This window comes from Callionymus lyra, chromosome 5, assembly GCF_982586985.1.
Source record: "Callionymus lyra chromosome 5, fCalLyr1.hap1.1, whole genome shotgun sequence".
NCBI lineage: Eukaryota > Metazoa > Chordata > Actinopteri > Syngnathiformes > Callionymidae > Callionymus > Callionymus lyra.
Window position 1 is genome coordinate 3271117 of NC_141822.1, and position 72089 is coordinate 3343205.

The 72089-nt window shown below is 36.3% G+C and overlaps 3 protein-coding genes across 4 annotated transcripts; 2 read left to right on the plus strand and 1 right to left on the minus strand.

The window, feature by feature from the left end:
- The first annotated feature begins 1011 nt into the window (after positions 1-1011).
- Positions 1012-27468, plus strand: taok3b (TAO kinase 3b). Its single transcript, XM_087790488.1, has 8 exons — positions 1012-1899; positions 7267-7503; positions 8437-8565; positions 8622-8825; positions 16926-17165; positions 17223-17435; positions 18550-18732; positions 24818-27468. The coding sequence occupies exons 2-8, from the start codon at positions 7318-7320 to the stop codon at positions 24977-24979; spliced, it is 1317 nt and encodes a 438-aa protein (XP_087646614.1). The 5' UTR covers positions 1012-1899; positions 7267-7317; the 3' UTR covers positions 24980-27468.
- Positions 27469-36661: 9193 nt separating this feature from the next.
- Positions 36662-40917, plus strand: m17 (IL-6 subfamily cytokine M17). 2 transcript variants are annotated; one of them, XM_087792338.1, is made up of 4 exons: positions 36662-36854; positions 38569-38673; positions 40168-40310; positions 40372-40917. In XM_087792338.1, the coding sequence occupies exons 1-4, from the start codon at positions 36809-36811 to the stop codon at positions 40831-40833; spliced, it is 756 nt and encodes a 251-aa protein (XP_087648464.1). In that variant the 5' UTR covers positions 36662-36808; the 3' UTR covers positions 40834-40917. The 2 variants fall into 2 exon arrangements, with proteins under 2 accessions (XP_087648464.1, XP_087648463.1); XM_087792337.1 differs by lacking the exon at positions 36662-36854 and having other exon boundaries at positions 38021-38673.
- A 7145-nt stretch (positions 40918-48062) lies between these two features.
- On the minus strand, positions 48063-54658 carry tescb (tescalcin b). Its single transcript, XM_087790489.1, has 8 exons — positions 54425-54658; positions 51593-51662; positions 50703-50783; positions 50513-50652; positions 50398-50459; positions 48721-48828; positions 48584-48631; positions 48063-48476 (listed from the first exon to the last, which is right to left on the minus strand). Exons 1-8 carry the CDS (start codon positions 54486-54488, stop codon positions 48399-48401), a joined length of 651 nt encoding a protein of 216 aa, XP_087646615.1. The 5' UTR covers positions 54489-54658; the 3' UTR covers positions 48063-48398.
- Between the last annotated feature and the right edge of the window lie 17431 nt (positions 54659-72089).

Genomic DNA, 72089 nt, shown 5'->3' on the forward strand with positions numbered 1-72089 from the left:
CGGTTTTATTATAAATGCATCGTTGTTTAAGAAATAAATACGACTTTTCAATAAATGTTTTCCAATTAAATCCATATTAATTTGATCATTTAATGTGACCCGAGTGTCATTTTTTTTAACATGTCAATCATTAAATAACAAAATGGAGATTTTAATTGAGACATTCATTGCCAGGTTCAAAGTGGTCGTGTCTTAAAGAAACAGTGTCTTTGTAATGGGTTACACAGGGTAAAGAAGCAAAAATCCTGTTCAGGATATTAATATTCTACTACTATTACTAGTAATAGTAGTAGAATAGTAGTAGTATTAGAAATAGTCATTTATATTTATATTTTATATAATAAAATAGTAATTCTAATACTATTTTCTTCAGATATCACTGAAAACACATGTTAAAATACCAAAAGTGTATTATTTATATAAACATTTACAGTTTTAATAAAGTACTGTCATGTCTACACAATTATTCTGTTAAAAAACTACAATTTATTAATTTATTATACATAAATAAGCGGATCCATCTCTATTTTTTAAAATTTAAAATATATATTTATCCTTAAAAAAACAATTATTGGAAAGTTTGTGTGCGAAAATTAAAAATGTAATAAGATGGAAATAAAAATATGAATAATATTGAAAATGAAAATAAATATAACGTGGAAATACGAAAAATAATAGAAGAGAATTAAGACATTTAAAACTTGGAAATAAAATGGAAATAAAAATATCGTGAAAATAAATATATAAATAAAAATGAAAGAAACCTATATATAAAAAATAATATAGAAATAAAAAAAAGTAAATTAATATAGAATAAGGTAGAAATTAAAATAAAATAACATGGAAATAAAAATAATTATATAGACATAAAAAGAGAAGTAAGACATTTAAAACATGGAAATAAAAATAGGAATATCATAAAGAAATATATATATATATATATCAATAACATTGAAATAATACAGAAATAAAAAAGGAAGAACATTTAAAACTTGGAAATGTTGTGTGTGTTTAAAAAAAAAGAAGACAAACAACTGAAGATTTTTTAATTTTGTGATGAAATAATAATTTCAAATGTTTGAGAAGCTCGTGGATACACTCTGACGCGGGGACGTCTCGGGGAGCCTCCACACGAGCTGATAGATGAACAAACGTGGATCCAGAGATGAAAAGGCTGGACTGGATGTGTGTGTGTGTGTGTGTGTGTGCAGACGTGAGTAAGTTTGCCAGTAGTATTGCGGTGTCTCTTTAAAGGAAGGGGGGAGTGTGTGAGGAAGAGATGAATAGAAGCAGAACCACCTACCATGACCAAGTGCGCTCCCCGTGTAGGACAGGACCTCGCCGGGAGAACCAACCATGTTGTCTTCATCGCAGCCTCACCTTCTCCCCAGATGTGCTGCCGCGGGTCCTGATGGGAAAGTCTTCGTCCTCGCCAGCATGTCTCGCGCGCTGAGGCGGGAGAAGAGGAGATCTTCCCGCCAGTAGGCATCGATTGCATAATCCTGCCAGTTATCCTCGCAGGATTACGTTTTGCTTTTTTTTTTTTTTGCTTTTATCCGGGGGAGGAAATCGGAGTTTTTATTTTTTTTCCAGGAGCCAGCGGAGAGATGCCCTTTTCCGCGCGGAGGACTCGCGCACAGTAGCGAGGGGGAGGAAGGATGCGCGTGAGGCCGCGCTGCATTCAGGGACACTGGGCAGGAATATTAGCCGCGGAGGGCCCGAGGAGCAGCCAGGACTATCTCCCCCTTTTCCTCCCCCCTGCAGGAGCATGCGTGCGTGAGGGATGAGGCTGTGCACGGGGACACCAGGCCAGAGCTGCGGCCTACTTCTCACCACAGCCGGTCCCCCCATCCGCGCGCCATCACCGAACATATTGTCACCCTCACATCAGCATCTTTGGTACGAGCCTCCGCGGGCTTTTCAGACACGCGTGTGCGCGTGCGGGAGAGGGGGGGGGGGGAGTGCGCGCGCGCGCGTGTGCGTGTCAGCGTGTGTGTGTGTGTGTGTGTGTGTGTGTGTGGAGGAGGGAGGGAAGGGAGGGGGAGGAGGGAGGAAGTGAGGAGAGGGGTGTCTCAGCTGTACATCTGTAGTCATGGCAACCACATCCCGTTAATGGATGTCATCTCAGCTTCTCTCTTTCTGCGAGTTTGCGTGACGTCATCAGGAAGACGTGCGGTACTGTGACGTCACGGTTCAGGGCCGGTCACCTGAGTCGTCAGGAGTTTAAACCGAGTTTATTTTGACGTCAATTAAGATTTAATTCTCATTGTTTATTCAACGTGACGTCATTATCTTCAGTTAAACTCTTTTATTTTGACGTCATTATCTTCAGTTAAACTCTTTTATTTTGACGTCATTATCTTTAGTTAAACTCTTTTATTTTAATGTCATTATCTTCAGTTAAACTCTTTTATTTTGACGTCATTATCTTCAGTTAAACTCTTTTGTTTTGACGTCATTATCTTCAGTTAAACTCTTTTATTTTGACGTCATTATCTTCAGTTAAACTCTTTTATTTTGTAAACTTTTGTTTGTTTTCAAAGTTTAAGTTTCTTTGTTTCCGTCCAAAGATTTTGAGCCTTTAAGTTTAATTATTGTTTTGTAAACACAGACGTTTTTTGTGGCGACGACAGTTTTGAATGAGAAAATAATATGAATAGAATTATAAAAAATAAACTGTTTAATTTATATAATAAAACACGCAATTAAGATTTAATTATCATTGTTTATTCAACGTGACGTCATTATCTTTAGTTAAACTCTTTTATTTTGACGTCATTATCTTCAGTTAAACTCTTTTATTTTGTAAACTTTTGTTTGTTTTCAAAGAAGTTTAAGTTTCTTTGTTTCCATCCAAAGATTTTGAGCCTTTAAGTTTAATTATTGTTTTATTGTTTTGTGATGACGTCAGTTTTGAATAAAAGGAAGAAATCTAAACACAGATTATTTTAATCCAAAACAGGATTATTTTGATCCAACACAGAATATTTTGATCTAACACATATTATTTTGATCCAACACAGGATTATTTTTGATCAAACACATATTATTTTCATCCAACACTGGATTATTTTTGATCAAACACAGATTATTTTGATCAAACACAGATTATTTTGATCCAACACAGGATTCTTTTGATCCAACACAGATTATTTTGATCCAACCCAGATTATTTTGATCCAACACAGATTATTTTGATCCAAACACAGGATTATTTTGATCCAACACAGGATTATTTTGATCCAAACACAGGATTATTTTGATCCAACACAGATTATTTTGATCCAAACACAGGATTATTTTGATCCAACACAGGATTATTTTGATCCAACACAGATTACTTGATCCAACACAGGATTATTTTGATCCAACACAGATTATTTTGATCCAACCCAGATTATTTTGATCCAACACAGATTATTTTGATCCAAACACAGGATTATTTTGATCCAACACAGGATTATTTTGATCCAAACACAGGATTATTTTGATCCAACACAGATTATTTTGATCCAAACACAGGATTATTTTGATCCAACACAGGATTATTTTGATCCAAACACAGGATTATTTTGATCCAAACACAGGATTATTTTGATCCAAACACAGGATTATTTTGATCCAAACACAGGATTATTTTGATCCAAACACAGGATTATTTTGATCCAATCACAGGATTATTTCGATCCAATCACAGGATTATTTTGATCCAAACACAGATGATTTTGATCCAAACACAGGATTATTTTGACAGATGATTTTGATCCAAACACAGGATTATTTTGATCCAAACACAGGATTATTTTGATCCAAACACAGATTATTTTGATCCAAACAGAGGATTATTTTGATCCAAACACAGATTATTTTGATCCAAACACAGGATTATTTTGATCCAACACAGATGATTTTGATCCAAACACAGATTATTTTGATCCAAACACAGGATTATTTTGATCCAAACACAGGATTATTTTGATCCAAACACAGGATTATTTTGATCCAACACAGATGATTTTGATCCAAGCACAGATTATTTTGATCCAACACGGATTATTTAGATACAAACACAGGATTATTTTGATCCAACACAGATTATTTTGATCCAAACACAGGATTATTTTGATCCAACACAGATTATTTTGATCCAAACACAGATGATTTGATCCAAACACAGATTATTTTGATCCAAACACAGATTATTTTGATCCAACCCAGATTATTTTGATCCAACACAGATTATTTTGATCCAAACACAGGATTATTTTGATCCAAACACAGGATTATTTTGATCCAAACACAGGATTATTTTGATCCAAACACAGGATTATTTTGATCCAAACACAGGATTATTTTGATCCAAACACAGGATTATTTTGATCCAAACACAGGATTATTTTGATCCAAACACAGGATTATTTTGATCCAATCACAGGATTATTTCGATCCAATCACAGGATTATTTTGATCCAAACACAGATGATTTTGATCCAAACACAGGATTATTTTGACAGATGATTTTGATCCAAACACAGGATTATTTTGATCCAAACACAGGATTATTTTGATCCAAACACAGATTATTTTGATCCAAACAGAGGATTATTTTGATCCAAACACAGATTATTTTGATCCAAACACAGGATTATTTTGATCCAAACACAGGATTATTTTAATCCAAACACAGGATTATTTTGATCCAAACACAGGATTATTTTGATCCAAACACAGGATTATTTTGATCCAACACAGATGATTTTGATCCAAACACAGATTATTTTGATCCAAACACAGATTATTTTGATCCTAACACAGATTATTTTGATCCAAACACAGATTATTTTGATCCAAACACAGGATTATTTTGATCCAAACACAGATTATTTTGATCCAACACAGATTATTTTGATCCAAACACAGGATTATTTTGATCCAACACAGATTATTTTGATCCAAACACAGATTATTTTGATCCAAACACAGGATTATTTTGATCCAAACACAGGATTATTTTGATCCAAACACAGATTATTTTGATCCAAACACAGGATTATTTTGATCCAAACACAGGATTATTTTGATCCAAACACAGGATTATTTTGATCCAAACACAGGATTATTTTGATCCAAACACAGGATTATTTTGATCCAACACAGATTATTTTGATCCAAACACAGATGATTTGATCCAAACACAGATTATTTTAATCCAAACACAGGATTATTTTGATCCAAACACAGGATTATTTTGATCCAAACACAGGATTATTTTGATCCAAACACAGGATTATTTTGATCCAACACAGATTATTTTGATCCAAACACAGGATTATTTTGATCCAACACAGATTATTTTGATCCAAACACAGATGATTTGATCCAAACACAGATTATTTTGATTCAAACACAGATTATTTTGATCCAAACACAGATTATTTTGATCCAAACACAGATGATTTGATCCAAACACAGATTATTTTGATCCAAACACAGATTATTTTGATCCAAACACAGATTATTTTGATCCAAACACAGATTATTTTGATCCAAACACAGATTATTTTGATCCAAACACAGGATTATTTTGATCCAACACAGATTATTTTGATCCAAACACAGATTATTTTGATCCAAAACCAGATTATTTTGATCCAAACACATATTATTTTGATCCAAACACAGATTATTTTGATCCAAACACAGATTATTTTGATCCAAACACAGGATTATATTGATCCAAACACAGATTATTTTGATCCAACACAGATTAGAATTTCAAGGATTTCAGGAAGAAAATGTAGCGAAACTGTAAATAGTTCATTATGTATTACATTTAAAAAGTATCTGAGATGAATCGGTCAAATATAATTGAGTCTAAAAGATGTTTAACTGTTTTTATTCAGGATTATTTCAAATAATCCACAATATTTTTGTTCACACTGTAATATGTAGTTCAACGTAAAACTCTGATCGTCCATGATTTGAATCAATCTTTAAATCGAACGTTGATTCAAAAACAATGTTTCTTGATCTGAACAGAGATAGGATTTAATAATATGGATTATTTTCATCCCTTGTGTAACCTCAGGGTCAAAGTGACCCGAAGGCCTGAAAACAAATGTATTTGTGGTATCCCTTGTGTAACCTCAGGGTCAAAGTGACCCGAAGGCCTGAAAACAAATGTATTTGTGGTATCCCTTGTGTAACCTCAGGGTCAAAGTGACCCGAAGGCCTGAAAACAAATGTATTTGTGGTATCCCTTGTGTTACCTCAGGGTCAAAGTGACCCGAAGGCCTGAAAACAAATGTATTTGTGGTATCCCTTGTGTTACCTCAGGGTCAAAGTGACCCGAAGGCCTGAAAACAAATGTGTTTGTGGTATCCCTTGTGTTACCTCAGGGTCAACGTGACTTGAAGGCCTGAGAACAAATGTGTTTGTGGCACCCCTTGTGTTGTCTCTGAGTCAAAGTGACCCGAAGGCTTGAGAAAAAATGTGTTTGAGGTATCCCTTGTGTTGTCTCTGGGTCAGAGTGACCCGAAGGACTGAGAAAAAATGTGTTTGAGGTATCCCTTGTGTTGTCTCTGGGTCAAAGTGACCCGAAGGATTGGGAAAAAAAGTGTTTGAGGTATCCCTTGTGTTGTCTCTGGGTCAAAGTGACCCGAAGGCTTGAGAACAAATGTGTTTGAGTTATCCCTTGTGTTGTCTCTGGGTCAAAGTGACCCGAAGGCTTGAGGACAAATGTGTTTGAGGTATCCCTTGTGTGGTCTCTGGGTGAAAGTGACCTTAAGGCCTGAGAACAAATGTGTTTGAGGTATCCCTTGGGTTACCACACGGTCAAGGTGACCCGAAGGCTTGAGAACAAATGTGTTTGAGGTATCCCTTGTGTTACCTCAGGTTCAAAGTGACCTGAAGGCTTGAGAACAAATGTGTTTGAGGTATCCCTTGTGTGGTCTCTGGGTCAAAGTGACCCGAAGGCTTGAGGACAAATGTGTTTGAGGTATCCCTTGTGTGGTCTCTGGGTGAAAGTGACCTTAAGGCCTGAGAACAAATGTGTTTGAGGTATCCCTTGGGTTACCTCACGGTCAAAGTGACCCGAAGGCTTGAGAACAAATGTGTTTGTGGTATCCCTTGTGTGGTCTCTGGGTCAAAGTGACCCGAAGGCTTGAGGACAAATGTGTTTCAGGTATCCCTTGTGTTGTCTCTGGGTGAAAGTGCAGGAAAAAAGAGCTCCTCTGGCCGCGTTGACCTCTGCGTCCTGTGCTGCAGGTCATCAGGTAGATCCAGGAGCATGAGCAGGACTTCGAGCTGCGGGAGCAGATGTCTGGCTACAAGCGCATGCGGCGGCAGCACCAGAAGCAGCTGATCGCCCTGGAGAACAGGCTGAAGGCCGAGATGGACGAGCACAAGCTTCGGCTGCAGAAGGAACTGGAGACACAAGCCAACAACACGTACATCGAGCTGGAGAGACTCGCCAAGCGTCACGCCACGCAGACGGACAAGGAGGTAGAAGTTGACGCCAGATTGAGTTCAAACTTTAGGAACGTTTTTTTTAACCTTTTTTTTTTTTTTTTAAATCATTTCTTAATATAAACATTCTTTTTTTTGCATTTAATTCATTCTTTTTTTATTGAAATATTTATTTATTTTACTTTTTGTTTTTTTAAATAATTGAACTGCATGATAATAATTTTAAAGATATATTTTTTTTGTAATTAATTAATTATTTTTATATTGAAAGGTAGATTTTTTGAATTAAAGCATTTGAATATTTTAGGAATTAATACCTTTTACACATAGAGCTTTATATTCTCAAACCAATAAAATAAAAAATAAAATGTATAAATGTTATACTTTTTAATCAGTAGCTCTTTTAATTCAATATAAAGTGAACAAGCTACTTCTTTGTTGTCATGTGATCGTCTGCTCGTCACATGATTGGCTGAAACCTGGATCCAGTTGCTCTGTGATCTATTGGTTTTGTCTGGCGACTCTATTATACCAACATTTATATTGAATTTAAAGGACTATGAATTAAAAGATATTGAATTAAGAACATTTATTTTTGAATTATTGGAATCAGATTATCAAACTATATGTGTTAAAATATTCTTTAAAGATATTTTTAATGCAATTATTGAATAAAAACAAACAATTCAACATTTCAATATATAAAAAATCAATTCAATTAAAAAATAATAATTCAAAACTTAAAAAAAATAACATTTTAAGTAAAAAGGTGAAATATTAACCCTTGTGTTTTCTCTGGGTTAAGGTGAACGCAAAGGATACCACAAACACATTTGTTATCGGACCTTCGGGTCACCTTGACCCAGAGATAACACGAGATGACAAAATTCAATATTCTGATGGCACTGACGTACCTCTGTGTGTTTGACCTCTGACCTTGACTCCGACCCTTGACCCCGGTCTGCGCAGACGAAGTCGGTGGCGGCAGAAGAACGAAGGATCCAGCAGCAGATCATCTCTCAGCAGAAGAAAGAGTTGACCTCGTTCTTGGACGGCCAGAAGAAGGAGTACCGGCTCTGCAAGGACAAGATCAAGGAGGTAAAGAGAGAGAACGTTGGTCCTGGAGAACCTTGGCTCACTTCCTTCTGGTCCAGGAGATGAACGAAGACCTGTTCACGGCCAAGGAGGAGAAGCAGGAGCGACTGTCGCGGCACAAAGAAACAATGCAGCGCTCGCAGGCCGAGGACGAGGCTCACCTGCTGGACCAGCAGAGGCTGGTCTACGAGCGCAGCTGCCGCTCACTCAAGCGCCACAGCGTCGTCCGCAGACACGAGTTCGAGCAGGAGCAGCTGAGGGAGGTAATCCGAGTTCTTCCTGAATCTCACTCTATCTGTTGGCGGGTCAGAGTCGATCACGTGTGATATGCATCGAAATATGAGATCATTTATATTTTCTGTAGTATAAATCGAGCATTTCTCAAATGTTCAATCAGCGTCACGTTCTGTTGTCAATTTGTACTTCTATGTCTCGTTGTTGTTTACGTCTCCGTCCGTCTGTGAACTGTGCGGCGCAGCTTGTTAGGCTCGGTTGCTATGGCGACGCTTCTTTGCTCAGTATATCCACGGAAGTAATACTAACTTATGATCTAGTCAAACACTAGTGATCCAGTGAAGTAATACTAACTTATGATCTAGTCAAACACTAGTGATCCAGTGAAGTAATACTAACTTATGATCTAGTCAAACACTAGTGATCCAGTGAAGTAATACTAACTTATGATCTAGTCAAACACTAGTGATCCAGTGAAGTAATACTAACTTATGATCTAGTCAAACACTAGTGATCCAGTGAAGTAATACTAACTTATGATCTAGTCAAACACTAGTGATCCAGTGAAGTAATACTAACTTATGATCTAGTCAAACACTAGTGATCCAGTGAAGTAATACTAACTTATGATCTAGTCAAACACTAGTGATCCAGTGAAGTAATACTAACTTATGATCTAGTCAAAAACTAGTGATCCAGTGAAGTAATACTAACTTATGATCTAGTCAAACACTAGTGATCCAGTGAAGTAATACTAACTTATGATCTAGTCAAACACTAGTGATCCAGTGAAGTAATACTAACTTATGATCTAGTCAAACACTAGTGATCCAGTGAAGTAATACTAACTTATGATCTAGTCAAACACTAGTGATCCAGTGAAGTAATACTAACTTATGATCTAGTCAAACACTAGTGATCCAGTGAAGTAATACTAACTTATGATCTAGTCAAACACTAGTGATCCAGTGAAGTAATACTAACTTATGATCTAGTCAAACACTAGTGATCCAGTGAAGTAATACTAACTTATGATCTAGTCAAACACTAGTGATCCAGTGTAGTAATACTAACGTATGATTTAGTCAAACACTAGTGATCCAGTGAAGTAATACTAACTTATGATCTAGTCAAACACTAGTGATCCAGTGAAGTAATACTAACTTATGATCTAGTCAAACACTAGTGATCCAGTGAAGTAATACTAACTTATGATCTAGTCAAACACTAGTGATCCAGTGAAGTAATACTAACTTATGATCTAGTCAAACACTAGTGATCCAGTGAAGTAATACTAACTTATGATCTAGTCAAACACTAGTGATCCAGTGAAGTAATACTAACTTATGATCTAGTCAAACACTAGTGATCCAGTGAAGTAATACTAACTTATGATCTAGTCAAACACTAGTGATCCAGTGAAGTAATACTAACTTATGATCTAGTCAAAAACTAGTGATCCAGTGAAGTAATACTAACTTATGATCTAGTCAAACACTAGTGATCCAGTGAAGTAATACTAACTTATGATCTAGTCAAACACTAGTGATCCAGTGAAGTAATACTAACTTATGATCTAGTCAAACACTAGTGATCCAGTGAAGTAATACTAACTTATGATCTAGTCAAACACTAGTGATCCAGTGAAGTAATACTAACTTATGATCTAGTCAAACACTAGTGATCCAGTGAAGTAATACTAACTTATGATCTAGTCAAACACTAGTGATCCAGTGAAGTAATACTAACTTATGATCTAGTCAAACACTAGTGATCCAGTGAAGTAATACTAACTTATGATCTAGTCAAACACTAGTGATCCAGTGTAGTAATACTAACTTGTGATCTAGTCAAACACTAGTGATCCAGTGAAGTAATACTAACTTATGATCTAGTCAAACACTAGTGATCCAGTGAAGTAATACTAACTTATGATCTAGTCAAACACTAGTGATCCAGTGTAGTAATACTAACTTATGATCTAGTCAAACACTAGTGATCCAGTGAAGTAATACTAACTTATGATCTAGTCAAACACTAGTGATCCAGTGAAGTAATACTAACTTATGATCTAGTCAAACACTAGTGATCCAGTGAAGTAATACTAACTTATGATCTAGTCAAACACTAGTGATCCAGTGAAGTAATACTAACTTATGATCTAGTCAAACACTAGTGATCCAGTGTAGTAATACTAACTTATGATCTAGTCAAACACTAGTGATCCAGTAAAGTAATACTAACTTATGATCTAGTCAAACACTAGTGATCCAGTGAAGTAATACTAACTTATGATCTAGTCAAACACTAGTGATCCAGTGAAGTAATACTAACTTATGATCTAGTCAAACACTAGTGATCCAGTGTAGTAATACTAACTTATGATCTAGTCAAACACTAGTGATCCAGTGAAGTAATACTAACTTATGATCCAGTCAAACACTAGTGATCCAGTGAAGTAATACTAACTTATGATCTAGTCAAACACTAGTGATCCAGTGAAGTAATACTAACTTATGATCTAGTCAAACACTAGTGATCCAGTGAAGTAATACTAACTTATGATCTAGTCAAACAGTAGTGATCCAGTGAAGTAATACTAACTTATGATCTAGTCAAACACTAGTGATCCAGTGTAGTAATACTAACTTATGATCTAGTCAAACACTAGTGATCCAGTGAAGTAATACTAACTTATGATCTAGTCAAACACTAGTGATCCAGTGAAGTAATACTAACTTATGATCTAGTCAAAAACTAGTGATCCAGTGAAGTAATACTAACTTATGATCTAGTCAAACACTAGTGATCCAGTGAAGTAATACTAACTTATGATCTAGTCAAACACTAGTGATCCAGTGAAGTAATACTAACTTATGATCTAGTCAAACACTAGTGATCCAGTGAAGTAATACTAACTTATGATCTAGTCAAACACTAGTGATCCAGTGAAGTAATACTAACTTATGATCTAGTCAAACACTAGTGATCCAGTGAAGTAATACTAACTTATGATCTAGTCAAACACTAGTGATCCAGTGTAGTAATACTAACTTATGATCTAGTCAAACACTAGTGATCCAGTGAAGTAATACTAACTTATGATCTAGTCAAACACTAGTGATCCAGTGAAGTAATACTAACTTATGATCTAGTCAAACACTAGTGATCCAGTGAAGTAATACTAACTTATGATCTAGTCAAACACTAGTGATCCAGTGAAGTAATACTAACTTATGATCTAGTCAAACACTAGTGATCCAGTGTAGTAATACTAACTTATGATCTAGTCAAACACTAGTGATCCAGTAAAGTAATACTAACTTATGATCTAGTCAAACACTAGTGATCCAGTGAAGTAATACTAACTTATGATCTAGTCAAACACTAGTGATCCAGTGAAGTAATACTAACTTATGATCTAGTCAAACACTAGTGAGCCAGTGTAGTAATACTAACTTATGATCTAGTCAAACACTAGTGATCCAGTGAAGTAATACTAACTTATGATCTAGTCAAACACTAGTGATCCAGTGAAGTAATACTAACTTATGATCTAGTCAAACACTAGTGATCCAGTGAAGTAATACTAACTTATGATCTAGTCAAACACTAGTGATCCAGTGAAGTAATACTAACTTATGATCTAGTCAAACAGTAGTGATCCAGTGAACTAATACTAACTTATGATCTAGTCAAACACTAGTGATCCAGTGTAGTAATACTAACTTATGATCTAGTCAAACACTAGTGATCCAGTGAAGTAATACTAACTTATGATCTAGTCAAACACTAGTGATCCAGTGAAGTAATACTAACTTATGATCTAGTCAAAAACTAGTGATCCAGTGAAGTAATACTAACTTATGATCTAGTCAAACACTAGTGATCCAGTGAAGTAATACTAACTTATGATCTAGTCAAACACTAGTGATCCAGTGAAGTAATACTAACTTATGATCTAGTCAAACACTAGTGATCCAGTGAAGTAATACTAACTTATGATCTAGTCAAACACTAGTGATCCAGTGAAGTAATACTAACTTATGATCTAGTCAAACACTAGTGATCCAGTGAAGTAATACTAACTTATGATCTAGTCAAACACTAGTGATCCAGTGAAGTAATACTAACTTATGATCTAGTCAAACACTAGTGATCCAGTGAAGTAATACTAACTTATGATCTAGTCAAACACTAGTGATCCAGTGTAGTAATACTAACTTGTGATCTAGTCAAACACTAGTGATCCAGTGAAGTAATACTAACTTATGATCTAGTCAAACACTAGTGATCCAGTGAAGTAATACTAACTTATGATCTAGTCAAACACTAGTGATCCAGTGTAGTAATACTAACTTATGATCTAGTCAAACACTAGTGATCCAGTGAAGTAATACTAACTTATGATCTAGTCAAACACTAGTGATCCAGTGAAGTAATACTAACTTATGATCTAGTCAAACACTAGTGATCCAGTGAAGTAATACTAACTTATGATCTAGTCAAACACTAGTGATCCAGTGAAGTAATACTAACTTATGATTTAGTCAAACACTAGTGATCCAGTGAAGTAATACTAACTTATGATCTAGTCAAACACTAGTGATCCAGTGAAGTAATACTAACTTATGATCTAGTCAAACACTAGTGATCCAGTGAAGTAATACTAACTTATGATCTAGTCAAACACTAGTGATCCAGTGAAGTAATACTAACTTGTGATCTAGTCAAACACTAGTGATCCAGTGAAGTAATACTAACTTATGATCTAGTCAAACACTAGTGATCCAGTGAAGTAATACTAACTTATGATCTAGTCAAACACTAGTGATCCAGTGAAGTAATACTAACTTATGATCTAGTCAAACACTAGTGATCCAGTGTAGTAATACTAACTTATGATCTAGTCAAACACTAGTGATCCAGTGAAGTAATACTAACTTATGATCTAGTCAAACACTAGTGATCCAGTGAAGTAATACTAACTTATGATCTAGTCAAACACTAGTGATCCAGTGAAGTAATACTAACTTATGATCTAGTCAAACACTAGTGATCCAGTGTAGTAATACTAACGTATGATCTAGTCAAACACTAGTGATCCAGTGAAGTAATACTAACTTATGATCTAGTCAAACACTAGTGATCCAGTGAAGTAATACTAACTTATGATCTAGTCAAACACTAGTGATCCAGTGAAGTAATACTAACTTATGATCTAGTCAAACACTAGTGATCCAGTGAAGTAATACTAACTTATGATCTAGTCAAACACTAGTGATCCAGTGAAGTAATACTAACTTATGATCTAGTCAAACACTAGTGATCCAGTGAAGTAATACTAACTTATGATCTAGTCAAACACTAGTGATCCAGTGTAGTAATACTAACTTATGATCTAGTCAAACACTAGTGATCCAGTGAAGTAATACTAACTTATGATCTAGTCAAACACTAGTGATCCAGTGAAGTAATACTAACTTATGATCTAGTCAAACACTAGTGATCCAGTGAAGTAATACTAACTTATGATCAAGTCAAACACTAGTGATCCAGTGAAGTAATACTAACTTATGATCTAGTCAAACACTAGTGATCCAGTGAATTAATACTAACTTATGATCTAGTCAAACACTAGTGATCCAGTGAAGTAATACTAACTTATGATCTAGTCAAACACTAGTGATCCAGTGAAGTAATACTAACTTATGATCTAGTCAAACACTAGTGATCCAGTGAAGTAATACTAACTTATGATCTAGTCAAACACTAGTGATCCAGTGAAGTAATACTAACTTATGATCTAGTCAAACACTAGTGATCCAGTGAAGTAATACTAACTTATGATCTAGTCAAACACTAGTGATCCAGTGAAGTAATACTAACTTATGATCTAGTCAAACACTAGTGATCCAGTGAAGTAATACTAACTTATGATCTAGTCAAACACTAGTGATCCAGTGAAGTAATACTAACTTATGATCTAGTCAAACACTAGTGATCCAGTGAAGTAATACTAACTTATGATCTAGTCAAACACTAGTGATCCAGTGAAGTAATACTAACTTATGATCTAGTCAAACACTAGTGATCCAGTGAAGTAATTCTAACTTGTGATCTAGTCAAACACTAGTGATCCAGTGAAGTAATACTAACTTATGATCTAGTCAAACACTAGTGATCCAGTCACTCGTCTCTTTCAACCTCCTTGTTAAAGCAACATATTGTAAGAACTTTTCATCTCGTCTCAGTTGTTTTCTTAGAAGATCGTGAACTTCCAAACAAACCTGTCCGTCTTCACCGTATGCTAACGAGCTAAGTTGTTAGCATCATTTATAAAGTGTTATGTGTCCGTCTTCACCGTATGCTAACAAGCTAAGTTGTTAGCGTCATTTATAAAGTGTAATGTGTGCGTGTACAAGGATTTATTATTGATTTGGTGATATCACGACGCGCCGGCGGCTCCTCTCTGATGTCGCTCAGTTTGGTGGGAAACTGATGCAAGTCCCGCGAGACTGAGCGTTATAAGAGATATTTTTCTACCATCATGTCGACACCGAAGCGTTGAAATAAACGAAAGACAAAAAAAATGCTTGCACACAGCTTCATTTTCAGGTGAAAGAAAAATGGCACTTCAAGACACCAATATCGAATATCACACTTATTTCAATTATTTCAAACATAAACATTTATATTTCAAACACAGTTATATGGACGTACGCTGGAATATTTAGTTTGGCATTTTAAAATGTTGTAACTCTGTTTTTAACCCTCGTGCGAACCCTTGTCTTCAGGCCTCCGGGTCACCTTGACCCTGAAATAGGATTTTCTTTAAACAATTGAATTTGTATATTTTAAGGTTGAATTTGTTTTTTAATCGATCAGAAAAAACTTCGTTGGACAAATATATTAACAATATACCATTTTTCTCTAAATAAATAAACAAAATAAATAAAATAAAAGTAATACTAAATAAATATTAACAATATGAAATGATCAACAAAAATTGTCCTTCTCGAGTTACATATAAACGCTTCATATAAATATATATGCTGTTAATTTAAAATTAATCTCAATTAATCTACAACAACCAGAGGCGTTTTTTTAACACTTGTGTTGTCTCTGGGTCAAGGTTATTTCATTTTTTAAAATTATTTATTGAGGTAAAATCCTGCGCTAAAGTATGTTTATTAAATTAACTTAACCACATGAATAAGTCTGATTCCTAACCGGATTTGTTTATTTGTTATTTATGAATATAGATCATAACAAGTGCATTTTATTTTCATATTTTGTGTTTTGTCCAACAAAAAAAACTTTGATATTGTAATTCCAATAATTAAAAAAAAACATTTATAAATGTAATACTTTTTAATCAGTAGCTCATTAAATTCAATAAAAATAACGTAGGTCGAGTAAAAAGATTTTCTACGTTGTCATGTGATCGTCTGCACGACACGTGATTGGCTTAAAGCTGGATCCAGTAAATCTGTGTTCTATTGGTTTTGACTGGTGACTCCATTATACCAACATTTATATATTGAATTTAAAATACTACAAATTAAAAAATATGGTATTAAGAACATTCTTTTTTTAATTATTGGAATCAGAATATAAAACTCTAAGTGTAAAAATATTCTTTAAAGATATTTTTTAATTCGATTATTGAATAAAAACAAACCGATTCAACATATAAAAAAAAATCAATTAAATTAAAAAAATAAAATAATAATAAAGAAAACTACAACATTTTAATTAAAAAGGTGAAATACTATCCCTTGAGTTAACTCTGGGTTAAGGTGAACGCAAAGGATAACACAAACACATTTGTTTTCAGGCCTTCGGGTCACCTTGACCCAGAGACACCACGAGATAAAAAAAATACACTTCTGTGTAGGTGATGTTTTTTATTTTAAACATACTTAAAGTGACATCACTTCCTGTTGTAGAGCTTCGGTCATCCTTGATTTGGTGATTTTAAAACAGTATCTGGCTCTTGGTGAACTTATCTGATCCGATTAAAGAATAAAATGAAGACGACGAATGATCTGATCCTGGAGATGAAAACATAACATTCTTGAATGATCTTCTGAACGACCTCGTGACCACTCATCACCTGTGGACAGGAGCTGAACAAGAAGAGGACGCAGAAGGAGATGGAACACGCTCTGATGATCCGGCAGGACGAGTCCACGCAGGACCTGGAGCGGCGGCAGCTGCACATGCTGCAGAAGCTGAGGGTGGAACTCATGCGACTCCAGCACCAGACGGAGCTGGAGAACCAGGAGGAGTACAACAGCCGGAGACAGAGGGAGCTGCACAGGAAACACGGTCTGGAGCAGCGGCAGCAGCCGAGGAACCTGAAGGTGACGAGAACCTTCAACCGACGTTCCTTCTCCACTCACCGGCTCTTTCTTCCGCAGATGCTGGAGATGCAGATCAAGAAACAATTCCAGGACACGTGCAAGGTGCAGAACAAGCAGTACAAAGCTCTGAGGAACCATCAGCTGGAGGTCTCTCCTAAAGGCGACCATAAAGGGATCCTGAAGGCCCTGAAGGAGGAGCAGACCAGGAAGCTGGCGGTGCTGGCCGAGCAATACGAGCACAGCATCAACGAGATGATGGCGTCTCACGCGGTAACAGCTCTTTCGCTCTCGACGCTTCTGTCGTGTTGCCTTCACGTGGAGTTAGAATTCATAATGTCGCTGAAACACATGTATTCAAACAATCATATGAAGAGACAGAAAACCTAAAAATGAAATATAAATGTATACATTAATCCTCTATAGAGTTGTTTTTAAGAATATATATTTGTTTATATTATAGAGCGGTTTCATCTAAAGATAAGATACAACTTTATTCCTCCCACAAATGTAGGTTTTCACATCAGTTTCAAAAGATTAAACAAATATACACATTAAATTAAGACCTACAGTACACTTTATTATTATTACTTTATTTATATTATAATATATTTAAGATAATAGAAAACATCTTAAAATAATTGATAATATTAATTAGAGATGATAATAAAGTATTAACAATTAAGTACAATAAATAAATGAAATAAACGTAATAATAAATAAAATGATGATAAATATATAAACAACAATACACTTCAGTACACATGCAGGCACACAAGTGTGTGAGTGAGTTATGCTGATTAAACATTATATATTTTTTAATTAAATAAAGTTTCTTCAAAACGATAAAGCAAAATTAAATATTTTATTAAGAACTATTTGATGTTTTACTTCTATTATTAACCAAATGTCATGTTAATGATGGTGAAGAAACAGATGAAACAATATTGTCCTGCAGCACCATCTGGATCCAGAGCATTTTAAAGGATTTGTTACTCTCTGTGGTGTAAAAAAAAAATCTTTCTTGGTTCTTCTACTACTGTGTGTATTTAGCAAATCGCCATCAATAATAATTAAATAGAAAAAAGGTGATAAATAACAGATAAAAGTATTGACTTTATTGACAGACAATTTTTACATTTATTTTACAAAATAATTCAAAGCTGGAAGAAAAAATGAGTTAAAAGAAATGTAAACGTTCAACATTTGGAACATTGAATTCAACTATTTAATATTCTGATAATATACTTGAACTCGGAACATAAGACAACTCATGGTTGTATTTTTGAATCATGAAGAACACAATAAGAGAAGTTCTCTCACTCCTTCCTCTCTGAGCAACAAAATGATTTTTGTCAAAAGTGTCTTCATGACTGTTGGTGTTCAGATGCGTCTGGAGGCCGAACAAGACAGAGAAGTCCAGGCCCTGAAACAGCAGCTCAAGCAGGAGATGGAGCTCCTGGACGCCTACCAGAGAAAAACCCAGTCACAGATGGAGACCCAACATGAGCGAGAGCTGCAGAAGCTGGAGCAGAAGGTTTCCATACGTAGAGCCCACCTGGAGCAGAAGGTACGTCCCACACTTGACCCCGGAGGTGAAGGTCACGAGGTGCACTATTTATTTGAATTGAATCCACGATTAAAAATAAATATACATTTGACACGTCAGGGAAATGAAAGCAACTGAAACTGCACATGAAGTCGAAGGTCTTATAAATAATGGCTTACAAAGGAAATTACAGAGTCCCTTAAGGGACGTCGAAACTAAATAGTACACTTTTTAACGTCAGGACGAGTAACTTTCATGTAAGGACGAGTAACTTTCACGTCAGGACGAGTAACTTTCATGTAAGGACGAGTAACTTTAACGTCAGGACGAGTAACTTTCACGTTAGGACGAGTAACTTTCACGTCAGGACGAGTAACTTTCACGTTATGACGAGTAACTTTCACGTTAGGACAAGTAACTTTCACGTTAGGACGAGTAACTTTCACGTTAGGACGAGTAACTTTCATGTAAGGACGAGTAACTTTAACGTCAGGACGAGTAACTTTCACGTTAGGACGAGTAACTTTCACGTCAGGACGAGTAACTTTCATGTAAGGAAGAGTAACTTTAATGTCAGGACGAGTAACTTTCACGTTAGGACGAGTAACTTTCACGTCAGGACGAGTAACTTTCATGTAAGGACGAGTAACTTTCACGTCAGGACGAGTAACTTTCATGTAAGGACGAGTAACTTTAACGTCAGGACGAGTAACTTTCACGTTAGGACGAGTAACTTTCACGTCAGGACGAGTAACTTTCACGTTATGACGAGTAACTTTCACGTTAGGACAAGTAACTTTCACGTTAGGACGAGTAACTTTCACGTTAGGACGAGTAACTTTCATGTAAGGACGAGTAACTTTAACGTCAGGACGAGTAACTTTCACGTTAGGACGAGTAACTTTCACGTCAGGACGAGTAACTTTCATGTAAGGAAGAGTAACTTTAATGTCAGGACGAGTAACTTTGAAGTTAGGACGTAAAAGTTTCACATGAGGACGAGTAACTTTCACGTTATGACGAGTAACTTTCACGTTAGGACAAGTAACTTTCACGTTAGGACGAGTAACTTTCACGTTAGGACGAGTAACTTTCATGTAAGGACGAGTAACTTTCACGTCAGGACGAGTAACTTTCACGTTAGGACAAGTAACTTTCACGTTAGGACGAGTAACTTTCACGTTAGGACGAGTAACTTTCATGTAAGGACGAGTAACTTTAACGTCAGGACGAGTAACTTTCACGTTAGGACGAGTAACTTTCACGTTATGACGAGTAACTTTCACGTTAGGACAAGTAACTTTCACGTTAGGACGAGTAACTTTCACGTTAGGACGAGTAACTTTCATGTAAGGACGAGTAACTTTAACGTCAGGACGAGTAACTTTCACGTTAGGACGAGTAACTTTCACGTCAGGACGAGTAACTTTCATGTAAGGACGAGTAACTTTCACGTCAGGACGAGTAACTTTCATGTAAGGACGAGTAACTTTAACGTCAGGACGAGTAACTTTCACGTTAGGACGAGTAACTTTCACGTCAGGACGAGTAACTTTCACGTTATGACGAGTAACTTTCACGTTAGGACAAGTAACTTTCACGTTAGGACGAGTTACTTTCACGTTAGGACGAGTAACTTTCATGTAAGGACGAGTAACTTTAACGTCAGGACGAGTAACTTTCACGTTAGGACGAGTAACTTTCACGTCAGGACGAGTAACTTTCATGTAAGGAAGAGTAACTTTAATGTCAGGACGAGTAACTTTGAAGTTAGGACGTAAAAGTTTCACATGAGGACGAGTAACTTTCACGTTATGACGAGTAACTTTCACGTTAGGACAAGTAACTTTCACGTTAGGACGAGTAACTTTCACGTTAGGACGAGTAACTTTCATGTAAGGACGAGTAACTTTCACGTCAGGACGAGTAACTTTCATGTAAGGACGAGTAACTTTAATGTCAGGACGAGTAACTTTGAAGTTAGGACATAAGAGTTTCACGATAGGACGAGTAACTTTCACGTTATGACGAGTAACTTTCACGTTATGACGAGTAACTTTCACGTTAGGACGAGTAACTTTCACGTTATGACGAGTAACTTTCACGTTAGGACGAGTAACTTTCATGTAAGGACGAGTAACTTTCACGTCAGGACGAGTAACTTTCATTTAAGGACGAGTAACTTTAATGTCAGGACAAGTAACTTTGAAGTTAGGACGTAAAAGTTTCACGTTAGGACGAGTAACTTTCATGTAAGGACGAGTAACTTTCACGTCAGGACGAGTAACTTTCATGTAAGGACGATTAACTTTAATGTCAGGACGAGTAACTTTGAAGTTAGGACATAAGAGTTTCACGAAAGGGACGAGTAACTTTCACGTTATGACGAGTAACTTTCACGTTAGGACGAGTAACTTTCACGTTATGACGAGTAACTTTCACGTTAGGACGAGTAACTTTCATGTAAGGACGAGTAACTTTGAAGTTAGGACGTAAGAGTTTCACGATAGGACGAGTAACTTTCACGTTATGACGAGTAACTTTCACGTTAGGACGAGTAACTTTCACGTTAGGACGAGTAACTTTCACGATAGGACGAGTAACTTTCACGTTATGACGAGTAACTTTCACGTTAGGACGAGTAACTTTCACGTTAGGACGAGTAACTTTCATGTAAGGACGAGTAACTTTTACGTCAGGACGAATAACTTTCATGTCAGGACAAGTAACTTTCACATTAGGACGAGTAACTTTCATGTTTGGATGTAAAAGTTTCAAATGACGACGAGTAACTTTCATGCTAGCACGAGTAACTTTCATGCTAGCACGAGTAACTTTCATGCTAGCACAAGTAACTTTCATGCTAGCACGAGTAACTTTCATGCTAGCACGAGTAACTTTCATGCTAGCACGAGTAACTTTCATGCTAGCACAAGTAACTTTCACGTGAGCAAGAATAACTTTTACTAATCCTGGAACCCACTGGTGGACCCGAGCAGTGAAGATGACCGTCAAGCTGTTGAAAGAGGCCACCAGGCGTTTTTGGCCTGTGGGTCTCTTGAAACTGAGGCAAAAACCCGGGCATGGGAAGAGGTTAATGAGGCCATGGAGAACACCTTCCATGTGGCTTCGGTGAAGTTCTGGACAGCCATCAGGCGTCTCAGGAGGCAGTGATCTGTTGACACAGTACAGTGGTGATAGCGGCTGCTGACTTCTTCTCGGGACCCTATTGGTCATTGGAAAGAAAACTTCAAAAGACCTTCTTAAGCCCACCAACATGTCTCCAAAGGAGAAAGCAGGGTCAGGGGACTCTGACGTGTTGAGGTCTTATTGACCTCTAGGGTTGAGGTTGCTGAGGTGGTTAAAGAAGACCAGGGTGTGGATGAGTTTCTCAAGGCCTTGGATGGTTTGGATGACCCACCTCTGCAACATCACATGGTCATCAGGGCAGTACCACTGGATTGGCAAACTGGGAGGTGGTTCCTCTTTTTAAGAAGGTGCATCAGAGAGTGTGTTCCAACTATAGAGGGATCACACACCTCAGCATTCCTGGAAAGGTCAATTGGGGGGTTCTGGAAAGGAGGGTCTAGTCGACCTCTACCGAGTCAGAGCTTGGTCTGCATAGTCGGTATTAAGTCGAATTCAGATTAGACTCTGTCAGGTCTGCCCTTTGTCTGTTCATAGCTTTTATGGACAGTTTCTAGGCATAATTCTCAAGTTAGTACGAGTAACTTTCATGTTAAGATGAGTAACTTTCAAGTAAAGACAAGTAACTTTCATCTTAAGTCGAGTAACTTTCACGTTTAGACGAGTAACTTTCAAGTAAAGACGAGTAACTTTCAAGTAAAGACGAGAAACTTTCACGTTAAGACGAGTAACTTTCATCTTTAGACGAGTAACTTTCACGTTAGGACGAGTAACTTTCATGTTAAGACGAGTAACTTTCATGTTAAGACGAGTAACTTTCATGTTAAGACAAGTAACTTTCACGTTAAGACGAGTAACTTTCATGTTAAGACGAGTAACTTTCATGTTAAGACGAGTAACTTTCATGTTAGGACGAGTAACTTTCATGTTAAGACGAGTAACTTTCACGTTAAGACGAGTAACTTTCATGTTAAGACGAGTAACTTTCATGTTAGGTTGAGTAACTTTCATGTTAAGACGAGTAACTTTCATGTTAAGACGAGTAACTTTCACGTTAAGACGAGTAACTTTCATGTTAAGACGAGTAAGTTTCATGTTAAGATGAGTAACTTTCATGTTAGGACGAGTAACTTTCATGTTAAGACGAGTAACTTTCACGTTAAGATGAGTAACTTTCATGTTAAGACGAGTAACTTTCATGTTAAGACGAGTAACTTTCATGTTAAGACAAGTAACTTTCACGTTAAGACGAGTAACTTTCATGTTAAGACGAGTAACTTTCATGTTAAGACGAGTAACTTTCACGTTAAGACGAGTAACTTTCATGTTAAGACGAGTAACTTTCATGTTAAGAAGAGAAACTTTCATGTTAGGACGAGTAACTTTCATGTTAAGACAAGCAACTTTCACGTTAAGACGAGTAACTTTCATGTTAAGACGAGTAACTTTCATGTTAAGAAGAGAAACTTTCATGTTAGGACGAGTAACTTTCATGTTAAGACGAGTAACTTTCATGTTAAGACGAGTAACTTTCATGTTAAGACAAGTGTCTTTCACGTTAAGACAAGTATCTTCACGTTAAGACGAGTAACTTTCATGTTAAGACGATTAACTTTTATGCTGAGTAACTTTCATGTTAAGACGAGTAACTTTCATGTTTAGACGATTAACTTTTATGCTGAGTAACTTTCATGTTAAGACGAGTAACTTTCGCGTTAAGATGAGCAACTTTCAAGTTAAGAGGAGTAACTTTTATGTTAAGACGAGTAACTTTCATCTTAAGACGAGTAACTTTCGCGTTAAGATGAGTAACTTTCATGTTAAGACGAGTAACTGTTATGTTAAGAAGAGTAACTTTTATGTTTAGAAGAGTAACTTTTATGTTAAGACTAGTAACTTTCAAATTAAGATGAGTAACTTTCGCGTTAGGACGAGTAACTTTCATGTTAAGACGAGTAACTTTCATGTTAAGACGAGTAACTTTCATGTTAGGACGAGTAACTTTCATGTTAAGACGAGTAACTTTGATTGTTAAGACAAGTATCTTTTACGTTAAGACAAGTATCTTTCACGTTAAGACGAGTAACTTTCATGTTAAGACGATTAACTTTCATGTTAAGACGAGTAACTTTGATTGTTAAGACAAGTAACTTTCACGTTAAGACAAGTATCTTTCACGTTAAGACGAGTAACTTTCATGTTAAGACGATTAACTTTCATGTTAAGACGAGTAACTTTCATGTTAGGACGAGTAACTTTCGCGTTAAGATGAGTAACTTTCATGTTAAGACGAGTAACTGTTATGTTAAGAAGAGTAACTTTTATGTTTAGAAGAGTAACTTTTATGTTAAGACTAGTAACTTTCAAATTAAGATGAGTAACTTTCGCGTTAGGACGAGTAACATTCATGTTAGGACAAGTAACTTTAACATAAGGACGAGTAACTTTCACATTAGGACGAGTAACTTTCACGTTAGGACAAGTAACTTTAACATAAGGACTAGTAACTTGCACGTTAGGACGAGTTACTTTTACGTAAGGACAAGTAACTTTCACATGAGGATGAAGTAACTTTAAGGTTAGGACGTGTAACTTTAAGGTTAGGACGAGTAACTTTAAGGTTAGGACGAGTAAGTTTAAGGTTAGGACGAGTAACTTTAAGGTTAGGACGAGTAACTTTAAGGTTAGGACGAGTAAGTTTAAGGTTAGGACGAGTAACTTTAGGTTAGGACGAGTAACTTTAAGGTTAGGACGAGTAACTTTCACGTTAGGACGAGTATCTTTCACGTCAAGAGGAGTCACTAACATGGTTGATCATGAAGGCGACGACTGTACGATTTGAACCAACATAAAAACAGGTGATCCTTGATTAAGGTTCAATGTCTCTGTGGTTTCCTTCAGGCTGCAGGATCCTCTGAGTGTAAATGTTGTGAGGAAGTAACGACTGGTTGGTCCACAGATCGAGGAGGAACTGGCTGCACTTCAGAAGGAACGCAGCGAGAAGATCAAGCACTTGTTTGAGCGTCAGGAGAGAGAGACGAACATGTTTGACTCCGAGAGCAGGAGTCTCGGCTTCGGAAGCCTGGGATCTCTGGACTTCCCCAAAGAAGACAACAGATGAAAGTGGAATGACCTTGAGAGGGCGGCGCCCCCCCGCCCTCCACTTGACCGTTTGTCTCGCCGACAGATCAGGACAAGCTTCTTTTCTTTCCGATACCTTTCATTCCAGGTGTTTGCGACGGCGACTTTATTTTTCACGGAGGAAAGTAAAAACCCACAGAAGAGCCGGAGAAACTCAAACGTGCTCAGAAAAAAAGAAAAAACACCTTTTTTTCTTCGTACGCCATTTCCTCCTTTTTGGTATGAATCGAATAATTCAGGAAATTTTAGTAAAACTGGGCACTTTGATATGTCTACGTAGAAACCGTCGTGTCGAGATGACGACTCAAATGTGTGTGACGTGGACGGACACCGTGGAATGTGAGCTGCGGACCCCCGTGGTGTTTTAAGCTGCTTCGTCTTTTCTTTTCCTTTACTTTGGAATCTTGTTTTTTCTTTAAACATTTCCATTTCTGCTCAGAATGTGAGAACTTGGGTGACAACGTTCATATCGTGCTCCTAGAGTCCAGATAAACGGCTCCTAAAGCCTGGGTTCCTCTCACCGCAGACCCACACCTGGTTCAACTGCTTATTATTGCATGCACTTTAAGGACAAATTCAGGTTGTGAAGTGAAGCATGAATCTGTCGGAGATTTTTAGCTGTTTTGTAAATAAAGTGGTCATTTTTTTATTTTATTTTCTAGCCAACGGATACCGAACAAAGTGTTTCAGCGACATCGGAATATTGATCGAAAACAAACGAATGTTGAAACTTGACATTTGTTTTTTTTAAGTATTCAATTATTCTTATGATTAGATATTTTATTTAAAAATGTCGAATTTTACTGATTCAATTTAAAAGTTTATATTAATTTGTTTGTTTTTTTTCATTCAAATGTTATTTTGACTGGTTGAATTTTGTCTGGATGATGTGATGTAATATTTTCAAACTGAATATTTACTCAGAGTTTCTTAAATAATTCAAAAATATGTTTCCCACGTACAGTCGATCACGTGACTGATGGATCCAGTAGCTCGGTGCTCTGTTGGTCTTGTCTGGTGACTCTATTATAGCAACATTAATCATTGAATTTAAAATATTATAAATGACAGAATATTGGATTTAGAAAATGTATTTTGGAATAATTGGATGTAGGGTTTAAACTCTAAGTGTAAAAACAGACGCATTCATTTTGAAAATATTGGAGCTCGGTGCTCTGTTGGTCTTGTCTGATGACTTTATTATGCCAACATTTTTATATTGAATTTAAAAGAATATGAATAAAAGAATATTGGATTTAGAAAATGTATTTTTAAATAATTGGATGTAGGGTATGAATCTGTAAAAACAAACTTATTAATTTTGGAAATATACATCGAATAATTCAAAATTCCATTTCAATTCAAAAGTATGTTTCGGTCGATCATGTGACTGTTGGATCCAGTAGCTCGTTGCTCTGTTGGTTTTGTCTGGTGACTCTATTATTCCAACCTTTATATTTTGAACTTAAAATACTTTGAATTACAAAATATTTGATTTAGAAAATGCATTTTTGAATAATTGGATGAAAGATATGAAACTCTATGTGTTAAAACAACCTTGGATTTTTTTTCTTTCTTATTAAAAAACAAAAACAAATTCAACCTTTCAATAGAAAAATGATTGGATTGAATCAATGAAAGTTTCAACACGTGTTCACCTCCGTCAACATTCCGGCGTCGCTCGCGCACTTCGACACGTTCGCGCCACTTTCTTTTCACAAATGCCTTTTTCTTTGAGTTGTGCCTGCAGCAGGTTTGAGTTGTGTGTTTGTTGATTTCTTGACTGACGCCGGCACTTTTGTTTTGTCATCGGAGCCTGTGAATCATTTAATGTTCACTAATCAAAGTTCTTGTAAAGGAAAATGGTGAGAATCGTGCTGTATAACTTTTGATATGAATATTTGTACTTGAGAAAACAGAGCCGCTGGTCTGAACCTGAAACGATGATTCCTGTGCTTCACTTTTGCTTTTATAAACCAGAGACAGACGAGAAGCTCAACATATATATAGATAGATATATATATATTGCCGAGAGAAATCACAAGATTGTACGAGCGGATCCACAGATTTCTAAAAATATCGGTACAAGGAACGTTCGTGGACGAAAAATTGATCGTATTCTCGCCGCGTTCATCCTAAACCGGTGAACGGGTTGCACAATGTTTCCATTTAAAGTGAATGGAACGAGAATTGTTTGGTGCTTAATTTCTGAAACCACTTTTAGCCTTGTCGTTTTTTTGTCTTGGAGAAAAAACATTGAATTCAACAAAAAAAAAATCCCAACGAGTCAAAGTTTGTCGGGGTTTTGGGAGTCGAGCGGCGTGTTGGCGATAACTGTTGAGCTCGCGGCTCGATTGGATTGTGACGGTTCGAGGGCGAGTCGTTAGTAGCAGCGACTCCATCGTTTATTTAGCGTCACCTACGAGGTGTAGTCGGGCCAATAAGATTGAAATAAAAAAACAAGATTGACATGTGGCTTTGACTCGTTTTTCATCATGTGATGTGATAAACCTGTGCTTTTATTTTGAAACTTTTGTTTTGAAATGTAAATCAAGGATCTTTAGGAGTTTATAAAAGGCAAAAATATATCCTTAGACTTTTGACTTCTGTAGAAAAAATGACAAAAAAGGAATAATTTTGCAACATATTTAAATGATTTTTAAATATAACGATTTCTGTAAAGTTCAACTAGTATCAACTCTGGTGTCATTAAACATCAACTAGTATCAACTCTGGTGTCATTAAACATCAACTAGTATCAACTCTGGTGTCATTAAACATTAACTAGTATCAACTCTGGTGTCATTAAACATCAACTAGTATCAACTCTGGTGTCATTAAACATCAACTAGTATCAACTCTGGTGTCATTAAACATCAACTAGTATCAACTCTGGTGTCATTAAACATCAACTAGTATCAACTCTGGTGTCATTACACATCAACTAGTATCAACTCTGGTGTCATTAATCATCATCTAGTATCAACTCTGGTGTCATTAAACATCAACTAGTATCGACTCTGGTGTCATTAAACATCAACTAGTATCAACTCTGGTGTCATTAAACATCAACTAGTATCGACTCTGGTGTCATTAAACATCAACTAGTATCAACTCTGGTGTCATTAAACATCAACTAGTATCAACTCTGGTGTCATTAAACATCAACTAGTATCAACTCTGGTGTCATTAAACATCAACTAGTATCAACTCTGGTGTCATTAAACATCAACTAGTATCAACTCTGGTGTCATTAAACATCAACTAGTATCAACTCTGGTGTCATTAAACATCAACTAGTATCAACTCTGGTGTCATTACACATCAACTAGTATCGACTCTGGTGTCATTAAACATCAACTAGTATCAACTCTGGTGTCATTAAACATCAACTAGTATCAACTCTGGTGTCATTAAACATCAACTAGTATCAACTCTGGTGTCATTAAACATCAACTAGTATCAACTCTGGTGTCATTAAAGTAAGTAAGTAAGTAAGTAATATTTATTTATATAGCGCTTTTCGAGACCAGGGTCACAAAGCGCTTAAACAATCAAAACAATACTCAAAAAAGTACATACTTTAAAGATCAAGATAATACTGAGAACAACACAGGAGTTCGAGAAATTCAAGGAAAAGCCTGAACAAATAGAAACGTCTTAAGATGTTTCTTAAAGGAGTCAGTAGATCCATCAAGAGCAAAGAGAGAGAAGATCGTTCCAAAGCTTAGGAGCAACAGCCTGAAAAGATTTCTCTCCTCTGGTCCTGAGCCGTGTGTGTGGAACCATAAGTAGATTCTGATCCACAGACCTCAGAGCCCGAGCTGGGGTGTAAGGCTGGATCAGATCAGTGATGTAAGGAGGAGCCTGACCATGAATAGATCTGAAAGTAAGAACCAGAATTTTAAAGTTGATCCTGAAAGAAACTGGAAGCCAGTGAAGAGTTTTAAGGATCGGAGAAATGTGAGTTCTTCTACTAGAGCGGGTCAGAATTCTGGCTGCAGAGTTCTGAATCAACTGCAGACGAGACGATCCTTCTTGTTAAGACATGAAAACAAACTGTTACAATAGTCCAGACGAGAAGAAACAAATGCATGGATTATAAGATCCAGATCATGTTCCGACAACATTTTCCTAAGTTTAGAGATTTTTCTCAGTTGAAGGAAACAGTTTCTGGTCAGTTTACTACAGTGTTGAACAAGAGACATGTCTTTATCAAATACAACACCCAGGTTCTCAGGCTCAGTTTGACAGACTGACCTAAGTCACCCAAGTACTGACTCAACCCTGGAATCTTATCATCAGGAGCAATCACCAGAGTTTCAGTTTTGTCCACATTTAGCTGTAAAGTGTTTTCACTCATTGTTTGATTTCTAGCAAACAATTGACTAAGTTCAGCCTCTGGGGCTCAGTTGGATCAAAAGAGCAGTAGAGCTGGATGTCATCAGCAAAAATGTGATAAGAAACATCTGGAAATCTCTGAATGATTTTACCGAGGGGAATCAAGTACAGCAAAAACAATAAAGGACCCAAAACAGAACCTTGAGGGACTCCACACAACAGATCTGCCGATTCAGACCTCATTTGATTGGCAGATACACTAAAACTGCGCCAAAAATCAACTAGTATCAACTCTGGTGTCATTAAACATCAACTAGTATCAACTCTGGTGTCATTAAACATCAACTAGTATCAACTCTGGTGTCATTAAACATCAACTAGTATCGACTCTGGTGTCATTAAACATCAACTAGTATCAACTCTGGTGTCATTAAACATCAACTAGTATCAACTCTGGTGTCATTAAACATCAACTAGTATCAACTCTGGTGTCATTAAACATCAACTAGTATCAACTCTGGTGTCATTAAACATCAACTAGTATCAACTCTGGTGTCATTAAACATCAACTAGTATCGACTCTGGTGTCATTAAACATCAACTAGTATCAACTCTGGTGTCATTAAACATCAACTAGTATCAACTCTGGTGTCATTAAACATCCACTAGTATCAACTCTGGTGTCATTAAACATCAACTAGTATCAACTCTGGTGTCATTAAACATCAACTAGAATCAACTCTGGTGTCATGTAGTAAATGTTCCTCATCATGACCATGTTTTAATTATTACTTTATAAAGTTGCTCTGAAATCTGGACGAACGAGAGGTTACGAGAGTCCATTATGACGTAATAATGGCTTCACCCCTCCTCAAGCTGTAATCATGCTTTTTTTATACAACGAGTCCCTTGGAGGTGGAGACCATTGATGACCCGCGGTGACAAACCTCCATGTTTGACCAATCACAGCAGAGTGGGTGTGGTTATGGTCAACAAGATTTCATCTCCAGAACAACAAAGTGTTTTCAGTGGGCGGACACACACTGATGATACAAAAGAGTCACAAATCAAAATTACACACACACACTGATGATACAATAGAGTCACACATCACAACAACACACACACTGATGATACAATAGAGTCACACATCACAACAATACACACACTGATGATACAATAGAGTCACTCATCACAACAACACACACACACACACACACTTTAACACACTCACACTTACACACTTTAACACACTCAAACATATACACTTTAACACACACACACACACATACACACAGACACACACACTTTAACACGCACACACACACACACACAGACACACAGTAGTTGTGTAGTTGCAGCTGGAATGTCAGAATGACAAAAATGAGGAAACAAATCATTATGAAACAACTTATTAGAATTCATTGTTTTCTTCTCTATTCTCTAGAAGTTTATGAACACACGTGTTGTTGTGATGAAAGTCTTGTTGTCGCTGGTGTTTGTTACACTTTTATATTTACATGTGTTGTTGTGATGAAAGTCTTGTTGTCGCTGGTGTTTTTTACACTTTTACACTTACATCTGTTGTTGTGATGAAAGTCTTGTTGTCGCTGGTGTTTGTTACACTTTTACATTTACATCTGTTGTTGTGATGAACGTCTTGTTGTCGCTGGTATTTGTTGCATTTTACATTTAAATCTGTTGTTGTGTTGAAAGTCTTGTTGTCGCTGGTGTTTGTTGCATTTTACATTCACATCTGTTGTTGTGATGAAAGTCTTGTTGTCTCTGGTGTTTGTTACACTTTTACATTTACATGTGTTGTTGTGATAAAAGTCTTGTTGTCGCTGGTGTTTGTTACACTTTTACATTTACATCTGTTGTTGTGTTGAAAGTCTTGTTGTCGCTGGTGTTTGTTACACTTTTACATTTACATCTGTTGTTGTGATGAAAGTCTTGTTGTCGCTGGTGTTTGTTACACTTTTACATTTACATGTGTTGTTGTGATGAAAGTCTTGTTGTCGCTGGTGTTTGTTACACTTTTACATTTACATGTGTTGTCGTGATGAACATCTTGTTGTCGCTGGTTTTTGTTACACTTTTACATTTACATCTGTTGTTCTGTTGAAAGTCTTGTTGTCGCTGGTGTTTGTTACACTTTTACATTTACATGTGTTGTTGTGATGAAAGTCTTGTTGTCGCTGGTGTTTGTTACACTTTTACATTTAAATCTGTTGTTGTGATGAAAGTCTTGTTGTCGCTGGTGTTTGTTACACTTTTACATTTACATCTGTTGTTGTGATGAAAGTCTTGTTGTCGCTGGTGTTTGTTACACTTTTACATTTACATGTGTTGTTGTGATGAAAGTCTTGTTGTCGCTGGTGTTTGTTACACTTTTACATTTACATATGTTGTTCCGTTGAAAGTCTTGTTGTCGCTGGTGTTTGTTACACTTTAACATTTACATGTGTTGTTCTGTTGAAAGTCTTGTTGTCGTTGGTGTTTGTTACACTTTTACACTTACATCTGTTGTTGTGATGAAAGTCATGTTGTCGCTGGTGTTTGTTACACTTTTACATTTACATCTGTTGTTCTGTTGAAAGTCTTGTTGTCGCTGGTGTTTGTTACACTTTTACACTTACATCTGTTGTTGTGATGAAAGTCATGTTGTCGCTGGTGTTTGTTACACTTTTACATTTACATCTGTTGTTCTGTTGAAAGTCTTGTTGTCGCTGGTGTTTGTTACACTTTTACATTTAAATCTGTTGTTGTGATGAAAGTCTTGTTGTCGCTGGTGTTTGTTAAACTTTTACATTAAAATCTGTTGTTGTGATGAAAGTCTTGTTGTCGCTGGTGTTTGTTACACTTTTACATTTACATATGTTGTTGTGATGAAAGTCTTGTTGTCGCTGGTGTTTGTTACACTTTTACGTTTACATCTGTTGTTGTGATGAACGTCTTGTTGTCGCTGGTGTTTGTTACACTTTTACATTCACATCTGTTGTTGTGATGAAAGTCTTGTTGTCGCTGGTGTTTGTTACACTTTTACATTTACATCTGTTGTTGTGATGAACGTCTTGTTGTCGCTGGTGTTTGTTACACTTTTACATTCACATCTGTTGTTGTGATGAAAGTCTTGTTGTCGCTGGTGTTTGTTACACTTTTACATTTACATCTGTTGATCTGTTGAAAGTCTTGTTGTCGCTGGTGTTTGTTACACTTTTACATTTAAATCTGTTGTTGTGATGAAAGTCTTGTTGTCGCTGGTGTTTTTTACACTTTTACATTTAAATCTGTTGTTGTGATGAAAGTCTTGTTGTCGCTGGTGTTTGTTAAACTTTTACATTTAAATCTGTTGTTGTGATGAAAGTCTTGTTGTCGCTGGTGTTTTTTACACTTTTACATTTAAATCTGTTGTTGTGATGAAAGTCTTGTTGTCGCTGGTGTTTGTTACACTTTTACATTTACATGTGTTGTTGTGATGAACGTCTTGTTGTCGCTGGTGTTTGTTACACTTTAACATTTACATGTGTTGTTGTGATGAACGTCTTGTTGTCGCTGGTGTTTGTTACACTTTTACATTTACATCTGTTGTTGTGATGAACATCTTGTTGTCGCTGGTGTTTGTTACACTTTTACATTTACATCTGTTGTTGTGATGAAAGTCTTGTTGTCGCTGGTGTTTGTTACACTTTTACATTTACATCTGTTGTTGTGATGAAAGTCTTGTTGTCGCTGGTGTTTGTTACACTTTTACATTTACATCTGTTGTTGTGATGAAAGTCTTGTTGTCGCTGGTGTTTGTTACACTTTTACATTTACATCTGTTGTTGTGATGAAAGTCTTGTTGTCGCTGGTGTTTGTTACACTTTTACATTTACATCTGTTGTTGTGTTGAAAGTCTTGTTGTTGCTGGTGTTTGTTACACTTTTACATTTACATGTGTTGTTGTGATGAAAGTCTTGTTGTCGCTGGTGTTTGTTACACTTTTACATTTACATCTGTTGTTGTGATGAAAGTCTTTTTGTCGCTGGTGTTTGTTACACTTTTACATTTACATGTGTTGTTGTGATGAACATCTTGTTATCGCTGGTGTTTGTTACACTTTTACATTTACATGTGTTGTTGTGATGAACATCTTGTTGTCGTTGGTGTTTGTTACACTTTTACATTTACATGTGTTGTTGTGATGAAAGTCTTGTTGTCGCTGGTGTTTGTTACACTTTTACATTCACATCTGTTGTTGTGATGAAAGTCTTGTTGTCGCTGGTGTTTGTTACACTTTTACATTTACATCTGTTGTTGTGTTGAAAGTCTTGTTGTCGCTGATGTTTGTTACACTTTTACATTTACATGTGTTGTTGTGATGAAAGTCTTGTTGTCGCTGGTGTTTGTTACACTTTTACATTTACATCTGTTGTTGTGATGAAGTCTTGTTGTCGCTGGTGTTTGTTACACTTTTACATTTACATGTGTTGTTGGGATGAACATCTTGTTGTCGCTGGTGTTTGTTACACTTTTACATTTACATCTGTTGTTGTGATGAAAGTCTTGTTGTCGCTGGTGTTTGTTACACTTTTACATTTACATGTGTTGTTGGGATGAACATCTTGTTGTCGCTGGTGTTTGTTACACTTTTACATTTACATGTGTTGTTGTGATGAAAGTCTTGTTGTCGCTGGTGTTTGTTACACTTTTACATTCACATCTGTTGTTGTGATGAAAGTCTTGTTGTCGCTGGTGTTTGTTACACTTTTACATTTACATTTGTTGTTGTGATGAAAGACTTGTTGTCGCTGGTGTTTGTTGCATTTTACATTTACATGTGTTGTTGTGATGAAAGTCTTGTTGTCGCTGGTGTTTGTTACACTTTTACATTTACATCTGTTGTTGTGATGAAAGTCTTGTTGTCGCTGGTCTTTGTTACACTTTTACATTCACATCTGTTGTTGTGATGAAAGTCTTGTTGTCTCTGGTGTTTGTTACACTTTTACATTTACATGTGTTGTTGTGATAAAAGTCTTGTTGTCGCTGGTGTTTGTTACACTTTTACATTTACATGTGTTGTTGTGATAAAAGTCTTGTTCTCGCTGGTGTTTGTTACACTTTTACATTTACATCTGTTGTTGGGATGAAAGTCTTGTTGTCGCTGGTGTTTGTTACACTTTTACATTTACATCTGTTGTTGTGATGAAAGTCTTGTTGTCGCTGGTGTTTGTTACACTTTTACATTTACATCTGTTGTTGTGATGAAAGTCTTGTTGTCGCTGGTGTTTGTTACACTTTTACATTTACATCTGTTGTTGTTATGAAAGTCTTGTTGTCGCTGGTGTTTGTTACACTTTTACATTCACATCTGTTGTTGTGATGAAAGTCTTGTTGTCGCTGGTGTTTGTTACACTTTTACATTCACATCTGTTGTTGTGATGAAAGTCTTGTTGTCGCTGGTGTTTGTTACACTTTTACATTTACATCTGTTGTTGTGATGAACGTCTTGTTGTCGCTGGTGTTTGTTACACTTTTACATTTACATTTGTTGTTGTGATGAAAGTCTTGTTGTCGCTGGTGTTTGTTACACTTTTACATTTACATGTGTTGTTGTGATGAAAGTCTTGTTGTCGCTGGTGTTTGTTACACTTTTACATTTACATCTGTTGTTGTGATGAACGTCTTGTTGTCGCTGGTGTTTGTTACACTTTTACATTTATATGTGTTGTTGTGATGAAAGTCTTGTTGTCGCTGGTCTTTGTTACACTTTTACATTCACATCTGTTGTTGTGATGAAAGTCTTGTTGTCTCTGGTGTTTGTTACACTTTTACATTTACATCTGTTGTTGTGTTGAAAGTCTTGTTGTCGCTGGTGTTTGTTACACTTTTACATTTACATCTGTTGTTGTGTTGAAAGTCTTGTTGTCGCTGGTGTTTGTTACACTTTTACATTTACATGTGTTGTTGTGATGAAAGTCTTGTTGTCGCTGGTGTTTGTTACACTTTTACATTTACATCTGTTGTTGTGTTGAAAGTCTTGTTGTCGCTGGTGTTTGTTACACTTTTACATTTACATGTGTTGTTGTGATGAAAGTCTTGTTGTCGCTGGTGTTTGTTACACTTTTACATTTACATGTGTTGTTGTGATAAAAGTCTTGTTGTCGCTGGTGTTTGTTACACTTTTACATTTACATCTGTTGTTGTGTTGAAAGTCTTGTTGTCGCTGGTGTTTGTTACACTTTTACATTTACATCTGTTGTTGTGATGAACATCTTGTTGTCGCTGGTGTTTGTTACACTTTTACATTTACATCTGTTGTTGTGGTGAAAGTCTTGTTGTCGCTGGTGTTTGTTACACTTTTACATTTACATCTGTTGTTGTGATGAAAGTCTTGTTGTCGCTGGTGTTTGTTACACTTTTACATTTACATCTGTTGTTGTGATGAAAGTCTTGTTGTCGCTGGTGTTTGTTACACTTTTACATTTACATGTGTTGTTGTGATGAAAGTCTTGTTGTCGCTGGTGTTTGTTACACTTTTACATTTACATGTGTTGTTGTGATGAAAGTCTTGTTGTCGCTGGTGTTTGTTACACTTTTACATTTACATGTGTTGTTGTGATAAAAGTCTTTATCTGTTTTCATTCAATGATGTTTAAACTTACGCTGAGACATCACTCGTGTCTTGATGTTTTTGTCGACTCACCCTCTCGCTCTTCGCTCACGTCATCTTCTCTCGAACACAACTTTCATTTCTCTTTTGACGCGTTGACATCATTCTTGCCAAACTGATCGTCTTGTGCAACTTTTGTTTTTTTATTTCATACGCACGGACTCACACACGGACTCACACACGGACTCACACACGGACTCACACACGGACTCACGCACAAACGACAACGAATCATTTTGTTGTTTTAAAAAAAAAAAAAAATTGATAATTGAAAAAATTGAATTAGTTTAGTTATTGAATAATTTAAAAAAAAAACGTAATCTTTTTTTTAATTAAATTTTGTTTAATTCGTAGCCTTTTTAATTTAATATAACAATTTTGGTATAAAAGTGCCACCATTTTATATTTAATTTATAAGGCTAAAAAAAAAGAATTAAATTTAAAAACTGTATTAATAAAACAATTAACAAATGCAATAATTTATTTTTTTAACTCAATAAAGGCAGATCTGTGTATTATCTTCAACCCTGCCTCTAGTGTAGGTGTGAGGTACTACACCTGCAATGTGACTTTCATCAGTAACAAAAGTGTGTCATCGTAACAACAAAGGTGTTTTTAGACGATCAGACAAGATCAATCAATCCCAGATCATTACTGACACTCAAGTGTTTCGTTCATTTCATTCTGTTTTTAAGTCGAGGTCGACAATCGGACTTTAATGAAGCTTTCTTTAAAAAAAAAAAAATTTTAAATCATATTTTTAAAAGTAGAATGAGTTTCAGGTGCTCCTGATAACATTACACAACTACACACATGAAGGGGTTCACAAAGGTTGTTGCATCAGACGTCCTCAAAAGTGGTATGTACATTGTGTGTGTGTGTGTGTGTGTGAGTGTGTGTATTAAAGTCTATAGTTATCAATTAACAAGGCAAATGACATAAAAACAGGTTATGAAGCAGAAAACTGAATTATATATACTACATATATAATACTCTATATTGTTTATATTTAGCATTAGCATATGAGCTAACACGCTAGCAGCTCTCACGTCATCGATCGACAGTGTGAACGACGTGAGAAATGTTTGTCTGAATTCAAATGTATTTTGACTCGACGCCTTCTGACTCAACTGTGATAAGAAACATGTTTATTTTCACGGCATCTGCAGCGGCGGCGTCGACCACGAGCCTCACGATCGAGGGGAGACTCGGAAAACCCCGGCCGAGGCGTTACCTGAAGTAGTGCTGACTCGGATGTGGTTCCGTTTCCTTTTGTGTCAGAAGTTGAACGTTAGTCAGCAGATCATCGTCCGACGACTAAATCTGTTTCTTCTCAACGTTACGATTTCATTTCAAGTAGAAAACACACACTTTATATTTAATCAACTGGAAACTAGTTTTAAGAAAACGTGACGGTTTAATGTTCCCGTAAGTTTTATACTTTATACTTAAACTGAAGAAAACATTGAGCGAAAAAGCAGCGAATAAACTGAAACAATCGTTCAATTAAAATGTGTTTTTTTTTCCTCAAATCTGTTCAATTGTGACCCTCAGGCTGTTTTTCCTTTTTTTCTTTCTCTTTACTTCTGTTTCTGAAGGAGTGACTGCATGTCAAAGGCTGAACAAGACGTCAAAGCATTGAATAATCAAGTTATCGCCAGTTTATCATCGTTTTGTTTCACAACAAAAACAGTTTTTTAAACCCTCCTGTACTTTTTTCACACAAGTTGACTTGTTTTATTCGTCAGTAAAAAAGACTTTTAAATCCCTTCAACTCCTAGTTTATACCAAATACCTAATCTTCAATTTTAAAAACTGCTCAATCCAATCACTTTTAACTGGTTTAATTATTTTGTTTTTGATTTAGTTTAGTTTGACTTCGTCCTAAAAAGAATACATTTTATTAATTTAATATAATTTTTTCCTTCAGATTTACATAAACGAATCTTGAAAAGTTTCTTTATTGAGCATTAGTTGGAAATTGATCTCTGCAAAAATACACAAAGAAAAAACATTTACAAAAAATGTTTAAATAAAATTAAAAAAATTAAAGTTTGATTAATTTCTCCGCTATAACTGACTTAGCTTGGTCACTATTTCTTGAATTTACCTTCGAAAATATTTAAAGGGTCTTAAATAATGACAACTTTACAAACATTTTGGAAACATTACAAACATTTTTTCGCTGAAAATGATGAGTAAACAATATTGTGACGGTTAAGAATCAGGCACAACAGCGCCCTCTACAGGCCAAAGAAATACCTCATCCTGGAGTAAAAGGTCAAACGATTTAAAAGAAGTCTTGTGATTAAAAGATAATTTAAAGATGAATGTTTGTCTTGATCATACATGTCATGCAAAGAGATATTTGTTGGTGTTGATGTATATCTCAGGAGCATCTCGAACACGTCTGTCTGAGGAGGAACATGTTCGGACGTTGCCTTCAAACTCTGACAGAACAAAAAAAGAAAAAAAAAACGTCATAGCAGGACATTCAGGGAAATTCGGTTGCCTCACAAAGTGCACGTCATTTCCTCTCATGACAAATTGTGGTTTCTGCTTTTTCAAAAAAGAGAGAAAAAGAGGTTTAAAGGAGGTGATGATGAGTCGGGAGAGCAAGTCGTCTGAGAGTCGTGATCGGAGGATGAATGGTCGCGATCGGAGGAGACCAGTCGCAAGTGAGTGTCTTCACCAGCAGCTCTGGTCCAGCAGTTAGTTTGACCTGAAGGTTTCTTCTAAACTGTTCATCTCACGGATGGAGTTTAAAACCAGCAACTAAAGAGGAAGATGTTCTGGATTTAAATGTTTCTCTTTTATTCTCTACTTTGTTGGAATTGAATCAAAAATTATTTTAAATATTACAAGTTTATTCATAAATGTTTAATTAACTTAAATGTTGTTTTGATTGAAAACTGATCAGAAACTTATTTTTTTGTTGCTAAACTATAGATGAACTTTTTTACAAAACTAGATTTTATCCTAAGAATGTTTTTAGCTGTTTTGTCTCATTTTTTCAATTATAATTTTAACTTGAATCAAAACATTGCATGTGCATGTGTTTAAATACGTGCATGATTGTGTGTATGTATTTTTTAAACATTATTAATATAATTTAAAATCAAATGTTTCAATTCTAAAGAATTTCTGAACCCGTGATATTCATGGAAATGTGTCAGAATAAATGCACTGATCTGAGTACCTCATAAATGCCTGAGCTGAAGGTCACACGAGGGAATTAACTTATGTTAACTCAACTAACTAACTTGAGAAAGTTATGATTTGGCCTTTAACTCTTCAAAATTAAAACAATTGTATTGATTCGTTTTTTTTAAGCATCAAATTTCTTTTTTTAATATTTAAATTCAGTAATTTGTACATCAACATGTTTTTTATATTTAATATGTTGGATTTTTCATTTTTCTTTTTAATTATTACTTTTTTTAAATGTAATAGTTTGAAAATTAATTTTTTAAAAAAGTACAATATCGTTTAATATTCTTATTCAAATGTCATTAATAAAATCTAAACAAGACTAAATGGTTCCTAAACGACCTTGTAAACGAAGAAAGTTGATCTGTGATTCACGGGTTACATTAAATTAAATTAAATGTTGTTTCACCAGACATTACCAACAGAGCACCGAGCATCTTGATCATGTGCTTCTAAGCTGTCACATGATCGTCTTCCTGTCGCATGATTGGCTGAAAGTTTGACCCAGTGACTCTGAGCTCTGTTGGTTTGGTCTGGTGACTCTATTATACCAACATTTATATATTGAATTAAAAAGACCAAGAATTAAAACATGCTGAATTTAAAACCTTTATTTTTTAATTACTGGAATTAGAAAATCAAACTCTATGTATACATTTATTTTTTCACTTTGAAAATATATTTGTTTTAAATGAAATTAATAAAAAACGAGTTTGACCTTTCAAATGGTTAAATTCCATTGTTTTAGAAAATTAATAATTAACTAATTAAACCTAAAAAAAAGAAGCAATACAGTCATTTTTAAGTACGTTTCAACATGTGAAATGTTCTGATGACACCGATATACGTCGAGATGGAGGAGAAAAGTCCAGCCTAACTGCCACCTTCACGAACTTCTAATGGTCTTGAAGCAGTGTTTGCTCAGAGGTTCCTCAGATCCTCACCTGATCCTTCTCCTCCAGCAATCCTCGCTCTCCTGCTGCTGATGGACTGGAGCACAAGCCTGGAGGCCAACAGGAACCAGCAGTGTGTGAAGTCTCTCCAGCAGACGCTCAAGCAGTCTCGACTCACCCACAAAGAATCCGTGGAGCTGATGAGAACATACGTGAGTCTGGAGCTTCTGTCTGAGTCCGTGACTCTCCTCTGACTCACTCTTGTCTCCTCAGAAAGCCTCCGTGGGAAACTCCTCGGAGCTGTTCTGCCGGGCGACCCTCAACAACGTGCCGAGCCCCAAGATCTCCGGCCTGGAGCCCTCGGAGAGGCTGGCGAGCGTCTACACCAAGATCCAGGCCTTCCTGCCGCACTTCAAGCGGGTCTACATGCAGCAGGCGGAGCTGCAGCCGCCGGCCAGCTCGCTGCTCAAGGAGCTGACCCGGATCACCCTCAGGAGCCGAGACCTGGGCTTCCTCTTCAAGAGGTTTTACCAGGACTTCTTCCCCAACCTGCCGCTACCGGACCCCTGGACCGGGACCACCTCGCTGCCTCCGGCTCAGAACATCTTCCAGCAGAAGGTCTACGGATGCGTGGTCCTGAAGACCTTCAAGACCTTCCTTTTGAACGTTTCCCGAGAAGTCCGGGTTCTGAAGAGCAAGGTCTGCAGGAAGCAAGTGAACGCACTCTTCTTCTGATCCACCAGACTTTCTGGACCAGAACTTTCACAAAACTCTATTTTCTCAAAGACCAAATGTATGTACCGGAGCCTATTTATGGTATTTAATATTTATTTTCTCAAGTATTTTCTTACATTGTCTATTTAATACATCGCAAATATATGATGTAAACAATGATTAAATATTTAAAAAACACTTTAAGGTCTGATTCATCTTTTACGTTGAAAGTACACAAAGTGTTTTTTCCTCTATTTTTTGTTCATCCAATGAAAACGAAGATAAGATTTATGCTTTGTCATGTTTTACATTTAACTTAAAATTCAAAAAGTCAAACTTGCTGCTTCATTATTCTCCATGTGCTAGTGATGCTATGCTAACGTCATGCTAGCAACACTAGCATCTCAGTCTTGGCAAAAAAGTAAAATCTTACACTTGATTATTCTTCATGTGCTAACGATGCTATGCTATTGTTATGCTAGCATCTATGTTTGTTTGAACTTTTATAGTTTGAACTCCTAAGATTATTCAAAGTCAAAAATGAAAAACCTCTGCTACGTTATTCTTAATGTAAGTAAGTAATTCTTATTTATATAGCGCTTTTCTAGACCGAGTCACAAAGCGCTTAAACAATGAAAAAAATACTCAAAAAATATACTAAAAAGATCAAGATAACACCGAGAAAAACACAGGTGTCCCAGAAAATCAGGGAAAAGCGTGATGCTATGCTAACATGAGGCTAGCACTACTAGCATCTATGTTTGGAGGAGTTTTATGAAGATTTACTTCTAACTTTTAAGATGATTCAAAGTAAAAAAGTCAAATATGCTGCTTAGTTAATTCTAATGCACTAGTGATGCTATGCTAACAGCATGCTAGTATTACTAGCATCTGTGCTTTGTGGAGTTATAACTCGAATATTATTCGCAGTTAAAAAGTCAAATCTAACACTTGATTATTCTTCATGTGCTAGTGATGCTATGCTAACACCATGCTAGCATTACTAGCATCTATGCTTTGTGGGGTTTAATTCTAATATTATTCACAGTTAAAAAGTCAAACCTAACACTTGTTTATCCTCCATGTGCTATTGATGCCATGCTAACTTCAAGCTAGCGTTACTAGAATCTATATTTTGTGGGAGTTTTATAAAGTTTCACGTCTAACTTTTAAGATGATTCCAAGTCAAAAAGTGAAATCTACCGCTTCGTTATTCTGCTTCTGCTAGTGATGCTATGCTAACGTCATGCTAGCATTATTAGAATCTATATTTTGTGGGAGTTTTATAAAGTTTCACGTCTAACTTTTAAGATGATTCCAAGTCAAAAAGTGAAATCTACTGCTTCGTTATTCTGCTTCTGCTAGTGATGCTATGCTAACGTCATGCTAGCGTTACTAGAATCTATATTTTGTGGGAGTTTTATAAAGTTTCACATCTAACTTTTAAGATGATTCCAAGTCAAAAAGTGAAATCTACCGTTTCGTTATTCTGCTTCTGCTAGTGATGCTATGCTAACGTCATGCTAGCGTTACTAGAATCTATATTTTGTGGGAGTTTTATAAAGTTTCACATCTAACTTTTAAGATGATTCCAAGTCAAAAAGTGAAATCTACTGCTTCGTTATTCTGCTTCTGCTAGTGATGCTATGCTAACGTCATGCTAGCGTTACTAGAATCTATATTTTGTGGGAGTTTTATAAAGTTTCACATCTAACTTTTAAGATGATTCCAAGTCAAAAAGTGAAATCTACCGCTTCGTTATTCTGCTTCTGCTAGTGATGCTATGCTAACGTCATGCTAGCGTTACTAGAATCTATATTTTGTGGGAGTTTTATAAAGTTTCACGTCTAACTTTTAAGATGATTCCAAGTGAAAAAGTGAAATCTACCGCTTCGTTATTCTGCTTCTGCTAGTGATGCTATGCTAACGTCATGCTAGCATTACTAGAATCTATATTTTGTGGGAGTTTTATAAAGTTTCACGTCTAACTTTTAAGATGATTCCAAGTGAAAAAGTGAAATCTACTGCTTCGTTATTCTGCTTCTGCTAGTGATGCTATGCTAACGTCATGCTAGCGTTACTAGAATCTATATTTTGTGGGAGTTTTATAAATTTTCACATCTAACTTTTAAGATGATTCCAAGTCAAAAAGTGAAATCTACCGCTTCGTTATTCTGCTTCTGCTAGTGATGCTATGCTAACGTCATGCTAGCGTTACTAGAATCTATATTTTGTGGGAGTTTTATAAAGTTTCACATCTAACTTTTAAGATGATTCCAAGTGAAAAAGTGAAATCTACCATTTCGTTATTCTGCTTCTGCTAGTGATGCTATGCTAACGTCATGCTAGCGTTACTAGAATCTATATTTGTGGGAGTTTTATAAAGTTTCACATCTAACTTTTAAGATGATTCCAAGTCAAAAAGTGAAATCTACCGTTTCGTTATTCTGCTTCTGCTAGTGATGCTATGCTAACGTCATGCTAGCGTTACTAGAATCTATATTTTGTGGGAGTTTTATAAAGTTTCACGTCTAACTTTTAAGATGATTCCAAGTGAAAAAGTGAAATCTACTGCTTCGTTATTCTGCTTCTGCTAGTGATGCTATGCTAACGCCATGCTAGCGTTACTAGAATCTATATTTTGTGGGAGTTTTATAAATTTTCACATCTAACTTTTAAGATGATTCCAAGTGAAAAAGTGAAATCTACCGTTTCGTTATTCTGCTTCTGCTAGTGATGCTATGCTAATGTCATGCTAGCATTACTAGAATCTATATTTTGTGGGAGTTTTATAAAGTTTCACGTCTAACTTTTAAGATGATTCCAAGTCAAAAAGTGAAATCTACTGCTTCGTTATTCTGCTTCTGCTAGTGATGCTATGCTAACGTCATGCTAGCGTTACTAGAATCTATATTTTGTGAGAGTTTTATAAAGTTTCACATCTAACTTTTAAGATGATTTCAAGTCAAAAAGTGAAATCTACCGCTTCGTTATTCTGCTTCTGCTAGTGATGCTATGCTAACGTCATGCTAGCGTTACTAGAATCTATATTTTGTGGGAGTTTTATAAAGTTTCACGTCTAACTTTTAAGATGATTCCAAGTGAAAAAGTGAAATCTACCGCTTCGTTATTCTGCTTCTGCTAGTGATGCTATGCTAACGTCATGCTAGCGTTACTAGAATCTATATTTTGTGGGAGTTTTATAAAGTTTCACATCTAACTTTTAAGATGATTCCAAGTCAAAAAGTGAAAATTCTGCTAGTGATGCTATGCTAACGTCACGCTAGCATTAATAGCATCTTAATTTTCTTCAGTTTTACTTTTAACCAGGATTTTTCCGTCTTATATCATTGTGGTCGCACAAGAGGATGATTCTATGTCACTAGATTTTACTTTAGTTTAGTTGTAACAATAACTTGTTGAATGCTAAAAAAAAGATGCTAACACCAGGAGAAGAAAGACGCACAAGAGAGAACCATGAGGTCAAGTAGCTCCAGGTTGGATGAAACCCTGTCGGGCAGAATAGAAATCAGGAAGCGCCGGAGACGCTGACTGTGTGGACGCGAGTGATGCATGTGTGCGACACATGGCTGCATCAGATAGGAAAGACTTGGCGAGGCCGGCGTCTGCCCGGTCACGAGGCGTGGGTGTGTCTGGGTCACATCACCCTTCGATCCCGGCTACACTTTTAGAGCCGCAGGAGAAAACAGAAGTTGGAATTCTGCAGAAATACCCCTTTTATAAAAATAAAAAAAAATGAAAGACAGTCGTCATAACGACCGACGAGTCCTGCTGTGTCACGATTCTGTCCATTTCATTGTTTACTGAACAGAGACTTTAAGTTTCGAAGGCGCCGCGACAGAAACATGTCAGTGATTTTGAGTTTGTGTTGTGTTTATTTTGCATCAAAGACCATTTTATTTATTTAGATTCATTAAATGTATCTTGGATTCATCAAGTACAAGCTCTGTTGATGGAGGTTCTTCATCTTAAGATGTTATTTCTGAGCAAGTATCTCTTTTTCATGCAAATGTTCAGCATTAACCATTTTTATTTTGAAATAATGAACATTAAAAAATTGGCTTAAACGTGTTTCTCTCTCTTTTTGTTCAAACATATTTTATTCTGTCAAACAATTGACATGATAAAGTTTATTACGAAAAAAGTTCTGCTTCAGTTTTTCTACGATTTGTAGATATTACATTGTAATTTGTAAATAACATTAATATTTACGCTGAATTATTACAGACCATTATGTTCTTAATCAAATATATTTCTACTAGCATAGGAGTTTTTTTTTAGTTCTACTTTGAATACGATATTAAATTGTATTTTGTAAATAATATTCATATTTATGCTGAATTATTACAGACCATTATGTTCTAAAGCTAAAATATATATTTCTACTAGCATTTATGTTTGGAGGAGTTTTGTGGAGTTTTACTTGAAACATACTATAATCTTTAGAGTTTTGACTATAATATTATTCAAAGTAAAAAAAACTTCCCTTAGTTATTCTTAATATGCCAGTGATGCTATGCTTGCACTACTAGCATTTAAGTTTTGTTTAGTTGTTTTTTCTTTGAGTACGATATTAAATTGTATTTTGTAAATAATATTCATATTTATGCTGAATTATTACAGACCATTATGTTCTAAGGCTAAAATATATATTTCTACTAGCATTTATGTTTGGAGGAGTTTTGTGGAGTTTTACTTGAAACATGATTCAAATTCAAATCTGATTATCCTCCATTTTTTTGTGATGCTATGCTAACTTCAAGCTAGCGGTACTAGAATCTACTAGAAAGAGTTTTGACTATAATATTATTCAAAGTAAAAAAGTCAAAACCTTCCCTTAGTTATTCTTAATATGCCAGTGATGCTATGCTTGCACTAGCATCTAAGTTTTATTTAGTTGTTTTTTCTTTGAGTACGATATTAAATTGTATTTTGTAATTAATATTAATATTTATGCTGAATTATTACAGTCCATTATGTTCGTCTGAGTTTTGTGGAGTTTTACTTTTAACTTGTAATAAATTTCAAAGTCAAATCTGATTGTTTATCCTCCATGCGCTAGTGATCCTATGCTAACTTCAAGCTAGCGTTACTAGAATCTATATTTTGTGTAGTTTTATGAAGATTTACTTCTAACTTTTAAGATGATTCAAAGTGAAAAAGTTAAAATCTACTGCTTCGTTGTTCTGCTTCTGCTAGTGATGCTATGCTAACGTCATGCTAGCAATAATAGCATCTATGTTTTGTGGAGTTTTGATTATAATATTATTCAAAGTAAAAAAGTCAAAACCTTCCCTTAGTTATTCTTAATATGCTAGTGATGCTATGCTTGCACTACTAGCATCTAAGTTTTGTTGAGTTTTTTTGAGTTCTACTTTGAGTACGATATTAAATTGTATTTTGTAATTAATATTAATATTTATTCTGAATCATTACAGACCATTATGTTCTAAAGCAAATATATTTCTAAAAGCATTTATGTTTGGAGGAGTTTTGTGGAGTTTTACTTGAAACATGATTCAAAGTCAAATCTGATTATCCTCCATTTGCTTGTGATGCTATGCTAACCTTCCCTTAGTTATTCTTAATATGCTTGTGATGCTATGCTAACCTTCCCTTAGTTATTCTTAATATGCTAGTGATGCTATGCTTGCACTACTAGCATCTACGTTTTGTTGAGTTTTTTTTTTCTTCGAGTACGATATTAAATTGTATTTTTCAATTAATATTAATATTTATGCTGAATTATTACAGACCATTATGTTCTAAAGCAAATATATTTCTACTAGCATCTATGTTCGGAGGAGTTTTGAGGAGTTTTACTTCTAACTTGTAATAAATTTCAAAGTCAAATCCGATTGTTTATCCTCCATGCGCTAGTGATACTATGCTAACTTCAAGCTAGTGTTACTAGAATCTATATTTTGTGTAGTTTTAAGAAGATTTACTTCTAACTTATAAGATGATTCAAAGTGAAAAAGTTAAATCTACTGCTTCGTTATTCTGCTAGTGATGCTATGCTAACGTCATGCTAGCAATAATAGCATCTATGCTTTGTGGAGTTTAATTCTAATATTATTCACAGTTAAAAAGTCAAATCTAACGTCAAAAAATAGGCTACAAGGTGTTGATTTCTCTTTTTGTTAAAACATATTTTATTCTCTCAAATAATTGACACAATGAAGTTTATTCTAAGGAAAGTTCTGCATCAGTTTTCAAAGATTTTTAGATATTAAATTTTATTTTGTAAAGAATATTAATATTTATGCTGAATTATTACAGTCCATAATGTTCTAAAGCAAATATATTTCATCATGAAATCCTTAAGATAAATTAATATATTGTTTCACAACTTTGTTCTACAAAAGGTTAAACAAGTGTCTTTTTTAGGAATTCAGAAAATATAATTAACGAGATTAAAATAATTACTGGATCCACAAGAAAACCCCACAGTTTTGCAACAGTTCACTCCAGTGTCGGAGGATTTAGAGTCAATCTCTGTTTGATTCGAGCACCTCTGGACACGGTTACTAAACTCCACCAAACTTCCTTATCGCGCCCAAAATAAATCACAAGTTCAGTTCTCCAGAAATATACTCTCGTTCCTGCGAACACAGGCGTTACGTCAACCATGAGTTCAGACATCAAACCCGACGAAAAAGAATCTCCAGGAGCAGGAAGTGGAGAAGGAAGTCAAGGACGCGTGTCTAGTATCGACATGTTAATGACAGGAAGTCACGCAACACAAACGTTACTAGAATCACAAGAACCACAGGAAGTAGTTTCAATCTGGGTCATGAGGCAAGAAGTTCTCTTGATAAACTGGATTCAAAGAACAACAGAGACTCTGGATCAATGATTCCAGTAACAACACGTAAAAAAAACTTTTTTTTTTTGGTTTAAAACTATTTTATATATATTTTCTTAGTGTTACTCAATGTGAGATGATCAATGTGTCCACTAGAGGTCAGTGTCTCAATGACAAATGTTTACGGTTCATGTATATTAGAAATATATATTTACTTTATATTATTGTTTTGATTTTAGGTTAATGTTTTTCTCATGTGATCTTGTTTGTATTATTTTTGCATTATGTGATTTTATCATGTAAAGTGAACAACGCTTGAAAATAATATAAATTGTATTATTTAATTATTTTTGCGATTCCAGATGTTTAACCACATCTTGTTCATTTCCTGGTAGTACATATTCAATCAAAGACAAATACATCAAGATAAACCACTTTATTGTCAGTATTACTCGCATGTAATGAATGGAAAACGTCTAAAAACTAAAATAAATTGTAATTATCCGAAATGAAATATCTCACATATGAGCTACTACTAGGATTGATTTATCAGAAGAACTTTTATTTTTATTGTCATGTCAAGTTCTTTCTTTGCTAATAATTCTTCAAAAAACATTTTAAAATCAAATTTATCATCAAAGGATCGTTGAACATTCATATATAAATACCGAGGAAAGAAAAAAGTGATGAAATAAAAGTTGCATAGATTTTCCGCTGAAAATAGTTTCATGTATATTTAAAGGTAAATGCTGGAGGTTCACTTGCAGAGTGTTGTCGTGTCCATGTTCAAGAAGCGGATGTTCATCCTGGACTCGATTTCAAAGCCTTTCAGGAGCTGCAGGAGAAACATCTCTTAATGTTTTATTGATCTTAAATCTTGGATTCTTAGATAAAACTGAACACAAGATCCAATAGATTCTCAGATGAACTTCAAACACAAACCTTCAAGAAATGCTCGAACGTGATTCCTTCATAGAATTCATCTGGTTCCTGTGTGAGGGCCAATCACAAAACCAAGAGTGAAAAATGAATAAATAAATAAATACATATATTACACATAAATGAAATGCTAATCGTACCATGTGACCCATCGATATACTGGCCACCTCCAACATGGCGGCATCAGCGATACCTTTGGCGGTTTCCTTCCCCAGAGCTCCACTGCGTGATAACAACTCTTCCACGACCTTCAGAGCAAAATGTTTTATACAGAAAAGCACAGATGTTAACTGACGTATTTTCCGCACTATTAGGCACCGGATTATAAGGCGCACCTTCAATGAATGGCCTATTTTAGAAGTGTTTTCATGAATAGTTTGCACCGATTATAAGGGGCATAGAATAAAAGATACAAACGTTTGACTGCGGTTGTGTTATCATCCACTAGATAAAGCTGAGCTAAAGGGAACGTCAACAAAACAGTCAGATAAAGTCAAACTTTATTAAGCGTCTGACAACTTTGTTCACTCCCATGGTAACGATGTTCAAATGATGTTTAAAAGGCTTCAAGCAGCAGCGCGTGAGACTGGTGTTGTGAGCAGATAAATGTTGAGCAGCAGAGAAGTTGAGCGCATGTATGACAGCTAGAGCGCACGTGTATGACATGTTGAACACACGTGTATGACTGGTTGAGCGGAGCAGAGGGATTTTGAGTGTACAACAACCAAGACACACTCGCTCAAAACAATGGCAGTAATATCACTCCATAGACATCCGCTATATATCAACTCTGGTGTCATTAAACATCAACTAGTATCAACTCTGGTGTCATTAAACATCAACTAGTATCAACTCTGGTGTCATTAAACATCAACTAGTATCAACTCTGGTGTCATTAAACATCAACTAGTTTCAACTCTGGTGTCATTAAACATCAACTACTATCAACTCTGGTGTCATTAAACATCAACTAGTATCAACTTTGGTGTCATTAAACATCAACTAGTATCAACTCTGGTGTCATTAAACATCAACTAGTATCAACTCTGGTGTCATTAAACATCAACTAGTATCAACTCTGGTGTCATTAAACAGCAACTAGTATCAACTCTGGTGTCATTAAACATCAACTAGCATCAACTCTGGTGTCATTAAACATCAACTAGTATCAACTCTGGTGTCATTAAACATCAACTAGTATCAACTCTGGTGTCATTAAACATCAACTAGTATCAACTCTGGTGTCATTAAACATCAACTAGTATCAACTCTGGTGTCATTAAACATCAACTAGTATCAACTCTGGTGTCATTAAACATCAACTAGTTTCAACTCTGGTGTCATTAAACATCAACTAGTATCAACTCTGGTGTCATTAAACATCAACTAGTATCAACTCTGGTGTCATTAAACATCAACTAGTATCGACTCTGGTGTCATTAAACATCAACTAGTATCAACTCTGGTGTCATTAAACATCAACTAGTATCAACTCTGGTGTCATTAAACATCAACTAGTATCAACTCTGGTGTCATTAAACATCAACTAGTATCAACTCTGGTGTCATTAAACATCAACTAGTATCAACTCTGGTGTCATTAAACATCAACTAGTATCAACTCTGGTGTCATTAAACATCAACTAGTATCAACTCTGGTGTCATTACACATCAACTAGTATCAACTCTGGTGTCATGTAGTAAATGTTCCTCAAGACGCAGTAACTTCTCATCATGACCATGTTTTACACTTTATTACTCTATAAAGTTGCTCTGAAATCTGGACGAACAAGAGGTTACGAGAGTGCAACGACTCACGTGTCTGTACTCGTCCAGGGTTATGGTTCCATCGTCGTCCGTGTCGTGCATGTTGAACAGAACTGAGAGAAGAACCGTCAGTGAAAGTGTCGACGGTGGTGAAGGCCGGACTCACATCTCAGCTTCTCCCTCCTCACGCTCTCTCGCTGCTCCTCGCTCATGTGGTCCGCAGGAGGTCTGAAGTGACACATGACCACCAGGAACTCCTCGAAGGTGATCTCCTGCACCGGACCTTCTCGCAGCTGCCGCAGGTTCCTGCAGCGACAGAGGTTCAGAGGAGAAGGAGACGCTTCGAGCGGTCGCACCTTCGGTCGAAGAAGGCCTCGATGATCTGCGCTCGGATGGGGTTACACGCCAGGTCCGAGATGGAGCTCAGGTTCTCCCTCCTGCACACCAGGAAGTGAGTCAAGAACCAGGTGGTTCCACAGGTTTAGATCCCACAATGCAACTCGTATTGAGTTACACAGGAAGTGAAACACACACCATGTTCTTCACCACTAGATGGCGTCTTACTGAAGTCTGTGTGTGTTAAAGTGTGTATGTGTGTGTGTTTAAAAGTGTGTATGTGCGTGTGTGTTAAAGTGTGTATGTTGTGTGTGTGTGTTAAAGTGTGGATGTGCGTTTAAAAGTTTTTCTGTGCGTGTTTGTTAAAGTGTGTATGTGCGTGTGTGGTAAAATGTGTGTTTAAAAGTGTGTATGTGCGTGTGTGTTAAAGTGTGTATGTGTGTGTGTTAAAGTGTGTATGTGTGTGTGTGTTAAAAGTGTGGATGTGTGTTTAAAAGTGTGTATGTGCGTGTGTGTTTAAGTGTGTATGTGTTAAAGTGTGTATGTGCTTGTGTGTTAAAGTGTGTATATGCGTGTTTGTTAAAGTGTGTATGTGCATGTGTGTTAAAGTGTGTATGTTTGTATTAAAATGTTTGTGTTAGAGTGTTTGTGTGTGTGTTAAAGTGTATATGTGTGTGTGTTTAAAAGTGTGTATGTGAGTGTGAAAAATATTTTAGTATTTCAGTTTCATCAAAACATTGAATTTTAACATTGTATCTGTTGTTCTTTGTTATCATTTAAAAATACTGTATTTTCAATGAAACGCTTCATTCTTACACGTGTAGTTTGGATTAATTGTTCGAGTCTCAACACGTTGAAAGTATTTTGGCTCGAGCGTCAGATCAACCGTCACCGAAACTGTAAATCTCACCTCAGCGTCTCCTGGTCGTGGCTCAACTGCTTGAATCTCTTGTGAAGAACTCCGATTTGTTCCCATGAAACTGAAAGACAGCGTTAGTCGAGTGTTAGCCGAGTGTTAGTCGAGTGTTAGTCGAGTTTTGGTTGAGTGTTAGTCGAGTGTTAGCCGAGTGTTAGTCGAGTGTTAGTCGAGTGTTAGTCGAGTGTTAGCCGAGTGTTAGCCGAGTGTTAGTCGAGTGTTAGTCGAGTGTTAGTCGAGTGTTAGTCGAGTGTTAGCCGAGTGTTAGTCGAGTGTTAGTCGAGTGTTAGTCGAGTGTTAGTCGAGTGTTAGCCGAGTGTTAGTCGAGTGTTAGTCGAGTTTTGGTCGAGTGTTAGCCGAGTTTTGGTTGAGTGTTGGTCGAGTTTTGGTCGAGTGTTAGTCGAGTGTTAGTCGAGTGTTAGTCGAGTTTTGGTTGAGTGTTGGTCGAGTTTTGGTCGAGTGTTAGTCGAGTGTTAGTCGAGTGTTAGCCGAGTGTTAGTCGAGTGTTAGCCGAGTGTTAGTCGAGTGTTAGTCGAGTGTTAGCCGAGTGTTAGTCGAGTGTTAGTCGAGTGTTAGCCGAGTGTTAGTCGAGTGTTAGTCGAGTTTTGGTCGAGTGTTAGTCGAGTGTTAGTCGAGTGTTAGTCGAGTTTTGGTCGAGTGTTAGCCGAGTGTTAGTCGAGTGTTAGTCGAGTTTTGGTCGAGTGTTAGTCGAGTGTTAGTCGAGTGTTAGTCGAGTTTTGGTCGAGTGTTAGCCGAGTGTTAGTCGAGTGTTAGTCGAGTTTTGGTCGAGTGTTAGCCGAGTGTTAGTCGAGTGTTAGTCGAGTTTTGGTCGAGTGTTAGTCGAGTGTTAGCCGAGTGTTAGCCGAGTGTTAGTCGAGTGTTAGTCGAGTGTTAGCCGAGTGTTAGTCGAGTGTTAGTCGAGTTTTGGTCGAGTGTTGGTCGAGTGTTGGTCGAGTGTTGGTCGAGTGTTAGTCGAGTGTTGGTCGAGTGTTGTTCGTTATGACGCAGGGACGTCTTAAAGTGATTGCGTTGAAAGTTTGAAACCTCCTTTGTTAAAGCAACATATCGTAAGAACTTTTCATCTCGTCTCAGTTGTTCTCTTAGATGATCGTGAACTTCCAAACAAACCTGTCCGTCTTCACCGTATGCTAACGAGCTAAGTTGTTAGCATCATTTATAAAGTGTTATGTGTCCGTCTTCACCGTATGCTAACGAGCTAAGTTGTTAGCATCATTTATAAAGTGTTATGTGTGCGTGTACAAGGATTTATTATTGATTTGGTGATATCACGACGCGCCGGCGGCTCCTCTCTGATGTCGCTCAGTTTGGCGGGAAACCGATGCGAGACTGAGCGTTATAAGTTATATTTTTCTACCATCATGTCGACACAGAAGCGATGAAATAAACGAAAGGGAAATATCGCATCGTTTTTCTATAACCCCCGGACCTTCACTACAGTACTCGCGGCTACACTTTTAGGTGAAAGAAAAATATCGCATTAATATCAATATCACAATTCAAGACAACAATATCTAATATCGCACTTTTATCCTATATCGTGCAGCTCTAGTTTGAGCGACACTTTATTTACGACACATTTATCAATACATGTTGACAAAATGAACAGAAACAGAACATGAATGTGATTCATTGATTCATTGATTCATATAATCATATCATACAGAGGACATTCAGTGACTTAAGAATATTTTTTCATTTGTAACCTTTTAAATTCAATACAAAATGTTGGTGTAATAGTGTCACGATGATTGGATCAAGGTTTGATCCAGTATTTCTGTGCTCTGTTAGTTTTCTGTTCTCTCTATTATACCAATTTATATATTGAATTAAAAGAATTACAAATTAAACCGTTTGAATTGCATTTTTAAATGATTGGAATTAGAAAAATCAAAATCTATATGTACATACATTGAAAAAGCATTTTAATTTTTCAATTCAATGATTAAAATAACAAATTCAAACTTTATTGAATGAAATGACTCAAAATAGAATAATTAAAATCTAAAAAAAAAGAACTTTAAAATACCACTGTTATAAGTAATTATTATTTAATGTCTCCGCGTCTGTTGTTCCTTCAGTCGAGTCTCAATAGATTTAAGTTTCACTGAATTATTGATCGAGGACAGAAAAGAAGGTTATTGTCGAGGATTTACACTCACTATAGTCACGTGTACTCAACTATAGCATCATTTATAATACTTATTCAAAGATATTAATGTTTACAATATAAAATAATATCATTGATAATGTCATGGAAGTTTGTATCTGCTGAGTTTAAAGAAGTCGTTCTGACCACGTGACGTATTTTTTTTTTACCAACGAATAATATTTATCTTAGATCACGTGACTATAACTCTACAAATATTACTTACTTAAATACTTCCTATCAAATAAAAAGGTGACATTAAAGGAACGATTTACATTTCAAGTTAAAGCGGTTCACATGATAAACAAACATCTAAATATTCATTCAAAAAACAAAAGTAAATGAAGGAAATATTCTTAAATCGAAAAAAAATAAAACGATGTTTTTTTGAGAGTTTGTTTATCAAGGCTGCGTTTTTATTTCGCTGTTTCAAAGTAAAACATGAATGAAAAAGTGTAATATTGTCAATAAATGTGATGTTTCCTGTCTTTAACTTCCTCTGAATATTCTCAGAAATGATCATTTAAATTTCAGCAAAAATCCTCCATTTTTCCTCGCGTCGTGTATTTTCCTCATTCATCCGCATCACAGCTGGAAGTACACAACCCTTTCCACACACATTTGACACACGTTGAAGGAGATCTCGCGGACACACTCACAGCCGGTCTTCTCCGCCAGCTCCGAGTACTGGTCCTGCCCGCGCGAGGACTGCAAAGATCCCATCGTTCGCTCGCTTCACGCGGACACGAGTCGGAACCGAACCTGCGCGAGAACGACGGTGTCTCTGGACTCATGTCCTGGAGATGTTCGTGTAACGAGATCCTGGTTCGTCTACACGTCAGTCTCCAGAGACACACACACACACACACACACACACACACACACACACACACACACACACACACACACACACACACACACACACACACACACACACACACACACACACACACACTCTTCCCTTCACTTCCGGAAACAGAAGCGATGACAACGTGAATTTCACAACAACATGATTCATCCTCAGAGTCACTGAACACTTTTCTCTTTCACGATGTTTTTTTATGAACGTCACGTTCAACACGATGCAAATAAAACGACGTGTTATTTGTGTTGTTGTCTTTACGTCACGTTATTATTACGTCACGATCATTGGCGACGCTTTACGAGATTTAAACGATTTTTATATTCGATTCAAATAAAGCCAAGATAAACACTAAACACCTTCAGGTCGACATGAAAAATAAAAATCGACTTATTAAAAACAATAGAATGAATAAGAGAGTGGGTGCAGTTCCACGTCTTCGCCGCGCGGTGTCAGTGTTGTCCAGCGTGAATTCCTCACTGTTTGATGTCAAGAATAGAAACACGACGTTCATTGTTCGACAGTAAACGGTTGGACCCGGAGAGACGTCACTGGGCACATGTTCACACGAAACTCTTCAAAGGTTGAACTTCAGAAACTCTCTCGAGGCGACGATGAACTTCCTGACATTTACTGGAAACTGGAAAAAAACACGTTTATTCCAGAGACTGTTACACGAGCATCATAGTATTGATCCGTTTCACTCGTGGACGAGTCTTTATCACGTCCTGACGTCATCTGGAGGAAATACCCCAGTCACGCCTAACCAAAAAGAGTATTGCAGTACTGCAGCCGCAACACCATAAGGTTTCTTTAATGACCTTGGAAAATAGCAATACTGAGTATTCGAACTACCGTCCTCGAGATCAAGTTTGGTGTTTTCTACTTATCAAGTTAGTGACTACAGACCATAAGATGGAAAGTATGATTAAGCCTCCATAGTATTACTCTGTGAGGTTCTACAGTATTACTCTTCAAGTTTTTGTAGTATTACTCCATGAGGCTTGGTAGTATTACTCTGCCAGGCTCTGTAGTATTAATCCCTAAGGCTTTGTGGTATTATTCCACGAGCCACCGTAGTATTACTCCACAAGTCTTTGTAGTATAACTCCACAAGGCTTCCTAGTATTACTCCACAAGTCTTTCTAGTATTACACCACAAGGCTTCATAGTATTACACCACGAGTCTTTGTAGTATAACTCCACAAGGCTTCATAGTACTACACCACAAGTCTTTGTAGTGTTACACCACAAGGCTTGATAGTATAACTCCACAAGGCTTGATAGTATTACACCACAAGTCTTTGTAGTATTACACCACAAGGCTTGATAGTATTACTCCACAAGGCTTCATAGTATTACTCCACGAGTCTTTGTAGTAATACTCCCCAAGGTTTTGTATTATTATTTCAAGAGCCATCATGGAACCACTCCACAAGGCTTCGTAGTATTACTCAACAAGGTTCCGTAGTATTACTTCATGAGGCTTTTTAGTATTATTCCATGAGAATTTGTAGTATTACTCCAAAGGTCTTTGTAGTATTACTCCACAAGTCTTTGTAGTATTACTCCAAAGGTCTTCGTAGTATTACTCCACAGGTCTTCGTAGTATTACTCTGTGAGGCCTCGTAGTATTACTCTGCGAGGCATCCGATATTCCTATTATTACTGCACGTCTATGAGGTGGAACTGAAACGACGGCAGACTCGTGGACGGACGACGGTTTCTCTCCTGTCGTCGTCTCTACTTCCATGAAGATCAATCAAAGGTAACGGATGAAGAACCTTGAGATGTTCATCATTGAATTGATGGACAGACTCTCGGGGTCAAGGCCAGGCGTCCATTACTGTGTGAGTCTGTGCAGAATACACAACATTCATTTATATGACGACACTTTCTATGAGGAGCTTCAGAACTTCTTCTGTCTTCAACATCTTTGATGGAAGATCCTGGAGGTTCACAGTGAAACAAACCCAGCTGCAGTTCTCAATTCGGCCATTACATATAGGGGGCGCTGCACACCCTGTTTTCACTCACCACTTTCAGTTTCTTTTGAAGTTTCTTTGTCATTGCTTGTGTAATCCCATGAGTTTTGACCTTCATTTGTAGTTTTATTCAGCCATCTTTCACCTGAAGGTTTGATTCTTCAGTTGCTCTTCAAAACAAACACAAAACAACAGTTTTTTCTCTTCTCGGTTGTGAAGAAACACAAGCAACGAAGTAAAGAATCATCTTTATCTTCCTTATCTTGATGAGGAGGTTTGCGGTTGAACTGTTGAAGTGTGTTATCATAAGTTGTTCATGTATCTTAGTGTAACTAAAGTGTGTATGTGTGTGTGTGTGTTGTTGTGACGTGTGATTCTATTGTATCATCAGTGTGTGTGTGTGTGTGTGTGTGTGTGTGTATTGTTGTGATTTGAGATTCTATTGTATCATCAGTGTGTGTGTGTTGTTGTGATGTGTGACTCTATTGTATCATCAGTGTGTGTGTGTGTTGTTGTGATGTGTAACTCTATTGTATCATCAGTGTGTGTGTGTTGTTGTGATGTGTGACTCTAGTGTATCATCAGTGTGTGTGTGTTGTTGTGATTTGAGATTCTATTGTATCATCAGTGTGTGTGTGTGTGTGTTGTTGTGATTTGAGATTCTATTGTATCATCAGTGTGTGTGTTGTTGTGAGGTGTGACTCTATTGTATCATCAGTGTGTGTGTTGTTGTGATTTGAGATTCTATTGTATCATCAGTGTGTGTGTGTTGTTGTGATGTGTGACTCTATTGTATCATCAGTGTGTGTGTGTGTGTGTTATGATTTGAGATTCTATTGTATCATCAGTGTGTGTGTGTTGTTGTGATGTGTGACTCTATTGTATCATCAGTGTGTGTGTGTTGTTGTGATTTGAGATTCTATTGTATCATCAGTGTGTGTGTGTGTTGTGATGTGTGACTCTATTGTATCATCAGTGTGTGTGTGTGTGTTGTTGTGATTTGAGATTCTATTGTATCATCAGTGTGTGTGTGTTGTTGTGATGTGTGACTCTATTGTACCAAAGTGTGTGTGTGTTGTTGTGATGTGTGACTTTATTGTATCATCAGTCACCGTGCGTCGTCAATGGTCTCTACCTCCAAGGGACTTGTTGTATAAACAAAGCGTGATGACAGCTGGAGGCTACATAGACTCACTTGTTCAAACCTGGACAGTCTCAGGAAAACAAGACGTGTAAAAAGACGACACATGCTCTGGTTCTGGGTCGTGACGCACAAGAAATCATCAGGAGAAAATGTTAAGTGTGTGAACGGCCGCACTTTTATCATCTGGTGGAGGGAAATTGGCCCGTGAACCTGGAGACAAGAGAAGATTGAAACAACACAATAAATCTGAATTGAAAAGAAAAACAATACATTTTCTTCTCCTTATCGCTGTCTCGTCCTTGAAGCGTTCTGTGGAACGCTCTCTCGCTGTGTGTGTGTGTGTGTGTTTGTGTGTGTGTGTGTGCGCGTGTGTGCGCCTATGTGTGTGGGTCAGTGTGTGTTGTAACTATGATTGAGCTGCACACTGATGTGACTACACACTCCAGCCTCTGAGGGCAGGAAACGGGAGTTTCTATGTTGGATAGAAAGAAGAGAAGGAAGAGAAAGAAGAGAAGGAAGAGAAAGAACAGAAGCAAGAGAAAGAAGATAAGGAAGAGAAGCAAGGGAAGGAAGAGAAGCAAGAGAAGGAAGAAAAGGAAGAGAAGCAAGCGAAGCAAGATAAGGAAGAGGAGAAAGAGAAAGAAGAGGAGAAAGAGAAGGAAGAGATAGAAGAGGAGAAAGAGAAGGAAGAGAAAGAAGAGGAGAACGAAAAGGAAGAGAAGAAGAGAAGGAAAAAAGGAAAATAAAGAAGAGAAGGAAGAAAATGAAGAGAAGGAAGAGAAGCAAGATAAGGAAGAGGAGAAAGAGAAAGAAGAGGAGAAAGAGAAGGAAGAGAAAGAAGAGGAGAAAGAGAAGGAAGAGAAAGAAGAGGAGAAAGAAAAGGAAGAGAAGAAGAGAAGGAAAAAAGGAAAATAAAGAAGAGAAGGAAGAAAATGAAGAGAAGGAAGAGAAGCAAGATAAGGAAGAGGAGAAAGAGAAAGAAGAGGAGAAAGAGAAGGAAGAGAAAGAAGAGGAGAAAGAGAAGGAAGAGAAAGAAGAGGAGAAAGAAAAGGAAGAGAAGAAGAGAAGGAAAAAAGGAAAATAAAGAAGAGAAGGAAGAAAATGAAGAGAAGGAAGAGAAGCAAGATAAGGAAGAGGAGAAAGAGAAAGAAGAGGAGAAAGAGAAGGAAGAGAAAGAAGAGGAGAAAGAGAAGGAAGAGAAAGAAGAGGAGAAAGAAAAGGAAGAGAAGGAAAAAAGGAAAATAAAGAAGAGAAGGAAGAAAATGAAGAGAAGGAAGAGAAGCAAGATAAGGAAGAGGAGAAAGAGAAAGAAGAGGAGAAAGAGAAGGAAGAGAAAGAAGAGGAGAAAGAAAAGGAAGAGAAGAAGAGAAGGAAAAAAGGAAAATAAAGAAGAGAAGGAAGAAAATGAAGAGAAGGAAGAGAAGCAAGATAAGGAACATGAGAAATAGAAAGAAGAGGAGAAAGAGAAGGAAGAGAAAGAAGAGGAGAAAGAGAAGGAAGAGGAGAAGAGAAGAAGAGAAGAAGAGAAGAAGAGAAGAAGAGAAGAAGAGAAGAAGAGAAGAAGAGAAGAAGAGAAGAAGAGAAGAAGAGAAGGTAAAGTAATGGTCCAGGACTGAGGTCATTGTGCGTCTGCTCTGCAGGATTGTGTTGAGTTGACAGTGTGTTGTTGCTGCAGCTCAGACAATAACATCTGCTGCGAGAGACGAGAAGGTCCTGAGGGTGAAGATCCATCACCTGCTGCCTCCACCTGTCACTCACTCCAGAGGCAAGAGCTCCAGGATCACAGGAGTCATAGGAATGATATTATTATTAAGAATTATGGGAATGATAGGAATGATGGGAATTATAGGAACTATAGGAATTAAAAGAATGATAAGAATGATAAGAAGTAAAGGACAGACGCTGAAGAAACAGCAAATTAATTCAAGTTATTTTTCTCTTCCGCAGATAAACGGAGGGAATTATTGAGCATATTTTTATTATCTCGAATCTTTCGATCTCTCCGTCACAACAGTGACTCTGAGTCGTTTTATTCTGGGATTTGAAAATAAAAAAGTGTTTATTCTTCAGTGTCCTGTGATTTAATGCCGTTTAATATGAAACTTTGTGTCGTCTTTTCTTCCTTCACCATAAAAACTTAAATGTTATTAAATTGTTTCTTTTTAAACGTTTTTTATAATAATTATTTATATTTTTATCATTATATTTCTTATATTATTGTGTTTATTTATTATATTCTATATTTTATGATTATTGTATTTCTTATTATTGTGTTTATTTATTATATTCTATATTTTATGATTATTGTATTTCTTATTATTATGTTTATTTATTATATTCTATATTTTATGATTATTGTATTTCTTTTTTTTATAATATTTCTTCTTATTATTCTATGTATTATTATCATTATATTTCTTATTATTTTGTTAATTTATCATTATTCTATATTTAATTATTATTGTATTTCTTATTATAATTGTTTTATTATTATTATTCTATGTTTTATTATTATTATATTTCTTATAATTATGTTTAATTCTTATTATTCTATATTTTATTATTATTGTATTTCTTGTTGTTTTCTTTTTTCTTATTATTTTATATTTTATTATTATTGTATTTCTTATAATTATGTTTAATTCTTATTATTTTCTTTTTTCTTATTATTCTATGTTTCTTGTTATTGTATTTCTTATTATTATTCGTTTCTTGTTATTGTATTTCTTATAATTATGTTTAATTCTTATTATTTTATATTTTATTATTATTGTATATCTAATTATTTTCTTAATCTATGTTTTATTTATGTATATTATTTTTATTATTTATTATATTTATATTTCTTATTATTATGTTCATTTCTTATTAATCTATATTTTGTTGTTATTGTAATTCTTATTATTTTCTTTTTTCTTATTATTCTATGTTTTATTATAGTTATATTTCTTATTATTGTGTTTATTATGAGGTCTTTTGGTTATTAGGTTGTTATAACTCTGACATAACAGTGATCATAAAAACAGCTAATAAGGCTGAATGATCCGAGGCTCGTCTGGAGACAGTTTCAAGGTACGACTCGTGACACAAAGAAGACGCCGTTGAGGAAAAACCACCGAACGCTCTTTGTCATGAAATGAAATCATTTCAATGGATATAAGCCTCATCTTCACATAAAGATCCCTGGACTCACGCTCTGGACTCTTGTGATTCTTCAAGTGTGTCCGAGCTCCGCATTGTCTCCTGCCTCGGTCATGCCTGAGGAGAACCTCAAACCCAGTCTGACAGATCCTATGAGGTCGGATTCACCTGGACTGACTCTGGAGCTCATTAACATGTCAGGAAGCATGGTCCGGACCGGACCGGGCCGGACCGGACCGAGGAGGTGGAGTGAGGACACGTTGAAACGCTCCTTCCAGCCTCCATTCTTACCTGGACCTGGAGGAAGCAGACGCTGCCACATCAATGAGACGATCCATCATCGGACAATACTTCAACAAAACCTCTTGTTTCCTGTGGCAGCTGCTCCTGCCAGCGAGTCCATCAAAGTGAGAAAAGATCATCTCTTTCCTCTCCAGACATCTGGGCCTGAATCCCAATTCTAGCTCCGGCTCGGACTCTATAACGTCCAGAAACACTTTTATATAAAACACAATATTGAGTTTCTAACTCATGGAGAAATGAATTAGTTTGATTTCAAACATCTTTAAATACTTGTAATTATTTGTACATACAAAAAGAAAAAAACATATAAAAGCAAACACAATAGAAGTAGAAAGAATGAAATGTACTTTTTTCTATTGTACGACTACTTTATAATTATTTTACAGTTTGTCATGAATCACCAAACATTTCTACAGATATCTATATTAATACTTATACCTTATGATGTGTTGATGAGGCCTCATGATACAGTTGTGTAGTGAAGACACTGTATCATGATACAGTTGTGTAGTGAAGACACAGTATCATGATACAGTTGTGTAGTGAAGACACTGTATGATGATACAGTTGTGTAGTGAAGACACTGTATCATGATTCAGTTGTGTAGTGAAGACACTGTATCATGATACAGTTGTGTAGTGAAGACACTGTATCATGATTCAGTTGTGTAGTGAAGACACTGTATCATGATACAGTTGTGTAGTGAAGACACTGTATCATGATAAAGTTGTGTAGTGAAGACACTGTATCATGATACAGTTGTGTAGTGAAGACACAGTATCATGATACAGTTGTGTAGTGAAGACACTGTATGATGATACAGTTGTGTAGTGAAGACACTGTATCATGATACAGTTGTGTAGTGAAGACACTGTATCATGATACAGTTGTGTAGTGAAGACACTGTATCATGATACAGCTGTGTAGTGAAGACACTGTATCATGATACAGTTGTGTAGTGAAGACACTGTATCATGATACAATTGTTTAGTGAAGACACTGTATCATGATACAGTTGTGTAGTGAAGACACTGTATCATGATACAGTTGTGTAGTGAAGACACTGTATCATGATGCAGTTGTGTAGTGAAGACACTGTATCATGATTCAGTTGTGTAGTGAAGACACTGTATCATGATACAGTTGTGTAGTGAAGACACTGTATCATGACAAAGTTGTGTAGTGAAGACACTGTATCATGATTCAGTTGTGTAGTGAAGGCACTGTATCATGATACAGTTGTGTAGTGAAGACACTGTATCATGATTCAGTTGTGTAGTGAAGACACTGTATCATGATACAGTTGTGTAGTGAAGACACTGTATCATGATTCAGTTGTGTAGTGAAGACACTGTATCATGATACAGTTGTGTAGTGAAGACACTGTATCATGATAAAGTTGTGTAGTGAAGACACTGGGTCATGATACAGTTGTGTAGTGAAGACACTGTATCATGATACAGTTGTGTAGTATCATGGTGCACAACTGTATGATACACAACTGTATCAAGATATCACAACTGTATCATGATACATGTGTGTATCACAAAACAGTTGTGTATCACAAAACAGTTGTGTCTTCACTACACAATTGTATTATGAAACAGTGTCTTCACTACACAACTGTATCACGTTACAGTTGTGTATCGTGATAAAGTTGTGTAGTGAAGACACTGTATCATAATACAGTTGTGTCTTCACTTCACAATTGTTTCATGATACAGTGTCTTCACTACACAACTGTATCATGATACAGTTGATACAGTTGTGATATCATGATACAGTTGTGTAGTGAAGACACTGTATCATGATACAGTTGTGTAGTGAAGACACTGTATCATGATACAGTTGTGTACCATGATACAGTGTCTTCACTAAACAACTGTATCATGATACAGTTGTGTATCATGATACATTTGTGTCTTCTAGTCTCCTAGTATTGTCTCCTTCCTTGAGCATGTAGGTGAAAAATGTTGTCTATTACAACGGAAAATATTAAAATTTGAACTTATAGCTTTTAATCAAACTTTTTCTCTTGTACTTGTAAATAGTTCCTCAGAAGGTTCTTAAAGAATTGACGGAAAACTTCTCTAGAAACTTTTAAAAAATGTGTTCATTCTGAACAATGAAACTTTGATGGAAGAAAAACTTTGAAAAGGTTATTTTCACGTATATATAATTGACAGTTTTACTCTCCGGCAGAAAACTTGTCGGCCATGAATATTAAACATATTCCAACAGTCGCCATCTTTGTTGCATATAAAGTACTTCAACGTTACAACTTACCTGCTGCTGTGTTTTATTTTCCTGTGGATGTAAAGCATCTCCGTCTATTCTGCCAGAATAATTCATGTCTTGGGCAGGAAATTAGCGCCGAGTGCAGAGGAAGCAGTCGTGCATCACAACAAAACCACTTTGGAAACTGACACGTGTTTCAAAACTGTTGACTCGGACGCTTTTAACGAAAAATAAAGTGAAATTGTTGTTTCCTGTCTAGACTGAAGCTGGTCAAGAATCCAGAATGAAACCCGAGTGAACGTTGCTTTCGTTTAGTGTATCTCTTTAATACGGTGGCCAGGAAGTAAAAACAAAAAACACAAAATAAAATTACAAATTTACAATTTTATCAATTCATCAATTTGTTTCAGGAAAATGTCATTTGGTTCCTCAATCTTACTCTGTCTTTAGCTGTGAAGGACGTAACGACTGCTGCCATCTAGTGGCAGGTAGTTTAATTGCAACACAAAAATGAACAAACACTGTGACTTTTTGATTTTTAATTTTTTCGGTCAAGTTCAAGCAGCAAGTTTTTTACCAGAATATGGAAGTACATCAGTGGCGTCAGAATAATTCCTAAGTTTACCTGTGTTTGTGTGGGTTTACTCCGGGTACTCTCTAGTAAGTGCAAACAAAAGACACAAAATAAAATTACAAATTTACTATTTTATCAATTTATCAATTTGTTTCAGGAAAACGTAACTTGGTTCCTCAATCAGAGTAAAATTACAAATTAAAAATCTACATTTTTCTAAATTTATAATTTGGTTCCCGAGTCATTGCCGGGATCTTACTCTACCTTTAGCTGTGGAGGACGTAATGACTGCTGCCATCTAGTGGCAGGGAGTGTAATTGCAAAACAAACATGAACAAAAACTGTGACTATTTGCTTTTTCAATTATTTTTTCAAGCAGCATTGTTCAAGTTTTTACCAGAGTGTTGAAGTACATCAGTGGCCTCGGAATAATGGCGCAGTGGTCAGTGGTCGGTGAGTTTGCGTGGGTTTACTCCGGGTACTCTCTGGTAAGTGCAAACAAAAATGACAAATTTACAATTAGATTCATTTATCAATGTTTCACGAGAATGTCATTTGATACCAGATTTGTAACTTGTGTCGTTTGTTCGTTAGAAAAAAAAAAGTAAAGTCATTACACAGTTTGTTCACTGGTTTTAGGAAATTGTGTGTTTGTTTGACGGCGTACGTGTGTGTCGCTCCTGGGCCACCGTACCTTAACGATAACAAAGTGCGACAATAAAAACCGCTGACTCAGCAGATCAGGCGTGAATGTCATGAGAAATTGACTAAATAAAGGTCGAGTGTAGAAACAAACTGGATATTTTTCTCCCACAGACTCACTTCATCCTCCTCAGGATTCCAGGCCAGTCCTCTGACCTTACAGGTAATCAACGTGTCTAACGGATGAGCTCGAGGTCCTGAATGTCAATCTGGTCGCAGGTTTATTTCTCCATCAGGACTTAGTGATGCTCCGACAAATTCACTCACACAAAATCTTTTGCTTCATTGCTACGAAATGTTGATACGTTTGCCGTGTTTTCACGGTTTTACGCTGAAATGTTTCCTGAAGTGAGACAATTTTTTTTTTTTTATATTATATGTGTAGTATTGTGGAGTACTTGACTCTGGTGTTGTGATAGTGTAGTAGCAAGTATATGTGTGTAGTATTGTCCAGTACTTTACTCTGGTGTTGTGATAGTGTAGTAACAAGTATATATGTGTAGTATTGTCCAGTACTTGACTCTGGTGTTGTGATAGTGTAGTAGCAAGTATATGTGTGTAGTATTGTCCAGTACTTTACTCTGGTGTTGTGATAGTGTAGTAACAATTATATATGTGTAGTATTGTCCAGTACTTGACTCTGGTGTTGTGATAGTGTAGTAGCAAGTATATGTGTGTAGTATTGTCCAGTACTTTACTCTGGTGTTGTGATAGTGTAGTAGCAAATATATGTGTGTAGTATTGTCCAGTACTTGACTCTAGTGTTGTGATAGTGTAGTAGCAAGTATATGTGTGTAGTATTGTCCAGTACTTGACTCTGGTGTTGCGATAGTGTAGTAACTAGTATATATATGTGTAGTATTGTCCAGTACTTGACTCTGGTGTTGTGATAGTGTAGTAGCAAGTATATGTGTGTAGTATTGTCCAGTACTTGACTCTAGTGTTGTGATAGTGTAGTAGCAAGTATATGTGTGTAGTATTGTCCAGTACTTTACTCTGGTGTTGTGATAGTGTAGTAGCAAGTATATGTGTGTAGTATTGTCCAGTACTTGACTCTAGTGTTGTGATAGTGTAGTAGCAAGTATATGTGTGTAGTATTGTCCAGTACTTTACTCTGGTGTTGTGATAGTGTAGTAACAAGTATATATGTGTAGTATTGTCCAGTACTTGACTCTAGGGTTGTGATAGTGTAGTAGCAAGTATATGTGTGTAGTATTGTCCAGTACTTGACTCTGGTGTTGTGATAGTGTAGTAACAAGTATATGTGTGTAGTATTGTTGAGTACTTGACTCTATTGTTGTGATAGTGTAGTAACAAGTATATATGTGTAGTATTGTTGAGTACTTGACTCTAGTGTTGTGATAGTGTAGTAACAAGTATATATGTGTAGTATTGTGTAGTACTTGACTCTGGTGTTGTGATAGTGTAGTAACAAGTATATATGTGTAGTATTGTTGAGTACTTGACTCTAGTGTTGTGATAGTGTAGTAACAAGTATATATGTGTAGTATTGTGGAGTACTTGACTTTAGTGTTGTGATAGTGTAGTAACAAGTATATGTGTGTAGTATTGTTGATTACCTGACTCTAGTGTTGTGATAGTGTAGTAACAAGTATATATGTGTAGTATTGTCCAGTACTTTACTCTGGTGTTGTGATAGTGTAGTAACAAGTATATATGTGTAGTAAAGTGTAGTAACAAGTATATATGTGTAGTAAAGTGTAGTAACAAGTATATATATGTTTTCACAGTTTCACGCTGAAATGTTTCCTATAGTGAGACGAATGGAGGGAAAACCCTCCTTTATATCCGTCTCACCTGCGGAGCCTCGTGAGACGGATGTACGGTGGAGTCGAGAACGAGGACAGATGTTCCGACGCCAGAGGGAATATTAAGAAGACGTCACAGAGGAGCTGCTGCGCGAGAAGATGTGATGATTGGATCGAGCACAGAAACCTGATTATGAATTACAGTCTGGACCAGGTCCTGGAAGAATCCCTGGTTTCAGTCAGTGAGTGGAAGTGAAGGATCTTCAGTGGCTCTCGTGAAGATGGAACAGAACCTGAACATGGCTTTGATGAAACAAAATGAACAAAAGATACATTTGAAAGTTCAAAGTAAAAGTGGATTTTATTTTTCATTAAAACAATCTGACAATAATAAAGATAAGAATAATAACAATAACATACTAAGTGTGAGGAAACAAGTGACGGGAGAAGTTAATATATCTTTAAAAGGTATGAGGAGTTGCAGCAGCAAACCATACAGTGATGATTAACTGACGTTTCTTCGATTCTGAGCTTTTTTCAAAGAACAGGAAGAAGTTTAAACCGTCTTCAGGAACTTCACATGTGTAGGAGTGTGTTGTCAAGATTGTGTTGATACGTATCACGACATATAGTGATATATAGTGATAGTGTAGTAACAAGTATATATGTCTAGTATTGTCCAGTACTTGACTCTGGTGTTGTGATAGTGTAGTAACAAGTATATATGTCTAGTATTGTCCAGTACTTGACTCTGGTGTTGTGATAGTGTAGTAACAAGTATATATGTCTAGTATTGTCCAGTACTTGACTCTGGTGTTGTGATAGTGTAGTTACAAGTATATATGTCTAGTATTGTCCAGTACTTGACTCTGGTGTTGTGATAGTGTAGTTACAAGTATATATGTGTAGTATTGTCCAGTACTTGACTCTGGTGTTGTGATAGTGTAGTAACAAGTATATATGTGTAGTATTGTCCAGTACTTGACTCTGGTGTTGTGATAGTGTAGTAAAAAGTATATATGTGTAGTATTGTCCAGTACTTGACTCTGGTGTTGTGATAGTGTAGTAACAAGTATATATGTGTAGTATTGTCCAGTACTTGACTCTGGTGTTGTGATAGTGTAGTAACAAGTATATATGTGTAGTATTGTCCAGTACTTGACTCTGGTGTTGTGATAGTGTAGTAACAAGTATATATGTGTAGTATTGTCCAGTACTTGACTCTGGTGTTGTGATAGTGTAGTAAAAAGTATATATGTGTAGTATTGTCCAGTACTTGACTCTGGTGTTGTGATAGTGTAGTAACAAGTATATATGTGTAGTATTGTCCAGTACTTGACTCTGGTGTTGTGATAGTGTAGTAAAAAGTATATATGTGTAGTATTGTCCAGTACTTGACTCTGGTGTTGTGATAGTGTAGTAACAAGTATATATGTGTAGTATTGTCCAGTACTTGACTCTGGTGTTGTGATAGTGTAGTAACAAGTATATATGTGTAGTATTGTCCAGTACTTGACTCTGGTGTTGTGATAGTGTAGTAACAAGTATATATGTGTAGTATTGTCCAGTACTTGACTCTGGTGTTGTGATAGTGTAGTAAAAAGTATATATGTGTAGTATTGTCCAGTACTTGACTCTGGTGTTGTGATAGTGTAGTAACAAGTATATATGTGTAGTATTGTCCAGTACTTGACTCTGGTGTTGTGATAGTGTAGTAACAAGTATATATGTGTAGTATTGTCCAGTACTTGACTCTGGTGTTGTGATAGTGTAGTAAAAAGTATATATGTGTAGTATTGTCCAGTACTTGACTCTGGTGTTGTGATAGTGTAGTAACAAGTATATATGTGTAGTATTGTCCAGTACTTGACTCTGGTGTTGTGATAGTGTAGTAAAAAGTATATATGTGTAGTATTGTCCAGTACTTGACTCTGGTGTTGTGATAGTGTAGTAACAAGTATATATGTGTAGTATTGTCCAGTACTTGACTCTGGTGTTGTGATAGTGTAGTAAAAAGTATATATGTGTAGTATTGTCCAGTACTTGACTCTGGTGTTGTGATAGTGTAGTAACAAGTATATATGTGTAGTATTGTCCAGTACTTGACTCTGGTGTTGTGATAGTGTAGTAACAAGGATATATGTGAAGTATTGTCCAGTACTTGACTCTGGTGTTGTGATAGTGTAGTAACAAGTATATATGTGTAGTATTGTCCAGTACTTGACTCTGGTGTTGTGATAGTGTAATAACAAGTATATATGTGTAGTATTGTCCAGTACTTGACTCTGGTGTTGTGATAGTGTAGTAACAAGTATATATGTGTAGTATTGTCCAGTACTTGACTCTGGTGTTGTGATAGTGTAGTAACAAGGATATATGTGTAGTATTGTCCAGTACTTGACTCTGGTGTTGTGATAGTGTAGTAACAAGTATATATGTGTAGTATTGTCCAGTACTTGACTCTGGTGTTGTAGTATTTACAGACCACATGACTCTTGATGAAGTCGTAACTACTTTTTATTTGCTTTCAAACCAAAATATGTCCAAACATCAGCTTTAGAAGCTGCTGGGCTCACTGTATCCTCTTGTCCTCAGTCATAATTCTTCCTTTAGCTGCGAAGGACGTAACGACTGCTGCCATCTAGAGGCCGGAGGTTTAATTGCAACACAAAAAATAAAAACTGTGACTATTTGCTTTTTAATTTTCTCCGTCAAGTTCAAGCAGCGTTCCTCGAGCTTCTACCAGAACATGGACCTTGTGTTTGAGTAGGTTTACTCCAGGTACTCTTGTTTTCCTCCCACAGTACAAGAACAAGCTTTAGAAGACATTTTCGTACATTTTCGTTTTGTATTTGATTGTAATCAAAAGCATACATTTTATTCCATTCATTGAAAAACTATAATGAAAATAAAAGCAGTTCAAAAATGATACAGTGCAGGTGTATTAATGTACTCCACAGTACAGTATTAATGTACTGACAGTACAGTATTAATGTACTGTACAGTACAGTATTAATGTATTGTACAGTACAGTATTAATGTACTGTACAGTACAGTATTAATGTACAGTTACTGTGAGATAAAGACACAAGAGAATCACGGATAGTCCATCGTTTTATAATTTATCTTTTAAAATCTGATCGTGATTCTTGATCCTATTTTTACGAGTAGCTTTGGTTCAATATTTCGTTGAGTTAATCAAACTCTACGAGCTCGATGTTCGACCTCCAGGTAAGTGAATTCTGTCTATAAAAAGATCGGAAAGAGGAGAAAATGGAGTTAAACTCTGACTCATTAGCTTTAACTGAGTTATTTACTTGCTGTGCCAACTTTATTGATCGACCTCGGCGGACAAAGACACTCCAGGAACAAACGAAGCTGCAGAGAAAACATTTCTATGAGCTTTAGGTTCATTTTGAACGTGAATATATGTCGACTCTTCTGTCGCTCATCAAGACGCAGTAACTTCTCATCATGACCATGTTTTAATTATTACTTTATAAAGTTGCTCTGAAATCTGGACGAACGAGAGGTTACGAGAGTCCATGATGACGTAATAATGGCTTCACTCCTCTTCCGGCTGTAATCACGCTTTGTTTATACAACGAGTCCCTCGGAGGTGGAGACCATTGATGACGCGCCGTGACACACCTCCATGCTTGACCAATCACAGCAGAGTGGGTGTGGTTATGGTCAACAAGATTTAATCTCCAGAAATACAAAGAGTTTTCAGTGGGCGGAGCTTAAGATCATTTTCTAATGTAAATATTTACATGAAAATGTTTCTATTGTGTATAAATTAATACATGTATTGATTAATAAGATCATTATATTGATATGTTCATGGAAAGAATCAATACAAACACATCCATAGATTCCTGAGGCTGATCAATGAGCCGTTAGATCCTGATGATAATTATATTATTATATATTATATTTCACCTATGTTCACACACATACTTAATCAATAATGAATCATACGATGGTATCTTCATGAAGAGCAGGTGAAGAATGTGACGACAAACCTCGACGCACATCAACATGTTGCACTTGATGGACTTGAAAGGGTTTCAATTAAACGTCATGATCGATTGATTGATTGATTGAATTAAACTCTTTGCTCATTAGATTCAGACGCTCGTGTCATATTTGCTCGTCAGGATTGACTGACAGAATCATTAGTGATCCATCAAACACTGATGATGGCGCAGGAGAGAGAGACTCACAAACACACATGTTTTTCATTTTTCTAAATGTCTTTTCATCATAGTATTTCTATGGTTAATATATCAATATAATATACATCATATATAGGAAGATATATCTAATATATATCTTCATATATGTAATATATATGAAGTCTGTATAAAATAAAGTAGAAAAATGGAAATTTGCACGTGACATGTAAATATTAACTCGCTTTTGTTCATCTTTGTGTTGCCATTAACCTCCTCCTTCTCTGACGTCACTCCATTCTACCCTCAGAGTAATGGCTTCCTTTAAGAGTTGTTGACAGAAACGTTGACGTCGCCAACAGAGTTTGTATATTGTCTTTATTGACCAGCGGACGATACACGAGTAGAATAATTATTATTCCGAACAGATTCCAAACGAATCCACTGAACTGTGGAACAAGAGGAAAAACAAAGGGACAGAAAAGAAGAAACAAACAAAGGGCGAAGATACAAAAGACAGAGAATCCAAAGAGCGAGACCAGAGAACATCTACGAGACCATCGCAGGAAGTACTTGGATCTACACTCTCGCAGTATCTTGAGTGTTGAGAGTGTGTACTTTGACAAACTCAAATGGAAAAGGAGGAGAAGAGGAAGTGAAGGAACAAAACCAACGTGAAAGTGGACCATGAGAAAATACACTGAAGGAAAACTGTTCAACTCTTGGATGGTTTGTTGAACGTACAGTACAAATATACAAATATACTATAAATATAAATTACTTGCTTACAAATATACAGGTTTTGACCTTTGATCCATGAGAACGTTGAGGATGTAAACTTAGTTTCTCTTGGTTTGTTTCCTCACATCATGTTAACCTCGTGTTAGGACTGTGGTCAGCAAACACCTCATAGGAGAGACTTTGGTCTGTTTGAAGACGACCCCCTGGACCTCCCGGACCCCCCGGACCCCCCGGACCCCCTGGACCCCCACGACACGGATCATCCAAGACGGTTCCCACCGTCGTCCACATGAACAAATGAATAAATCAGGTTAAGTTGGAAGCGAATTATGAATGATTTCGCTCCAAACGCTCTGGATCTCCGTCAAGTTCAAGTTCAAGCAGCATTTCTTGAGTTTCTAGCAGAGAATAGAAGAACATCAGTGGCTTCAGAATATTGATTGAGTTAAAACAGTGAGATTCTATCTTCTCCCTGTGTTTGTGTGGGTTTACTCCGGGTACTCTGTTTTCCTCACACAGTACTAGAACAAACTTTAGACGACTTTATGGTGTATTTTCAAGAATATTTTATTTTTAATTGAATTTAATCATTTATTCAAAAAGATTGAGTTTTTTTTTTTTAATAATTAAATAAATTAAAAATAGAATATCTTCAAAAATAATTAATACATTTTAACACGTATATAGTGA

Coding starts and splice junctions, on each gene's coding strand:
- m17 (XM_087792337.1), top strand. CDS start 38,322: ATGAATGTTTGTCTTGATCATACATGTCATGCAAAGAGATATTTGTTG. Junction 38,674..40,167: donor TCGGAGGAGACCAGTCGCAA/GTGAGTGTCTTC, acceptor CTTCTCCTCCAG/CAATCCTCGCTCTCCTGCTG. Junction 40,311..40,371: donor TGGAGCTGATGAGAACATAC/GTGAGTCTGGAG, acceptor TTGTCTCCTCAG/AAAGCCTCCGTGGGAAACTC.
- tescb (XM_087790489.1), bottom strand. CDS start 54,488: ATGGGATCTTTGCAGTCCTCGCGCGGGCAGGACCAGTACTCGGAGCTG. Junction 50,460..50,512: donor GAGGAGGGAGAAGCTGAGAT/GTGAGTCCGGCC, acceptor TTCTTCTCTCAG/TTCTGTTCAACATGCACGAC. Junction 48,829..50,397: donor CCCTGGACGAGTACAGACAC/GTGAGTCGTTGC, acceptor TTTGCTCTGAAG/GTCGTGGAAGAGTTGTTATC.
- taok3b (XM_087790488.1), top strand. CDS start 7,318: ATGTCTGGCTACAAGCGCATGCGGCGGCAGCACCAGAAGCAGCTGATC. Junction 7,504..8,436: donor CCACGCAGACGGACAAGGAG/GTAGAAGTTGAC, acceptor CGGTCTGCGCAG/ACGAAGTCGGTGGCGGCAGA. Junction 17,436..18,549: donor AGATGATGGCGTCTCACGCG/GTAACAGCTCTT, acceptor GTTGGTGTTCAG/ATGCGTCTGGAGGCCGAACA.